Here is a 69,652-nt window from a genome sequence, read left to right on the forward strand (position 1 = left end):
TTAATTGTGGTTATGAGTTTTGAATTAATGCTGAATTAATGCTAATGATACCTTTATAAATCATTAGCTAATCATTAATTAAAGCGGACAACTGGAAGTTGAAATGCATGGCTTTGACTCGTTGTGGTAATTAACACTTTCATTTACATTATTAGTTTAAATAATATGTTATTAAGGAATTAATACATTATGACACATTTAACTAATAACAATATAATGATTAATTAATCTATTAATCATGATGAATCCCTCAGTAGTTGCTGATGCAGTAATCATTAATAAATGGGTTAGTTCACCATTAGTAATACATTAACTCATGATTATCTGTGCATTAATTAAGCATGAATTACTGCATATTAGTGCACCCGTATTGAAAAGTGTTACCGAAACAATTCACAAACCTAAAACTAATATTGTAATCCACACACACAATGGGATTTTGTGCATTTTAATGTATTTAGACAAAAGCCTTTTCAAAGACATAGCTTATTGTAATAGACCTTAGTCAGTGTAGCACCATATTTACCTTTTGACTGTTGGATTGATTAACATTCTGATTGTCCAGTTGACAAAACCCTATAAAACAGTTTTGAAAGTTGTGAGTACTGAAAATGACATGATCTACAGCTTCATAGAGTACATGCCATTGTAAAGACTGTAAGCCTCTCTCTCTCTCTCTCTCTCTCTCTCTCTCTCTCTCTCTCTCTCTCTCTCTCTCTCTCTCTCTCTTTCTCTCTCTCACAGTCTTGTTTTCATCCTCAGAAAGTTATCTATATGCTACAGAAACTTCAGTCACCTGAGACGTGCACTTAGTACTGCACTTGCACATAGGCTTGCCCAGCCTGAAATATAAGCCCTTTTAACTCTATTTGAACAAAAGAAACAGCATTTATTGGAGCCAGGAGGATTGAGACAGAGCCGGTGAGAGTGAGAACTGAGGAGGTGCTGCAGGTAAGGAGGAGTCAGATGGAGCCAGGACTATCAAACTATGGCTCAAACAGGCATTAATATAAAACACACACTGCCAACATACATATTTAAGAGGGGCCAAGGGGTGGAGGAATGTGGCACACCTGAAGGCCTGGAAGTCAACGGCAGAGGTAAAGCAAAGACTGACCAGGAGGTATGAGGTAGGGACGAGCCAAGGTAAAGCCGAGGTGGAGTAATGGGCTTGAAGGCCCAAGCCAGGAGAAGGCTCCAGCAGCGACTTTCCCATCATGAAACAAGAACGCCTATTGGGCGTTCATGATAGCATCTCATCAACCAATAACAATGAGTTTCTCAAGGCACACTGGGTATGTTGTAATTTCCCCTTCCATATGCGTGATTTTTTCCCCCTAAACCAGTTCAGTGGAAATGGCCTGCAACCAATTCTAAACATTTCATTGGCTATGTCAATCACAATAACGATTGCCTGCACCCAACCCTGATCCCTAAACCCACCCATCACAAGAAACATTCTGCATTTTTACATTTTCAAAAAAAACATAATTTAATAAGTTTATAAATCTATTTACATTGTGGACCACACACAGACACATAATGGTTAGTTTAGAACATTCACTTGTGGACATTCATTAGTGGACATTCACGTGGAATCACACAGCTGTTTGAGAAAAACTAATTTGTGAATGTTGAACATAATCCGGATATTGACAGCTAGCAGTTCAGCAGAAGAGGCGAAGAAGAAGAAGGGGGCGTTCCAGTCTGCGAAAATGGTAAACCGCACCAGCCCGATAACGCCCATTTGTAGCCGCAGTTGGATGATAATGCAAGCCAGAGCCAGGGGATCATCACTCCAAGGCATGCTGCAGACTGGGAGGCTCAAGGCTTTGCAGTCTTGTTAGGCTGAGTCAATGGAGTAGGAGTCGTCGAGGATCTAAACAGGACCAGCAGAGCTGACACAGAGGAACTGGGCAGCTTACTTGGAGGCAGAGGGAATGGGAGGCTGGGTGGGACCATTAGCAACAATGAAGATTTGGAGCTGAGTGGAACTAGCAGAGCAGGTAGGGCTTCATCATCCAGCTCCACTAGTATTCCCACTGACATGGATTTATAAACCAGCCGACACACCTGGTCAGACTGGATGGAAGGCTTTGGTTCTGGGAAAGATGAGGCTGCAGGCTCTGGCTTTGTTGCGGTCATTGACTCTGGCACTAGGTCCGTGGTGGGCATCAGCTCTGACTCTGGGTTTGTGGGGAGCTCTGACTCATGGTTTGTGGGGGGGCTTGGGCTCGGTGAAGGGCTGGATGGTCTCAGAAGTGTGGATGGGGTGAACTGTCAACACGATGAGATCCTCTTCCCACTAACCGATAGCATTGAGGGGTCCACATTGATGAAGTTCCCAGTCCACATACTTAATATAGGTCCCTTGAGGATCATATCCTACCAGGCAAGCTTTTTTTGGGCGTTTGGTCCTGCCCGGAAAACACACAGAGTCGTTTTCAGATCTAAAGAGATGGACTAGACCTATAACTCTCTCTGTGTGTTCCTCAAGGGAGCGATACCCCTGTGAATGGAGGATCTGTTCCATTGATAGATCCATTTTATAATAAATCCTTTCTCCATTGATGTTCTTTCACAGCTGGAGGAGGAAGATGTGAATGGATCTAAAATGCAGCATAATCTAAAAAACGAGTAAACCAAAACACGAAGGTATGGCAACAGAGTGCACAAGCACAGACAACACCAGACAAAAGTGACAGAGCTGAAGGCATTAAACACAATGAGAACTAATGAGGAACAGGTGGGCATAATCAAAGAACAAATGACTAACAATGACATAACGGGAACAAAAGAAACAGGAAACAGTGATATACAAATTAAAAGTCCATGAAAAAGATGTCATAGGTGACCTGTCTACCACAGTTACAGTATTAATCATATGGACCTGACAGAAGTCCCCTTCGGCACACGGTTAAGGGGGTAGTCTTCAGTCCACAGACAGGCTTTCTTTTTCCTCTTGTGTTTCCTTGTCAACAACAATATTATGACCACTACAAGAAAACTAATCAGAGGAACAGTGACTGCCAGTGTTATTAATAACCAGTCTATCGATTGTACAGGATCACCTGAAAAAAACAAAAGCAAATGTTAAATTGTTGTTTTTTGGAAAACAAAGATTTGCTGTTTTGTATATACATTATATTTATGGTTGAATAAATAACTAGATTGTCAGTTACTGCACTATTATGATTTGTATGTTTGTTTGTCTGTCAATCTTGTCAGAGTAATTTAGTGACTCAATCCTAGTGCAAATTATCAAACTGGATTGAATTGCTTATAAAGACATGCTAGTTTCTAGATAGTTACCTTCAGTGTGAACATAGACCGTGAGCTCTCCAGATTTATCTGAAGCCAGTTTCTTCCAGTTGTTAGCCGTTGGAAGCCACTCCTCTACCTGACAGTAGTATTGCCCTACATCAGTGGGGTTGATCTGGGGCACAGTCAGTTTGTAGTGTGTGGCAAGTGGACGTCCAAACACTAGAGATTTATCGCTTATTGAACTGTGTAAGATACCGTCTCGTCTGGCAGTGAATAAAGCGACTGGTTCTTCTTCCTCCTGAACCTTGAACCAGGTGACCTCAAAGGCAGATTTATCACTGGACTGTGAGTCAATGAGGCAGTCAACGGTGAACCCAGCCTCGTGAGTGGTGATGTTGAGCATTTTGTTCTCCTTCTTAACATCCAGTTTACTTTCTGTTTAAATAAATATAACATCAAAGATCAGACAACAAGAATATTTTTGTGTCTGAATTTCTAAACTTATTTAAGTATATTCTAAAATAGTTATGTTTTCTCACTATATCGGGTTGCCTGGATCTCATTATATCATAAGAATAAAAAAGTATCATTAAAAAGATCTTATATTGTTGTTGTTTTTTTAAAAGCAGTGACATAGTTTTTATATTTGACACTTTTGAAAGCAACATAGATTAAACAAATTCTAGGAACTTTACACATGCATTTGACCCAAGTAAAGAGTTTTGGGGGGTTTTTTTTACCCTAAAACATAATCATTAAAAACTTATTTGTGTAAAAAATATTGCAGTTCAGTGAAAAGGCCATTGCAATGAAGTAAATGTGTGTGTATTTTACCTCTCTCGTTGACAACAAGCTCTGTGGAAACAGACATTTTCTTTAGGGAATACCAGTCACCGAGAGGGTCCTGAAGCCACTCTTCCACCTCACAATGATACTGTCCATTGTCAGTTGTTTGGACCTGATGGACAGTCAGCTGGAAGATCTGTTTCTGTCTTACTTCCATGCGGATTCTCTGGTCCATCTCTAGCCCTGCGGGACCAAACTTGAGAACAGCATCCAGGTCCATAGTTAAGAGCATCTGGGACCCAATCATCCATGTTATCGTGAAACGAGAGGTGTCTGTGGTTGTCGCCAGGACTGAGCATTCAATCTTAACATCAGTGTTGACAGTGGTTTCCAAACGAGACTTGAGTTTGGACAGGCTCATCTTGCTGACTATTGGCAACCCGTTACAAAGTGAAGAGAAGAGAAAAAAACAACAAAAAGATAATCAACAAACTGCTGAATCTACAGTTATCTGAATGCTTTCTAAAAACAGTAGGCAATATTTTCTCACAGCATGTACAAAGAGAAAATAGAAATTTGCTCTAAAGAAATAAAGGAAAGTGTTTAAAGTAGTACAAGAGCTATGTGAAAGGACATTTACAAATGTTCTTTCATTTAATTTACATGCATCTATTTTTTAAACGTTTTCATTTATCTAGTTTACTTAATTCTGTTTTGTAGTAGCCTCTTAAATGTTGGTGTGGTGGGACAAGCTGCGGGGCGAGGGACCGCGAGAGCGGGCTGGTGATTAGTGTTGAGGAGTGCCAGCTGCATGACACACCGGTCTCGTCTCGCGGCCATGTGACGGGAGCATAAAAGGAGTGACAAGGGCTGCGGAAGACGAGAGAGGACCAGGCCTGGAATTTATGTTGAGTTTTGTTTAAGTTTTATTATGTTTGTGTGGGCAGTCGTCCGTGAGGGGCTGCCCGCGGTTTTACTTTTGTTTTGTTTATTTATTTGTATATTAAAGTTTGTTGAACATTCGCCTGTTCCCGCCTCCTTCCTTCCCATCTACGAACATCGTTACACTGGTGCCGAAACCCGGGAGGAAGGAGGGACATGCTGTCGAAGAGCCCTCGCTGCTGAGGGGGATCGCGGTGCTGAGGAGGTCGGGCCGCGGATGAATGAGGACCGCGAGGGCTGCCCGAGGCAATGGTGCTGGAGCGAGGAAGGTGGGACAGAGACCTCGCTGCCGTGCCCCTGGGTCGAGGTGGGTTGGCTGCCTTCCGAGTGGGAGCGGAGGAGTCGCCGCGCTTGCCGTGAGCCGGAGCCTGCTGCCGTCCGCCTGATAGGGGAGGAGCAGGGAGCGCGGGGCTCGCTGCCGGGTCCCTCAGAAGGAGGAGTCACTGCCGGCCGCCAGGGGGCGGAGGAGGATCGACCTGTCCACCAAGCGTCCAGTGCCATCGCACAGCACCGCGAGGAAGAGCCTCTCGGCGGGCGGAGGGCCGAACGGCAGTGTGTCTGGGAACCGGACCAGCATTTTTTTTTCTTTCTTACTTTTTTCCCTCTCTCCCCTCTCTCGTTCGCTAGCTCCTCGTGCTCCCTTCTCTCTGTCCTTTCCCCGTGATCGATTGTGGCATCAGCGGCCAATGAGCTGCAGCTCAACGTTTAATCAAATACCAGCAGTGTTGCTGTTAGCATTCTGTAGCACACTTTCAAAACCCCTCCACCTTCCCCAGCTCCACCTGTATAGATCTGCTTTGGGGGTTGTTTCATTTGGTATGTGCAGCAGCAGCAGCATGTCTTACATGCTTACAGCAATGTCTGTGAATTTATTGGCAGTAGCAAGTCCTGTACATCTGAAGCAGCAGCAGCGTAGCAAATCTATTTCGCCAAAGACCAAAAACATTAACATTGCCATATCCATTACTATGCCGATCTCTCTAAGTGTTGTCAAAAAACAAAAGTATGCGATGACCAGAATTGTTAAATAAATCAAAACGCTCTGTCCCACTTCATATTAGGAGCCTGTAACTATATGCATGTTCAATACAAAATTAAACATTTGATATATGTGCCTATTGTTTATACTGTTGCATGTATGCTCTGTTTTGTTTAGTTTCTGTGTTCCTGTTTGCCTTAGTTCCCTAGTTGGTCTAATAAGTTCTTAATTATATAACATCTGTTCCGTTTTTACCTTTATTCCTCTTTATTACCCTGTGTATATAAGACCCTAGTTTCCTCATTTCTTTGTTTGGTCATGGTAAGATAACATTGTTGTGTTCGCTATTCTCCTGAGAATTAGTGTGTGTATTGTAATAAATACTGTGTTTTTGCTCGCAATCCTTCATTGTACACATTCTCAACACCCACCCCGACACAGACTTCATTTGCATTTTGCTGCTATTGTGGTTGGAGCCAACACTCTATATTATTCTAAATCATAGTAAATACTTATTTGTGTAATTACACTATAACAATGGCACATTCAAATATAATAGGGCCAGGTTGGATATGGCTTGGGTCAGGGGAATGGGTTGTTGAACTTAAAGACAAGAGTATGTCCAAAGGTTTGACGTAGATTATCTTGTTAAATGGGTAATTCACTGTTGGCAAAGTGGGTTTTCAATAAAACCCGAACCAAAAAAGCGAAAGAAACTGAAATCTGTGCTACCTGACTAGAGAAAGTCTATGTAGCACCTTTTGCCAAATAGGTAGGAAAACATCAACACAATGTTGCAGTCCAAGGCCACTCCAAGTCTGCTACTATTGGATAGGCTTGACCTGAGTCAAATACCGTTTTGCTTTAGTAGGAAATACTTCTTCACAATCTTTTAGTCAAAATGGTGTCGAAATTGTATTGTTCCCAGGTGCAAGAATTGAAAGAGTAAACACTTAGCGGGAGCAAGTTACTTTCAGTTTCCGAATCAGATTTGATTCAGAATCATAAATACAGAGAGACAACAGAAAATCAGAAAAGCCTCCGTATAGACATTTCGAACTGGATGTCACAGTGTTTTAGGCCAAAAAGAGGGGTTGTTCTGATGTTCTGTCAGTTATGCCCGAAGCAAAATGCTGTAGAATATAAACCCTTACGAATAGAAAGCTGTTGCTGTAGTATTCCATTATACCGTAAAGCTGTTTAAAGAGAACACCAGGGGTGTCCAAACCTGCTCCTGAAGGGCCATTGTCCTGCAATGTTTACCTCCAATTTGCCTCAACACAACCGCATGGAAGTTTCTAGTATGCCTAGTAAGACCTCGACTGAATGGTTATGGGGTGTTTGATAGGGGTTGGAGCTGAACTCTGCAGGACAGTGGCCCTTTAGGAGCAGGATTGGATACCAGTGAAGTAGACAATGTACTATCCAGTTTTCAGTGACAAACCAACTCTTGCAATAACTTTTGTTAATAAGCATTAGTCAATGCGACTGTCCGTGGACCAGGATGCAAAAATGCAGAAGTACATTCTATAGTTTTCACAAAAGCCCTGGAGCTGTAAAAAGTCACAGAATCATACTTTTTGCTTTATCCGGTGAACTTTTTCTGACAAATCGACAAGAATTTATCTGCCCAGGTAATACAGAGAAAGAGTAAATATTGTTACATATACTATTGACACTGTAACAATACAAAGTGGCATGCAAATTGGCGAACATACACCTTAATACATGATTTTTTTAATAAACAGCTGTATTTACCAGGTTTTTGTACAGTCACAGCCAACGGGTTGGAGCTCTTCATGGCTTTCTGTACATTCTTTTGATAGGCATCAACTTGGCACTGGTACTGCCCTTCTTGTTGCTTGCTGGCCCGTGGCACTATGAGCCGAAATTGTGTGGCTGACAGCTGTGTCTGAATGGATAGCTGATAGCTGGTTCTCTGATCTGCTCCCCAGGCAATTTCTCCAGTGTGGCGTATGGTTAAAATATTCCTCGGTACAGTTGAATTGGGGGGGCGAAACATCCAGTGTACAGCCAAAGACACTTTAGGCCCTTTGACTGTACATAGCAATTCTACTGAAGAATTTATAACCACATTTGTTGTACGACTTTTCAAGGTCACCGTCATTAGAGATTCTGAAAAGAAACGTCTACAGTGATTATTCATTCTTGGTATCAGTAGACAAATAATTGATGTCAGAATATAAATATAAATAATGTGTGAATATATAATAAACTTACCAACAGAATTAACTGTAATGGATTTTTGCTGAGTCTGGGTGTTGGCTTTCTTCATCTCGCCATTGCTCTGTACGGTCCATTCAGACACAATGCACCTGTATTCACCGCTGTCAGATCTTGCAGATGCACCGATCTCCAGGGTAAAGTTTCCAGCTGGAGAATGAAGTGTTTGAACATGTCTGCTCTGATATTTTGTCCCAATATCTTTCATCACTCCCTCATTGGTCAGACTAATGACGTCGCTGAAGGAATCGCCCGAGTCTTTCTTGTGTTGCCATGAGACTGATAAAGGCCCTTTGAATCCGGAGACCGAGCAGGTGACCTGTAGAGGATCTCCCTCAGTCACAGCATCCTTCATCTCCATGACCACCGTCAGATCACTCTCTGACCAGACAGGCAAATAAACAGGCAATGTCAGTGTCTTCTGATGCTATCATACATATCATTTACTTATTTTACTTTTATCTGTGTATTTTCATATTTGTTATAAATAATAATTATATTTCTCATTACATTGTAGATGTTCTTGAAAGATGTAAAAGTAATCATATTTTTTTCTTTACAAAAAGAATATGTACAAAATGGGATCTTGGCAGTGACCCTAAGCAACACAATAAAGTCCACTAGAGGAGAAACACTGTAGCATTAGTTACCTTTGGCCGTGACGCTCACAGTCTCAGGACTAGACAGTTGTTTTTGTATTTTTCTGAAGGTGCCATCATCATTCATGTTTTCCTGCCATACTTCACACTGGTATTGGCCCTGGTCTTCAGTCCTAGCCGAACGGATGGTCAGCAGGTAGTCTGTGAGACTGATTTTCACTGCTCTCATCTCCGCTAAATTCTCTCTATCTTTGTAACTATCAAACACGGTGAGCATCCCAGAAGATCCAATCTGAGCCACGGTCTTCTGGTTCTTCAGCCAAGTCACCGAAAATAAATGACCAGGAAGATTCTGTGCCTTCACACTGCAGTGGATGTCCAGTGCATCTCCCACCTGTAGTGTCCCCTTTGAGGGCTTCATATAGACGCTGAATGAACCTACAGCAGATGCTACTTTTGAAACACAGAAAATAGCATGAGATGTACAAGGTTCACTTGCACAATTTCGTACCCACACAGTCATTACACCGGATCTGACCTATATAATATACTGTATATCAGTGGTTCTCAATTGGTACAGTAGGTTATAGGTCTGTTCTGATGGATCCAAAGATAGAAGGAAAAAATTATGATAAACGCCAATAACAGAATAATAGACTTACTATATAATCATGCATGGTAGGGATGAGAAAATAATTATAACTTTTCAAAGGGAGAAAACAGTACTTAAAAAAAGAGATCTTGAAATTTTTTTAATTCCAGAGACATTTAGATATGTGTAAATAAATGGAAATACATTTTTTTTTCTTTTGTACTCTAAACTCTGTTGGGTCTCGAGGTGTAAAGTCTGGGTCCTGAAGCAAAACCATATGGTTACAAAATATAAATCTTACCAATTTGCTTGACCTCCACATTACATGCTGTGCTGGTTTTGTGGGCAATCGGTGTCCAGGAACGGTCTGGGTCTTGGATCCACTCCATGGCTTTGCAGTAGATTTTCCCCTGGTCTGACAGCTGCACTTGTGACATCTTCAGTCTGTAGGTTGTGTCCTCCACCTTATCCATGCTGATAAGACCTGAATGGTAGCGATCCTCAAATCCAGCTCCTGTCTTTACAGTCAGATCTTTGTCCAGAGTGATGATTGGTCGGGGGTCCTCATGCGCTCCACTGTGGACGAACCAGGTGACTGACAGATGGGTGTGCTGATAAGTCTGGCTGCTGACCTGGCACTCAAGCTGAAGAGGATCGCCTTCAGTCAAGCTCTGAGAAGGAGAGCCAAAGTATGATGCCTCCAGAGTGTCCTCAATCACTGTGGATTTTTACATTGAAAACATTAGTAACGAGTGGTCGACCAATAGGTGTTTTCCAATGCCAATACCTATATCTAGAGAGTAACTGATGGCAGATATAATAGAGATTTAAATAACTATATGTACAAATTCAGCTTAAAGCTGATCATCTCCAGTTAGGATGAATGGAAAGTCAAAGGATGCTAACCGATGGATTTCTCTAGATATAGATCTGCCAATGAAATGTCAATTATCTCTGGAAAAGTCATCTGATTAATCACCAAAACACTCAAGTTAAAGAAATATCTTACCGTTAAGTGTTGATCCCGCTTCATAACTTCCTAAATATTCGCCATCTGTGTTTGGGGTTTGACAGAACAAATCACCCGCATCTTCTCCCAGCAAATTGTTAATCCTCAAGAGAACTGAAGATCCTGACAACCTCTCAATCTCAATCTCTTTTTCATTTACTCTTCTGGAGAACTCCGTGTAGGCAAATTTTTGATTTGTAGTACTGATCATATTTAGATCCACGTTTGGCTTCCGGAGAATAAATTCAAAATTCTGCTCAGATGGGCCTTTAAACCCAGTAACAGTACAGGAGATGGAGATGGGATATCCTTTCACTCTGTACAGAGGACCTTCCTGGATCTGGACCAGACGCTGACCGTAGCACAGATCTGTGTGAAGAGAAGCATTAGACAGGCAAATTGTTAAAAATAATTGTTAAGTAGCATAAATAATAATAAAAAAAAACTGACATTAACTGTGACAAGATGGTTGATAGGCCAGTTTAGTATGACAAGATGCACATAACTGCAACAACACGGTCTATTAAAGACTTGGCTTTGATTATCCAGCACTTGATTTGTTACCCAGCTATTGAGGTAGTGCCTGGGTCAATCTCACTGACAGCTGAAAGTAGCAATACACCTTTCTGCTGACATTTAAGGCTGTGCTGTGGTCATGTCTAGGTGCAGGCCCACCATCATTGTGGTTTGTTTATTAAGCGTGCAGGGCAACCCTCTAGTACAGAATTACAGTAATCTATCTATCTGTGAGTTCATGAATGCACAAACTCTTTTTTTTGTCATTTACAGCATACTGTATAATTTAGATATATTTTTAAGATGGGAAAATATGGTTTTACACATGATAGAAATTTGGTTTTCAAATTAAACATTGGTATCAAAGAGCACACCCAGTTTCCACACTGCAGATGAAGACTTGACAGAACATCCATCAAGTGCTAGACGGTATAGGTTATTACGTGCTGAAGTTTTTGGTCCAATAAATAAAACCTATGTTGTTGTTTTTTCAGAATTAAGCTGTATAACAGTATAGCAGATCACTTACATAAAATGCTTATCAATTTGTAATGCAACTCTATATTTGCCTTAATATTCATATTGTTAAACATTCCTCAAAAGCCTGTTGTATCATTATTTGATACATTTTAACATTATTTTTCTAATGCTGTTGTTTTGGCTCATGTAGTACATAATTTTCAGCAAAGGTTTGGTTTTGTTGATAATTTAGAGTCCTTAGAAATGAATGTATTAAATATGATACAGTAGGCTTTATAGTTTTAAGATTACAACACTTAAGTTTCTTTTTTTGTGTGTCTCTCAAAGTTCCTTGAGCTAATAAAAGTAATAAAAATGTTGTCTGTGGTGTATTTTTACTGCAAAACAACACAAAAAATGCCACAAATTTTGAGAGAAGTCACAGCAAATTCAGTCAGTTTAGTCAAGTTTCAGTCAAAAACCTGAAAAACGTCCTGTGAAATCCTGGAGGAACTGACTAATAGAGAGATACAACCACAATTGGATGATAAGAGTAAATCATTTGTAACTCTGACTCTAAATCCAGAATGAAAATCCTCACAGATACCCTTTATTTCTAAAAAGGAAAAATAGTTGTGAGGACATTGCCTTTTCTAGTATCTTTTGACAGAAACTAGTTCTCTAAGATAAAGTTGCGCTTTTTAATAAGAGGTTTAATAACAGTCAGCTTATTTTTTTCCAGTACGTATCCTAATGATAATATTAAGAAGAGGATATATGACCTCTGGAGGCATCTCTTTCAGTAGCTTAGTCAGTATAGGGTCTAATAAATGTGCATGTTAATTGTGATGATTTATCAAGTTTAGACAATTATTTTGCTCTTATTGCGAGGGTTGAATGGAATTGTTCCTCATGGGGTCTATAGAATAACGTCTGATGTGATACAGATGTTTAAGCTTTAATCCTTGTTAATTTAGCCACTGCATCAAATAAATACCTAGGGTTGTGTTTATTTTCTTCTAAGACAATCAAAAAATAAGCAGATCTAGCATTTAAGGTATTTGTTTATGCAATAACACTGTCCTTCCACAAAATGCAAAATCTGTTTGGGCGGGTTGGGGCCTTCACCTGCCCCATCCCCACCCCCACCCCTAAACTCCACCTGTGCCTCTGGTGGAGTTTGGAAAGGCACAATAATTTCCACTTACGGCTTGTTTCTCTTTGTTGACATGACGTGCTTAGATTCAGATGGTAAATAGGGGAGAGCAGGGCACAATGCTTTTTGACCTTCTCGGTTTGTGTCTAGGACAATTATGTGGTTTTGTTTCATTAATACAACTTTTTTTCTTGATTTACCCCAAATGAATGGAAGTGAAATTTGGCAGCATGCCCCATAGGTGGGACACACTGTAACATGACTATATGACAGATTAAAATGTTATCTGATTAAATAAAAAATATATAGACAAGACAGACTAAAATATTTAGTCAATAAAATATAAATATTAACTAAATAAAATAATGCCATTTTTTAATTATTAAAAATAAACACAAGTTTGACAAAAAAAAACAGCAAAACACAGCTATACATCATAATTAAAAAATAATAATTATTAATAATTTCTGCACATTGACGCTAAATCTTTATTCACCTTTTTTCATGGTTTCTCAATAGAGTTAGTAGTGTAGTTATAGTGTAGTTCAACATGCCCCACCCACCGGGGCAAAATTATTTATCAAAATAAACCAAAAATAGTTACAACCGTGTTTGAAAAAGTAATCAAGTAGACTTGATTATAAACATATAGCCTAGATATAATGTTCTGCAATCATAGGCTAGTAGTGAAAAGCACATGTCCTTAAGGTGTGTCTATAGTGTTGTCCCCTACACCTGAGCGAAACGAAAGCGTCTCTAGAAGTTTTAAACCTTAAAACGGGAAAATGGAAAGAAATTGCCAAATATATTGATGGCGTCAACATACGGAGAAACAGCGCATGAGGAAAAACAGCAGCCGGATTTCCTCAAAGTTTCTCTGTCTGTTTTACTGAGAAACCAGTCTGATGTTTCAGTGAGAGCGAGGTCCGAAATAACGCGAACTGAACTCGGAACGTGTTGCAAACCCGTTTGGCCAAATCAATGAAGAGAAAGAAAGAAAGAGAAAGATTGATTGACGAATGACTGAGGACGCTGCGGGACACGGATAATCGCCGGTAACGCGATTCGGTCACGACTCGAGCGCTCATGCGCACAGCTGACATACATTAAATATTTGCACATTTTAATTCATAACGAACTTGTGATGAGTCTTACCCCCCTGCAGGAGTCCTGTGAGACACAGCAAAAGCTGCAGGTGCCACAGTCGGCACCAAAAGCCCTCCATCCTTAATCTGACCGATGCTTTCCCTCTCCCTCTCATCTCCACAGGTTAACACAGGTGAGGTCCGGATCCACAGGGGTAATGCATAACTCAAACACACCCTCGGCTAGTTTATACAGTACTGATCATGTATTGGCGAAACAGATTCAGCAAACGCTCCCGTGCATGTTGTGTTTGCGCTCCGGATAAAGTCAAATGTTGTGCAACGGTGAGCAGTGTAGCTAATCAGAGCCATAGTAGTTGATCTCCTGCGCACACTGGCCAATCAGAGGAGCTTTAGTGGCTGTGAAGGGAGCGGTCTTTGGCAGCCGAATCCATTGAATAAAACTTGTTTTTCATGCCTCCATGAGGACCGACGCCCAGTCGTGTAAAGGAAGTGACATGCTGGATTCACTCAGCACAGACAGACATATGACACTATAATTACTCATCAATGTAAAGGCAGACTAATGATGAGATCAAATATTTGTAGCAAAATATTTTTGAAATTCTATCCCAGTTATTGATGACCACAGCCTCATTATTGGCCCCACTTTAGGTGGCCTTAAGTACTATGTACTTAATGTGTTCAAATTGTATTGCAAAGCACTTTTGGTGATATTGAGGTGGGATACGGGTAGAGTTAGGGACAGGTGTGGTGGTGGGTCAGTTTAAGGGTCAGTTTAAGTTAAAAAATTTAACTACAGAAATTAATTACAGATGTAATTACATGCAGGTCATTTAAAAAATATAAGTACGATGTAAAAACATGTATGTACACAATAATTGTATCAAATGATTAATTAAAATGTTAGTACATAGCAGTTAAGGCCACCAAATATAAAGTGGGTCCGTATTATTTTTTGTGAAAAATGATATTGTATTAATATGTTATGCTCTGTCCTTGTAAGTGGACACTCTGACTGTTTCAAAAATAAAATGACGTGAAAGGAGGAGGGTTTTTTTTTTCATTCACCAAACAATTTTTAGGTTTAAGGATTTTTTTTAACCAAACTTTGTTTAAAGATGATTCTCAACTATGTTATGAAATATATTATGAAATAAATTGATATACCATTTTACTTTATGCAATAGTAAAATGGTCATTCAATACATGGGTTTTCAATACAATGTATCAAATTTGCATATTAATGTGTTCTTGGAACAAAATGTAATGAAGCAAGAAGTGTAACAATGGGAGTAATAGTTGGCGACATTTTCATAATAATATCTAATATTTTAGGAACATTGATATGCAATGTCTTTCCCTATTCTGAACGCCTGATAAACATGATGTCCTAAACACCTATTATGGTGTCCTATTAAATCATGTATGAACTCAATGCCCTGTTTCGTAACAGAAAGTCATATTTTGATTAGAAACCCCTAACATTTTCCTGAGATGTTGATTTATAACAAACAATATGTAAATTAGTCAGATTTGAATGATAATTACAACATATCATATTTCCATAAGAGTGCTAAACGTGATCATTCAGTCGTTTTTAAAGCGTTTTGAAGCTGTTCTCCTGGTGAATCCTCAAATGGCCTCTCTGAAAGTCCTGAATCCTGGCTCTTTAAAGCACATCCAGACTCAAAACTGACATCATGTCACGACCCCAGTTCTGTCTTTTGTTTGGTATGGACTTATGTTGAAGTGTCTTCTCTGTTTTCACTGTTTCCATGTTCTCTTCCTGTTTGGCTTCTGTCTCTCCTCAGTCATATCTGTTGGTATATCTTCATTGGACAAACCTCCAGTCATTTTATCTACTGGCAGAACTGGGATCGTTCTGTGTATTTAAGGTCTTGGTTTTCGATCACAGTTTGCTAGGTGTTAAATGTGTGTATCTGGATATACAGTATGTAGTAGCTGTGTTTGTAGTATGCGCTGTATGCTGTTCTCTGGGATGGATCGTGTTTGTGTTCTGGGTCAGATGATCCTGTACTTTTATGTGGAGTGTTGTAATTAAAACTGTGCGAGCAAGTCGAGTCTCTCTCAGCCTCTTCTATCCCTTACACGTGTGGTGTTAGAGGAATTCACTCAAATATAATGTCCTTATATGTGGACAATGACACCCAGGAGGCTAAGACAAAAATGGTTGTGTTACGAACGGTTCATTGAAAGGCTCTTGGGCAACCAAAAATGGTTCTTCTGGTGAGAAAACCCTTCATTAGTATGAGTAGATCTGTACTTTCCTACACCTTTAGTGATCTGATTCTGGAGCCGGATACAGGTTTCAACAAGTACACCAACACCTGATATGTGCTCTCTGACGCAAGCCACTGCGACAGGACCAACAACTGAACTCCTAATCATGTTACATTTACAGAAGCTATGCACCGATTTTGTTAGTTTCATAATCAAAAATTACAATACTTTTTTAACCACAATTTGACATTTGGCTTTTCGTTTCTGGATATTTTGATTTCTAAGTAACTATATTATTTACAGACCAGCAATTTCAAGATTTCAAGTTTTAAATGTAATATTATCCCTGATTAATATTAACCCATTTAAAACAATAATCCTTCACACTTTTTAAGGGACAGCTCACCCAAAAATGATTAGCGTCAGCCTTTCTTTATACAGAGGAACACAAACGCATATATTTTGAGGATTGTTTGTGGCATCATGTCTGTAGGTTAAGTTGACTCACTGGGTAACATCTGGACACACAACATACAGAAAGAAAAACTGTCTTTAAAAGTTCCAGTCCTGTTTTTAAAGGGAAAATCATTTAATATTTAGAACGTGTTTAATTAAACAAAAAAATCACAAACATTTTGGCCTGATAAATTCGTGTGGGGGGAATGTAAAGTAAGTTTAATAAAATAATTAAATTTAAAAAAGCTTTATTCAAAGCCGAGCTGAGGACTAATGCTCTGAATTAAAGCAGTTTCATTACCACTCATAAAATATTTTGGAAACAAAATGTCCTTAAATAATTAATGCAATTTAATCTGTATATATCTCATGTTTCTTTTTTAATAAAAGCATTTTTATTTAACTGGCATATACAATCATTAAAAAAATCACTTTCTTCTGCCAATCACAGGCACTTACTGCTTCTAAAATATGTTTGCATGGCAAAACTTTTTATAACATTTTATGAGTTTTTGATCTTCCTCTACGTTACAGAACTGATAAACATAATCTGACTGAACTAGCGTCCCGGTATCTGGACTGTTACGTCTCCTCCACATCGTGTCCAAACACACACTTTCTCTCTGTTTTCACACGCTGAAGGGTGTGTTCTTCCTGTCCTTCATTATCTTTAGTGTTTCCTTCTCTCATCCCTCACTTCCTTCACATGGCTCTAGTTCAGCAGTGTTGTTCTGTCCGTGTGTCACAGCTGATGAATCCTCTTCAGATGAAGTTTGCTCATATCCTGCTCTGACTAGGGTTTTCCTTCATTGCCTGCTGTTTCTTGCCCTCTGGCAAAGACATGTCATTGTTTGTGTTGTCAGGATGACAGTTATTTACACAATCTTCCGTTCATTTTTGAGGATTTTTCTCGTCCTTCATGTCTAGTTCCGGCTCACCGCTCATGTCTCACTGTCCACCTTCTTCTTGTTGAGTTGGCATTTCAGTTTCTCCTTCATCACCCTTTACATTATCACCATCAGTCGGTTTACAGCTTTGGTCTTTATCACTCATATCTGATTTTACTGCTTCATCTTGCTGAGACGCACTGTTTATTGTGCAGTCTGGATCAACTTGTTTGTTGAAGTCATCGCTGCTTTCTCCCTCAGATTTATCTGGGTCATGATCTTTTCCTTCTGCCATTTGTTTCTGGCCATCTTTCTGTTTCTGATCTGTTACAGCCATTTCTTCCTCATCCGGGTCCAGTCCAGAACATTTTTCTTCTTCTTCTTTGTCTTGGTGTGTGTGATTATCTAGGCCAGTTGGATTGGAGGATGAGGTACTGCTGTTCAGAGGTTCCTCCTCCACGGGAGCTGGTGAAATTATAATCATATTAAGCAAGATAAGGAACCTCATTCAAAATGCATTGTTCAAATGACTAATAAATGACAATATCAAATTTCTGAGTCAGAACTGGTACAGTTAAAGTCGGGTCAGAAGTCAGAAACTAACCCGCCGGAGCACTGGGAGCTTCCCCATCCAGCGTGTTAGCCACGGCTGGTCCATTGCAATGTTCAGCTAAAATGAGAAGCAACACAAATGTTTATTTCAGAACACAGTGATTTGCCTGCAAGGTTTTATTTTTTCAGATAAACTCATCTGTTGAATTTTACCTCTGTCTATCTCTTTATGGTTTTCCTCTTTATTTCTCTCCTTTTGCTCTCCTGGTTTCATGTCATCCTCATCTTCGGTTCTCTGTTGGTTCAGGTTCAGCTGCTCAGGTGATTGTTCACCATCGTCACTTTGGCTCTTCTTCTCATTTTCGTGTAGTGGCTCTTCTTTTTCTGTATCCATGTTGTTTCTTTCTGTCACAGCAGATTGTGGATTCTCAATCTCTGGTCCTATGATTTCAAAATTGAACACAATATGAATAAGTAGTTTTGGGTCCCTGTCTTCATATCGTCTGAAACTGAGGGTGCTTTCACACTACAGTGCAAAAAATGCAGTTCTTACTTAGTATTTTGGTCTTGTTTCTAGTCTAAATATCTAAAATTCTTACAATAAGAAACATTTACTAGACTAGTAAAAACGATTGTCTTGTTTTGGGGAAAATTAACTCAAAATTAAGAGTTTTTGCTTAAAATAAGATGAATAATCTGCCAGTGGGGTAAGTAAAATAATGATGTTTTAAGATTATTTCTCTCACCCCATTGGCAGATTAATTTGCATATTTTAAGCAAAAACTCTCTTCATTTTGAGTTATTTTTTCCCAAAACAAGACAATTACGTTTGCTTGTCTAGTAAATACTTCTTGTTTTAAGAATGTTTATATGTTAGGACTAAAACAAGACAAAAACACTAATGAAGATAAGCATTTTTTTGCAGTGTGGAGGTTTAGTTTTGGAACGGGACACGGTTCACATGAAAAATTGGTAATGTTTAAGGTGTGGAAGGGTACCCAACCTGAGACTAGCCTACCTGGAGGAGGTTTGCTTCGCTTGCACTCGAACTGTGCCACGATTGGTGTAAATGTGAGAGCAACACGTGCACTAGTTCAGGAAGAAAAGGTGTCGGCCGGCAAACGTGCCCAGTGTGAAAGCCCCATTGAGATCTGCTGTAAACCCTTAAGGCCTGATATACTTAAAGCAAATTAAAGAACGATATGATATTCAACCAAATCCCGAATTTGTGTTGGTTTCAGGAGTTTGAAATGGCTTGTGTGGGATTACAGACGTAAGAATCGGTTTAAAAGGGAAATTGCTAGAGAATTGTGTATTTCTTATGTGTATTCAGTTAATGCTGTTGCTTTTACATGATCAATTTAGTTAATCTTACATAAATTACATAGATTTCCTAACATAATCCGTACACACATTTTAATAATGAGAACATTTCATTTGTTTTTGATATATAGACATATGTGTGACTAACTGTTTCATGTACTGAAAACAGGTTTTTTAATTGTATTGCTTATTAAGAAGTTGTTTGGAAAGGAGGACAAGAAGAAAAATGGGAAATGGGAACCAAGTTTCAAGCACGTTATGTCATATATATTTAAGGGCTAGATTTTGTTCGATGAGCTATTATAACCTTTTTACTTTTATTACTGAGCATTAGGTCACTTTTTATGTCATAGCCTTGATGAAAACCTGCATATATTGTTATATATTGTGTTTTATGTTTCTCTGATGTTTCAAAGCTAATCTACAACTGCCGCTACTCTTTCTGCAGTCAAGGTCAGTTACACCGGGGAGAAGTTTAGGGAGTTAGTTAAGATGTTTCCAACTAAAAATATTTACGCACGTCAAGCGGGCACAACTATTATGGGATGTCGGTGAACAGGAAAATGTACGATTATAATAAAAGGAAGTAGAAGGTTTCTGCTCATTTGTTTATCCCAATTTGACTGTCTTTGTTTCCTGAAAATTGAACAAGTATGACTTGACTGAATAAATGCTCCATTTTGTTTGCAGCTCATAGCTCTCTGAGGTATTCTTCGTTTGTAGGAGAGACTACACCCCTGAATTTCGGGAATAAATTTGGCTTGATAATTTTACTACTGAGTGGCCTGATTTTAATCTTACAGGTGCATTCCCACCACAGCGTACAGTTGTATTTAGCATTTAAGGTAAAGACAATGCTATCAGATTAATTATTCATTAAGGTTTCCATTAGGAGCTTTCTGCCAGTTTCTGTTTTCTTTATTGTAAATGAGCCAGATTTCTGAGAATCTCAATGGCTCTTGTAGTCCCAGTCCCATTTCTGAATTGTCATGCTGATGTGATTAGGACAGGTGATACTCTACAGTCGGGGAGTCCCTTTACCTGGATACGTAATCTGCATCCTTTTTTAAGGTTGTCACTCATTTGCTTCTCTCTCCTGCCCGTTAAAATCTATATAAACTATACATCCAAGTCTCCTGGTCTTCTCATCTGAGTTTGTCCAAATAAACTTCACGGAAAAGTTAGCGCCAGCTGGTAAACCCCTTCAAACTCCCATTACGTAATAATAGGTGTGTGTCTTCTTTTACAGGGAAATATCCCCTCTGGTTCATCTGTTCTCTTCAGTCTGTTTGTGAGTGAAACACTGGAGAGTCACTTTATAGTAGAAAATCATGTTGTACTTCTTATGAAACGGGACACTGACACTGTTTTGCATGTTTAATATGGTAAAGCTGCTTGGTTATAAGCAATCTATTGCATAAAGTGCTATAAATAAACGTGACGTGACTTTATTAGAGAGCTGAATAGCAGAGCTTGTGCAAACATCGCTATGATCAGATGCGTTTCTTGTGCTTTTAATATAAATAATGCTTGCTGTTTTCTCAGTATTATGTCGTGTTCTTTTTGTTATTGAGAGGAAAGTGCACATCACATATTTATATATTCATCTAAGCCATAGACTGTTGTGTTGATTTGGGACTGGAGTCTGCCAGTAGAGAGCAGGAAGTAGAGGAAGTATCAAAAGCCCGCCCACACTCTCGCAGATGCAGAACAATTCATCATGTTGGTGTTAAATAAACAGTTATGGAAATTTAACAATTAAAGCTTCAATATCCTCCCAAAAATCCTGAAAAAGTCTGTTAGTGCCTCAGTGACAACTTCACTGAACCGTCAATCTCCGCTGTCAATCATGACGTCACGCACCCGTTTATATAGCATCAAATAACTAACCAAAACTAAACTTATTTAAAGAACAAACACTTTAAATGAAATCATTGTGATGATAACTGCCTACAATGACAGAAACAAACTTTGGAAAAAAATGATTTGAAGTGTAATATGATTGTTTAGCTTGTCTCGTGTCCATTAGAAAACATAAGCGGGTCTTATGGCCTATACTGGGAGCGTTTCTGAGAGGAGATCTGCAGAGATCTGCATCTAAACGCTGTGCCACGTCAGATGTTCGCTAACAGTATATCAATGCTCACATATTTAAAACTTCATTTTACCCTAAATGAAGAAGGAAAAGAACATCGCTGTGAGTATATCGGGGCCTTTAGTTTTTCTGTAGAATACCAAAGGAGTATCTTCACACAGCTCATTTTTATTCAACAGTTCATAGTGATTAACTTTATGACGGTACCATAAACGTATCCATAAACCTCATGTGTTATATTCCAAGTCTCCTGAAGTTATATGAACAATTAAAATTATTGACTGAAGGATTGTCCACTGAAACAATCTTAGAAAACAATTCACTGAAAGTTTCGAAAGAAAAACTTTCAGTGAATAATGTGTAGGTCGGTTTGTCATAAGCTAATACATACACACACACACACACTGTAGTGAAGTATAATGTTAATTTGGCCTGTGACCACTAGAGGGCACGCTAGTACAACAGGAGGCTATATACCACAGAATAAGCCTGTGCTGTGTTGTGTTCAGATGCGGCTCGTGTGCTCTGTGTATACACCTGTTAATAAACACCCGTTAATGGTAAAGTATTTCTCCGGCTCCCAATTCTGTTGAACTGCAGAATATTACATAATTGGCGACGAGGATTTATGGAGTTCGCGTGCTGGAGGAAATGCGGCTGGGAGGTTTAATGGCTGTATGAAAATCTTCACTGCAGTGAAACAGACAGCGTGAGATAAAGGCAAAGGCTAAATAGTCAAGATGACGACACTGGTGGGAAAGGTGAGCCCATTTGACAGTGAGTCACAGCTGTGGGAGGAATACATAGAAATGATGGAGTATTTCTTTCAAGCAAATGATATTGAGGCCGCTGAGAAAAAGAAAGCTGTGCTGTTAAGTGGAGTGGGAGCTAACACGTATAGCTTGTTGAGAAGTTTACTGTGTCCCTCAAAGCCAGCAGAGAAAACTTATGAAGAGTTGGTAAATGTCCTCAAAAGTCATTTCGATCCTAAACCAAGTGAAATCGTGCAAAGATATAAGTTTAACTCGCGTACACGGAAAGAAGGAGAAAATGTTGCTGATTATGTGGCGGAATTGAAGAAGTTAGCACAGCACTGTGAGTACCGGGCCACACTTCCACAAATGCTACGTGATAGACTTGTCTGTGGAGTAAATGACGACCGTATGCAGAGAAGATTGCTGGCGGAAGGGGAGTTAACGTTTGAGAAGGCACTTAACATTTGCCAGGCAATGGAGTCTGCAAACAAAAACGTGAGAGATCTACAAGGATTGATAACTGAGGACTCAGGACAAAACTCAAAAACATTCAGAGGACAGGCAGCAGTGCATAGAGTGTACTCAGCAGAGAGAAAAGGGCGACAAAAAGACGTTGTGTGTTACAGATGTAAAGGGCAACATTCGCCAGAGGAATGTAGGTTTCTGAATGAACTCTGCCATAAATGTGGGAAGCGTGGACACATAAAACGTGCATGCAGGGCCAAGCAAGCTTTTGGTGGATGCCAAAAAACTGCGTTCAAAGGACAAAAAGGAGAAAAAAAAGAGAAGGGGAAAAGGACTCATCTCGTTAGAGAGGAAGAAAGTGACGAGAGAGAGGACACCAGTGATATTAACACAATATACAGTGTATCCCAAGTCCAACCCAAAGTGGCTCCTATCACACAGAAGGTGAATGTGAATGGCATGGAAGTGGAGTTTGAAGTCGACACCGGTTGTGGAGTGACAATCATCAGTAAGGAGCAATATTCTAAGCTGTGGAAACAAACTGACATGCCAGAAGTAAAATCCTGCAGTTTGAAACTAAAAACATATACAGGTGGAAAGATGGAGGTGCTGGGCCAGACAACAGGAACTGTGGAAATCAAAAATGTAAGAAAATACCTTGCAATGATTGTGGTGGAAGGAAACGGGCCTAATTTGTTGGGGAGAAGCTGGCTAAAAGACCTAGGATTGCTGCCGGAGCTGGTGAATCAAGTAATGGCAGTACCGGCACTGAAGTTAGCAGACGTGCTAGACAAACATGCAGAGGTGTTTAAAGAAGAGCTGGGGCAGCTTAGAGGCACCACGGCTAAGATTCATGTCAACCCCGAGGCCCAACCACGATTCTATAAGCCCAGACGGATTCCATTTGCTGTCAAGCCCTTGGTGGAGGGTGAGCTTCAGAGACTGGTGGAGGAGAAGATCATTGAACCAGTGCAATTTGCAGAGTGGGCAGCTCCCATAGTGCCGGTGAAGAAACCAGATGGTTCGATCCGAATTTGTGGAGATTATAAACTCACGGTAAACAGAGCATCCAGTGTGGAACAATATCCCATTCCGAAAGTGGAAGATTTGTTTGCTCAGCTAGCTGGAGGCCAGAAATTCTCCAAACTGGATATGAGCCATGCGTATCAGCAAATCATGCTGGATGAGAGTGCAAGGAAATATGTGACTATTAACACACACAAGGGACTGTATACTTACTGTAGGCTTCCTTTTGGAGTGGCTTCGAGTCCAGCCATTTTCCAACGCACCATGGAGGGAATCTTGCAAAACCTAAAACATGTCACAGTTTATCTGGATGACATATTAGTCACAGGGGCCAGTGAAGAGGAACATCTAAGAAATCTGGAGGAGGTTCTGTGTAGACTAAAGAAAAGTGGATTGAGGCTGAAGAGGAGCAAGTGTGAGTTCCTGGGGAAGGAAGTGGTTTTCCTGGGTCACAGAATCAGTGCGGCAGGGGTGCAGCCAGTGGCTGAAAAAGTGCAGGCGATTCAAGAAGCGCCCGCTCCTCAGACAGTGAGTGAACTGAAGGCTTATCTAGGCCTGCTGAATTATTATCACAAGTTCCTGCCTAGCCTGTCCACAGTGTTGGAGCCATTGCACACTCTGTTGAGGAAGGAGACAAAATGGACATGGGGCATTGAACAGGAAGAAGCTTTTGAAAAGTCAAAAAAGCTTCTTCAGTCCTCGGCGATATTAGTGCACTACGACTCTACCAAACCGCTTATCTTGGCCTGTGATGCCTCCCCGTATGGGGTGGGGGCCGTGCTGTCTCATAAGATGGAAGATGGAACAGACAGACCGATAGGGTTTGTGTCACGCACGTTAAATGCAGCAGAGAAGAATTACTCTCAACTGGACAAGGAGGGCCTTGCTGTCATTTTCGGAGTAAAGAAATTCCACACATATGTGTATGGCAGACCGTTTACCATCGTGACAGATCACAAGCCTCTGATTTCTCTGTTCAATGAACTCAGAGAGGTGCCACAGATGGCCTCACCACGTATCCAAAGATGGGCAGTAACCTTGTGCGGGTACGATTACACCATTGTGTATCGAGCAGGCCGGGAGCATCAAAATGCTGATGGACTGAGTAGGTTGCCTTTGTCTGAAAAAGGAGTGGAGACTCCCGCCGAGGAAGAGAGAGTACTGATGCTGGATGAAAATGACGTGTCACTGGTAAAAGCAGAGCAGGTGAGGAAATGGACTGATAAAGATCCTGTTTTAGCACGAGTGAGAGAATATGTGTTGAGAGGATGGCCCCAGAGGCTGGAAGATCCAGAGTTGGGAACATATAAAAAAAAACAGGATGAACTCAGTGTCCAGGGAGGTTGTGTACTGTGGGGTGCGCGGGTAGTGATTCCCCCTCAGGGCCGCACAGCCCTACTCAGACAGTTACACAGTGGCCATCCAGGCATAACCAGAATGAAGGGTTTGGCACGGAGCTACATGTGGTGGCCTCAGATGGATGCTGCTGTGGAAGGACTTGTAAAAGCTTGTGTTAGATGTCAGGAGAACAGGAATGCCCCTCCGTGTGCACCTTTACATCCCTGGGAAATCCCAAAGCTGCCCTGGAGAAGGATTCATATTGATTATGCGGGACCATGGCTAGGTAAAATGTTCCTGATCCTGGTGGATGCGTACTCTAAATGGATAGAGGCTTACCCGCTGAATAGCTCTACATCTGCGGTTACCATCCAGTGCATGAGACAAAGCTTCAGCCAGCACGGATTACCAGAAATAGTGGTGTCAGACAACGGTAGTTGTTTTACAAGTAAGGAGTTTCATGTATTCATGAAGCGGAACGGCATCAAGCACATAACCACAGCACCTTACCATGCAGCTTCGAATGGATTGGCTGAAAGAGCGGTGCAAACGTTCAAAGGTCTGATGAAAAAGAGCACAGGAGATTCTATTGAAGCCAGGCTAGCAAGAGCGTTGTTCAGCTATCGGATTACACCGCAGTCAACTACAGGAAAATCACCCGCAGAGTTGTTGTGTGGAAGGAAACTGAGGTCTACTCTAGATCTCATTCATCCAGACTTCAAAAGTCAAGTGGAAGACAAGCAAATGAAGCAAAAATGGTACCATGATCAGCATGCTAAAGAGAGACATTTGGGTGCAGGTGATCTTGTGTTTACGAGGAACTTCAGTTCAGGTCCTAATTGGATTCCAGGAACCGTTCAGGAAAGGACTGGGCCTCTGTCTTATACAGTCACTCTTGGGAATGGTCAGGTAGTGCGTCGGCACATTGATCAGGTGAGAAACCGACAGGTGGGACGTCCTGGGGAAGGTGTGTTGTTGGACACTTCCTTGCAAGAGGTGGATGTGTTACCATCACCTGAACCGGCTAGCTCTGTATCTTTAAATGACACTGTGGGACAGCAGACAAGGGAAACTACACCAGAGGTCATGGTATCTGAGACTTCACGCGTGGAGGAGCAGCCAGAACTCAGACGGTCCAATAGGACGAGGAGGCTGCCTAGTTACTTGAAGGATTTTGCTTAGAGTAGTGGTGAGTTCCCCAGCCACAGGGCAAAAATGTGTCCTGGAACTCATTGGGATTGAGGCAGTCTACCCGAAGTCCCTAGCTTAGGATACTTGATAAAGTTGTGTTAAAAAAAAAAAAAAAAAAAAAAAAAAAAAAAAATTGGAATGTTCATATACTGCTGTTCATGTATCTGACAGAAGTGTTGGGTGACTAGTGTTATCTGGGGGAAGGGGGTGTAGTGAAGTATAATGTTAATTTGGCCTGTGACCACTAGAGGGCACGCTAGTACAACAGGAGGCTATATACCACAGAATAAGCCTGTGCTGTGTTGTGTTCAGATGCGGCTCGTGTGCTCTGTGTATACACCTGTTAATAAACACCCGTTAATGGTAAAGTATTTCTCCGGCTCCCAATTCTGTTGAACTGCAGAATATTACAACACACACACACACACACACACACACACACACACACATACATACATACTTATGAATCTTTTATTATGGTTTTTAATGTAGTTTGTGGAGCTTGAAAAGAGATGTTTGGAGATGATAGAAATTATGATTTTGTGTAACACTGACATCCATCATATTACTGACATGAGGATGGGAAAAAAAGACAAAATTTTCCTCTTTTTTTGAATGATCTATCATTTTAAAGCCACAATGTCATTTTATTGCTTATTCAAAACAAAGGCGTTTCTTGATGACTCCTTGATTTGGCGGAGCTTTTATTCTGTCAGTCGATCGCTTCCGCTTCTTCCGATTGTGTGTGTGTGTGTGTGTGTGTGTGTGTGTGTGTGTGGTAATGCAGCGCTGTTTCATCATATTACACACATGTGAGTGTGTTAAAGTTAAAGTCCTCTGTGCGTTCTCTCGGCGCTGCTATGAGACACTTGTTCACACTGCAGTGAGCGAGATCATATTAGGCGGTAAAACATGGCACTCTGTGCGGTAACAACACCAGATTTAAAGCTGTTTTGAGCTGGAGAACAATCATTAGTTTCTGTCCAAACAGTGTCTAATAAAACACATCAGATATTAAAGCGGCTTTGGCGTTTCCATGGTTTCTAAAAAATAAAAGTGGAAATCGAGGACACAGAGGGTATGATGTCACTGATAGGCGACGTGTCCTGGTTAAAATTATTTTTTATTTCTCTGGATTTAAACATTCTTGGAAACATTGTGGATAGTGTAAGCACACAAGTCAACCAAATATATACAGTGCCTTGCAAAAGTATTCATACCCACAGACCTTTTCCACATTTCAACACGTTACAACCACAAACAAAAACTATTTTATTGGGATTTTTTGTGATAAACCAACCCAGATTGGCACATAATTGTTAAGTGGACGGAAAAGGATAAATGTTGTCCACATTTTTTTTTTTTTTTTTTACAAATAAATATAAAAGGTCAGTGGGTATAAATAATTTTTGCAAGGCACTAACACTGTAGTAGTGGTTTTGGTTATTTTAATACAAATCGTATTGTGCCTTTAAAGGGATAGTTCACTTTTTAGCTCCTTCAATTCTCTGATCCATTTTCCTGATCAAATACATTACAAAAGTAATAAAATGGTCCTTTATATCCAGACGAAATGTTTATGTCAGAATCATGTAATCTGTGTTTTACCTGCGTCTCGTCTGTCTATCGTCTCTCCTGGCGTCGGATTATCCTCATTATCGTCTCCTGTTTTCTGCTCTTCTCGGCTCTCGTTCTGATGTTCAGGCGACTTCTCTCCATTGCCGCTCCCTTGTTTCATCACCTGACTCTCTTTCTCCTCTTCTTCTTGACTTTGTTTATGTATCTCCTCTTCTTCTTGACTTTGTTTATGTATCTCCTCTTCTTCTTGACTTTGTTTATGTATCTCCTCTTCTTCTTGACTTTGTTTATGTATCTCCTCTTCTTCTTGACTTTGTTTATGTATCTCCTCTTCTTCTTGACTTTGTTTATGTATCTCCTCTTCTTCTTGACTTTGTAAGGATTTATCCTCCTTCTCAGTTTCATCAGGTTTGCTGTAAGGTTTTTCTTCTGCTTCAACTGTAGATTCTCTGTTCTTCTCATTTTTGGCTAGTTCTCCTTCATTTCCATGTTCTTTGTCCTCTTGGTTTGTTTCTGACACAGACTGTGGAGTCTGTTTAGGATTGTGTTCTTCCACTGGATTCTCTGATCTATTGTCCTGTTCCCATTTTTTATCAGCAATAGACTCTTTTTGAGGGGGAAGTCTGTTGTGACTTGGGAGTGTGGCGTCAGACGAACCTGAAACAAATAATATTAGCAGATTCAAGCTTCATTCGATTTAACTGAGAGCTGAGAGTGAGTTTACAGTGCTGTCCAGCAACAGCTACCGCTGTCAGTATGATACCAGCATGTCTAGTGATGATAATAAATCATTTCTTACCTGGCATAACATCTGTTGGGGCCTTTTTCAGTAGCTTTTGGTCTTCACCTTCATTAACAGAAAACATTTTTAAATATATAAAATGCTCATGCAAGGCCTGCTCGATTACGGCAAACATCATAATCTACTAAAGTTATTCAGTCAAGAGCAGTGAGGGATTTTCTGTCTTTTGTTGTGTGATCAACATTAAGGACACAGAAAGCAGCAGATTTATTAGGCTGTTGTCACTTTAAGACCGAATGCACAGATACACATTATATTTTTGTATAACGGGTATGTTTGTGTGAATACTCATTAAGTCAGACATTTTTACTAATTTCTGACTGTTTATGCGCTTACTCTGCGCTCAAAGTTTACTTTGCTTGTCCGTGTCCCGCTCAGATTCAGAGAGCGCACACAGAACGCTTCTTTCACACTTTTGATAACTATTTTTAAAATCAAGCACGTCCCATTTTTGCATGATTTGACTTATTTGCGTGTTAAAAGGAACAAAAGAGCACCAAGGGAAACTAACGAATATTTGCTTTATAATGATTAATCTATTTTCATAATCGTTTATAAGTCAAAATCGAAATCAATTGTGATTAATCACATGCTCTATTAACTCTCTATTAGAGTGAATTTACAGCAGTGTTTATAAATGGCAAGAACTGTCATTTGTTGGAAAGTTCTGCCCATTTAAGAGCTCATTCAGTCCTTAAATAGATAAGACAGGCTACGAAGGCCAGACATAATTTAGTGAATGCCATGCTTTAGATATGTGCAGAGCTTTAGATCGGTGTCCCTTTGAACTCAATTGCTAAGCTATCTTAGCTGAACTTCAACTGAAGCCCTATAAACCCAGATTAAAACAGATCGTAACAACAGTGCAGTGCTATAATTTAACTTACATTCACAAACATATAAATTAATGAGAATATTTAATATAGAGATTAATTATATATATATATATATATATATATATATATATATATATATATATATATATATATATAGACAAAATGCATTTCTGATGAGATTTTGAGGGAAGCCAGGGATCAGGTGTTTACCCTTAGCTTTGGCATTGTTCGTCTCTGCTGTCAAATTAGACTACTATTAAAATATCTCCACAGAGCCAGCATAACTAGGCAGTAAGCCCTACAGTAAGCTTCAGAATAAGAGAGCCTGGCGCCGCTGCATCGGCATAAAATAAAGACATGCAGGGTCGAAAAAATGCCCCAATAAATGATTAAAAATACCATCAAAATTCAAAATATGAATTGTCCCTGTATGAGATTTGGTCTTTTATGTTTATATCATATGATATAGTTAAGCAATATCACACAAACAAAAATACTTTTTAGAAAAAAAGACGAAATTTAAATTTTTTGCATAATCTATCCTTTTAACAGAAAACGACTCTAAATCGGGTGAACAAAGCCTTAAAGCTCCTTCAATTCTCTGATCCATTTTCCTGATCAAATACATTACAAAAGTAATAAAATGGTCCTTTATATCCAGACGAAGTGTTTATGTCAGAATCATGTAATCTGTGTTTTACCTGCGTCTCGTCTGTCTATCCTCTCTCCTGGCGTCGGATTATCCTCATTATCGTCTCCTGTTTTCTGCTCTTCTCCGCTCTCGTTCTGATGTTCAGGCGACTTCTCTCCATTGCCGCTCCCTTGTTTCATCACCTGACTCTCTTTCTCCTCTTCTTCTTGACTTTGTTTGTGTATCTCCTCTTCTTCTTGACTTTGTTTGTGTATCTCCTCTTCATCAGTTTTTTCTTCTGCTTCAACTGCAGATTCACTGTTCTTCTCATTTTTGGCTAGTTCTCCTTCATTTCCATGTTCTTTGTCCTCTTGGTTTGTTTCTGACACAGACTGTGGAGTCTGTTTAGGATTGTGTTCCAGCAATTTTGTTGTTTCCTTAAAAAGTTTTTGTTCTTCCATTGAATTATCTGATCCATTGTCCTGTTCCCATTTTTTATCAGCAATAGACTCTTTTTGAGGGGGAAGTCTGTTGTGACTTGGGAGTGTGGCGTCAGACGAACCTGAAACAAATAATATTAGCAGATTCAAGCTTCATTCGATTTAACTGAGAGCGAGTTTATAGTGCTGTCCAGTCAAAAAAAAGTCACATGTCTAGTGATGATAATAAATAATTTGTTACCTCTCGTTACATCTGTTGGGCGCCTTTCCAGCAGGTTTTTGTCTTCACCTTCATTAACAGAAAACATTTTTAAATATATAAAAATGCTCATGCAAGGCCTGCTCGATTACGGCAAAAATCATGAGCTACTAAAGTTATTCAGTCAAGAGCAGTGAGGGATTTTCTCTGTCTTTTGTTGTTTGATCAACATTAAGGACACAGAAAGCAGCAGATTTATTAGGCTGTTGTCACTTTAAGGCATTTCCAATACACTGATACACATTGTATTTTCTTCTAACTGTAGACATTGTAGAAATTTTACCTCACTAATGGGTGTGTTTGTGTGAATAAAAAAAAATCCTATTTTTGACTGTTTATGCGCTTACCCGGCACTCAAAGTTTACTTTACTTGTCCGTGTCCCGCTCAGATTCAGAGAGCGTGCACAGAAAGTTCTTTGCACTTTTGATAACTATTTTTAAAATCAAGCATGTCCCATTTTTGCATGATTTGACTTATTTGCGTGTTAAGTTTGACACCTGTCCCTAACTCTACCCTTAAACTGACCGACACCACCACACCTGACCCTAACTCTACCCTTAAACTGACCCACACCACCACACCTGTCACTAACTTTACCCTTAAACTGACCACACCACCACACCTGTCCCTAACTCTACCCTTAAACTGACCACACCACCACACCTGTCCCTAACTCTACCCTTAAACTGACCCACACCACCACACCTGTCCCTAACTCTACCCTTAAACTGACCGACACCACCACACCTGACCCTAACTCTACCCTTAAACTGACCCACACCACCACACCTGTCACTAACTTTACCCTTAAACTGACCACACCACCACACCTGTCCCTAACTCTACCCTTAAACTGACCCACACCACCACACCTGTCCCTAACTCTACCCTTAAACTGACCCACACCACCACACCTGTCCCTAACTCAACCCTTAAACTGACCCACACCACCACACCTGTCCCTAACTCTACCCTTAAACTGACCCACACCACCACACCTGACCCTAACTCTACCCTTAAACTGACCCACACCACCACACCTGACCCTAACTCTACCCTTAAACTGACCCACACCACCACACCTGACCCTAACTTTACCCTTAAACTGACCACACCACCACACCTGTCCCTAACTCTACCCTTAAACTGACCCACACCACCACACCTGTCCCTAACTCTACCCTTAAACTTACCCACACCACCACACCTGTCCCCAACTCAACCCTTAAACTGACCCACACCACCACACCTGTCCCTAACTCTACCCTTAAACTGACCCACACCACCACACCTGACCCTAACTCTACCCTTAAACTGACCCACACCACCACACCTGACCCTAACTCTACCCTTAAACTGACCCACACCACCACACCTGACCCTAACTCTACCCTTAAACTGACCCACACCACCACACCTGTCCCTAACTTTACCCTTAAACTGACCCACACCACCACACCTGACCCTAACTCTACCCTTAAACTGACCCACACCACCACACCTGACCCTAACTCTACCCTTAAACGTACCCACACCACCACACCTAACCCTAACTCTACCCTTAAACTGACCCACACCAACACACCTGACCCTAACTCTACCCTTAAACTGACCCACACCACCACACCTGACCCTAACTCTACCCTTAAACTGACACACACCAACACACCTGTCCCTAACTCTACCCTTAAACTGACCCACACCACCACACCTGTCCGTAACTTTACCCTTAAACTGACCCACACCACCACACCTGTCACTAACTTTACCCTTAAACTGACCCATACCACCACACCTGTCCCTAACTTTACCCTTAAACTGACCCACACCACCACACCTATACCTAATTTTCCCCTAAACTGACCCACACCACCACACCTGTCCCTAACTTTACCCTTAAACTGACCCACACCACCACACCTGACCCTAACTCTACCCTTAAACTGACCCATATCACCAAACCTGTCCCTAACTTTACCCTTAAACTGACCCACACCACCACACCTGTCACTAACTTTACCCTTAAACTGACCCACACCACCACACCTGTCCCTAACTTTACTCTTAAACTGACCCACACCACCACACCTGTCCCTAACTCTACCCTTAAACTGACCCACACCACCACACCTGTCCCTAACTTTACCCTTAAACTGACCCACACCACCACACCTGACCCTAACTTTACCCTTAAACTGAGCCACACCTGTCCCTACCTTTACCCTTAAACTGACCCACACCTGTCCCTACCTTTACCCTTAAACTGACCCACACCACCACACCTGTCCCTAACTTTACCCTTAAACTGACCCACACCTGTCCCTACCTTTACCCTTAAACTGACCCACACCACCACACCTGTCCCTAACTCTAACCTTAAACTGACCCACACCCCCACACCTGTCCCTAACTCTACCCTTAAACTGACCCACACCACCACACCTGACCCTAACTCTACCCTTAAACTGACCCACACCACCACACCTGACCCTAACTTTACCCTTAAACTGACCACACCACCACACCTGTCCCTAACTCTACCCTTAAACTGACCCACACCACCACACCTGTCCCTAACTCTACCCTTAAACTTACCCACACCACCACACCTGTCCCCAACTCAACCCTTAAACTGACCCACACCACCACACCTGTCCCTAACTCTACCCTTAAACTGACCCACACCACCACACCTGACCCTAACTCTACCCTTAAACTGACCCACACCACCACACCTGACCCTAACTCTACCCTTAAACTGACCCACACCACCACACCTGACCCTAACTCTACCCTTAAACTGACCCACACCACCACACCTGTCCCTAACTTTACCCTTAAACTGACCCACACCACCACACCTGACCCTAACTCTACCCTTAAACTGACCCACACCACCACACCTGACCCTAACTCTACCCTTAAACGTACCCACACCACCACACCTAACCCTAACTCTACCCTTAAACTGACCCACACCAACACACCTGACCCTAACTCTACCCTTAAACTGACCCACACCACCACACCTGACCCTAACTCTACCCTTAAACTGACACACACCACCACACCTGTCCCTAACTCTACCCTTAAACTGACCCACACCACCACACCTGTCCGTAACTTTACCCTTAAACTGACCCACACCACCACACCTGTCACTAACTTTACCCTTAAACTGACCCATACCACCACACCTGTCCCTAACTTTACCCTTAAACTGACCCACACCACCACACCTATACCTAATTTTCCCCTAAACTGACCCACACCACCACACCTGTCCCTAACTTTACCCTTAAACTGACCCACACCACCACACCTGACCCTAACTCTACCCTTAAACTGACCCATATCACCAAACCTGTCCCTAACTTTACCCTTAAACTGACCCACACCACCACACCTGTCACTAACTTTACCCTTAAACTGACCCACACCACCACACCTGTCCCTAACTTTACTCTTAAACTGACCCACACCACCACACCTGTCCCTAACTCTACCCTTAAACTGACCCACACCACCACACCTGTCCCTAACTTTACCCTTAAACTGACCCACACCACCACACCTGACCCTAACTTTACCCTTAAACTGAGCCACACCTGTCCCTACCTTTACCCTTAAACTGACCCACACCTGTCCCTACCTTTACCCTTAAACTGACCCACACCACCACACCTGTCCCTAACTTTACCCTTAAACTGACCCACACCTGTCCCTACCTTTACCCTTAAACTGACCCACACCACCACACCTGTCCCTAACTCTAACCTTAAACTGACCCACACCCCCACACCTGTCCCTAACTCTACCCTTAAACTGACCCACACCACCACACCTGACCCTAACTCTACCCTTAAACTGACCCACACCACCACACCTGTCCCTAACTCTACCATTAAACTGACCCACACCACCACACCTGTCCCTAACTTTACCCTTAAACTGACCCACACCACCACACCTGACCCTAACTCTACCCTTAAACTGACCCACACCACCACACCAGTCCCTAACTTTACCCTTAAACTGACCACACCACCACACCTGTCCCTAACTCTACCCTTAAACTGACCCACACCACCACACCTGTCCCTAACTCTACCCTTAAACTTACCCACACCACCACACCTGTCCCTAACTCAACCCTTAAACTGACCCACACCACCACACCTGTCCCTAACTCTACCCTTAAACTGACCCACACCACCACACCTGACCCTAACTCTACCCTTAAACTGACCCACACCACCACACCTGACCCTAACTCTACCCTTAAACTGACCCACACCACCACACCTGACCCTAACTCTACCCTTAAACTGACCCACATCACCACACCTGTCCCTAACTTTACCCTTAAACTGACCCACACCACCACACCTGACCCTAACTCTACCCTTAAACTGACCCACACCACCACACCTGACCCTAACTCTACCCTTAAACGTACCCACACCACCACACCTAACCCTAACTCTACCCTTAAACTGACCCACACCACCACACCTGACCCTAACTCTACCCTTAAACTGACCCACACCACCACACCTGTCCCTAACTCTACCCTTAAACTGACCCACACCACCACACCTGTCCGTAACTTTACCCTTAAACTGACCCACACCACCACACCTGTCACTAACTTTACCCTTAAACTGACCCATACCACCACACCTGTCCCTAACTTTACCCTTAAACTGACCCACACCACCACACCTATACCTAATTTTCCCCTAAACTGACCCACACCACCACACCTGTCCCTAACTTTACCCTTAAACTGACCCACACCACCACACCTGACCCTAACTCTACCCTTAAACTGACCCATATCACCAAACCTGTCCCTAACTTTACCCTTAAACTGACCCACACCACCACACCTGTCACTAACTTTACCCTTAAACTGACCCACACCACCACACCTGTCCCTAACTTTACCCTTAAACTGACCCACACCACCACACCTGTCCCTAACTCTACCCTTAAACTGACCCACACCACCACACCTGTCCCTAACTCTACCCTTAAACTGACCCACACCACCACACCTGTCCCTAACTCTACCCTTAAACTGACCCACACCACCACACCTGTCCCTAACTTTACCCTTAAACTGACCCACACCACCACACCTGACCCTAACTTTACCCTTAAACTGAGCCACACCTGTCCCTACCTTTACCCTTAAACTGACCCACACCTGTCCCTACCTTTACCCTTAAACTGACCCACACCACCACACCTGTCCCTAACTTTACCCTTAAACTGACCCACACCTGTCCCTACCTTTACCCTTAAACTGACCCACACCACCACACCTGTCCCTAACTCTAACCTTAAACTGACCCACACCCCCACACCTGTCCCTAACTCTACCCTTAAACTGACCCACACCACCACACCTGACCCTAACTCTACCCTTAAACTGACCCACACCACCACACCTGTCCCTAACTCTACCATTAAACTGACCCACACCACCACACCTGTCCCTAACTTTACCCTTAAACTGACCCACACCACCACACCTGACCCTAACTCTACCCTTAAACTGACCCACACCACCACACCTGTCCCTAACTTTACCCTTAAACTGACCCACACCACCACACCTGTCCCTAACTCTACCATTAAACTGACCCACACCACCACACCTGTCCCTAACTTTACCCTTAAACTGACCCACACCACCACACCTGTCCCTAACTTTACCCTTAAACTGACCCACACCACCACACCTGACCCTAACTCTACCCTTAAACTGACCCACACCACCACACCTGACCCTAACTCTACCCTTAAACGTACCCACACCACCACACCTAACCCTAACTCTACCCTTAAACTGACCCACACCACCACACCTGACCCTAACTCTACCCTTAAACTGACCCACACCACCACACCTGTCCCTAACTCTACCCTTAAACTGACCCACACCACCACACCTGTCCGTAACTTTACCCTTAAACTGACCCACACCACCACACCTGTCACTAACTTTACCCTTAAACTGACCCATACCACCACACCTGTCCCTAACTTTACCCTTAAACTGACCCACACCACCACACCTATACCTAATTTTCCCCTAAACTGACCCACACCACCACACCTGTCCCTAACTTTACCCTTAAACTGACCCACACCACCACACCTGACCCTAACTCTACCCTTAAACTGACCCATATCACCAAACCTGTCCCTAACTTTACCCTTAAACTGACCCACACCACCACACCTGTCCCTAACTTTACCCTTAAACTGACCCACACCACCACACCTGTCCCTAACTCTACCCTTAAACTGACCCACACCACCACACCTGTCCCTAACTTTACCCTTAAACTGACCCACACCACCACACCTGACCCTAACTTTACCCTTAAACTGAGCCACACCTGTCCCTACCTTTACCCTTAAACTGACCCACACCTGTCCCTACCTTTACCCTTAAACTGACCCACACCACCACACCTGTCCCTAACTTTACCCTTAAACTGACCCACACCTGTCCCTACCTTTACCCTTAAACTGACCCACACCACCACACCTGTCCCTAACTCTAACCTTAAACTGACCCACACCCCCACACCTGTCCCTAACTCTACCCTTAAACTGACCCACACCACCACACCTGACCCTAACTCTACCCTTAAACTGACCCACACCACCACACCTGTCCCTAACTCTACCATTAAACTGACCCACACCACCACACCTGTCCCTAACTTTACCCTTAAACTGACCCACACCACCACACCTGACCCTAACTCTACCCTTAAACTGACCCACACCACCACACCTGTCCCTAACTCTACCCTTAAACTGACCCACACCACCACACCTGTCCCTAACTCTACCCTTAAACTGACCCACACCACCACACCTGACCCTAACTCTACCCTTAAACTGACCCACACCACCACACCTGTCCCTAACTCTACCATTAAACTGACCCACACCACCACACCTGTCCCTAACTTTACCCTTAAACTGACCCACACCACCACACCTGTCCCTAACTCTACCCTTAAACTGACCCACACCACCACACCTGACCCTAACTCTACCCTTAAACTGACCCACACCACCACACCTGACCCTAACTCTACCCTTAAACTGACCCACACCGCCACACCTGACCCTAACTCTACCCTTAAACTGACCCACACCACCACACCTGTGTCTAACTTTACCCTTAAACTGACCCACACCACCACACCTGTCCCTAACTCAACCCTTAAACTGACCCACACCACCACACCTGACCCTAACTGTACCCTTAAACTGACCCACACCTGTCCCTAACTCTACCCTTAAACTGACCCACACCACCACACCTGTCCCTAACTCTACCCTTAAACTGACCCACACCACCACACCTGACCCTAACTCTACCCTTAAACTGACCCACACCACCACACCTGTGCCTAACTTTACCCTTAAACTGACCCACACCACCACACCTGTCCCTAACTCAACCCTTAAACTGACCCACACCACCATACCTGACCCTAACTCTACCCTTAAACTGACCCACACCTGTCCCTAACTCTACCCTTAAACTGACCCACACCACCACACCTGACCCTAACTCTACCCTTAAACTGACCCACACCACCACACCTGTCCCTAACTTTACCCTTAAACTGAGCCACACCACCACACCTGTCCCTAACTCTACCCTTAAACTGACCCACACCACCACACCTGACCCTAACTCTACCCTTAAACTGACCCACACCACCACACCTGACCCTAACTCTACCCTTAAACTGACCCACACCGCCACACCTGACCCTAACTCTACCCTTAAACTGACCCACACCACCACACCTGTGTCTAACTTTACCCTTAAACTGACCCACACCACCACACCTGTCCCTAACTCTACCATTAAACTGACCCACACCACCACACCTGTCCCTAACTTTACCCTTAAACTGACCCACACCACCACACCTGTCCCTAACTCTACCATTAAACTGACCCACACCACCACACCTGTCCCTAACTTTACCCTTAAACTGACCCACACCACCACACCTGTCCCTAACTCTACCCTTAAACTGACCCACACCACCACACCTGACCCTAACTCTACCCTTAAACTGACCCACACCACCACACCTGACCCTAACTCTACCCTTAAACTGACCCACACCGCCACACCTGACCCTAACTCTACCCTTAAACTGACCCACACCACCACACCTGTGTCTAACTTTACCCTTAAACTGACCCACACCACCACACCTGTCCCTAACTCAACCCTTAAACTGACCCACACCACCACACCTGACCCTAACTGTACCCTTAAACTGACCCACACCTGTCCCTAACTCTACCCTTAAACTGACCCACACCACCACACCTGTCCCTAACTCTACCCTTAAACTGACCCACACCACCACACCTGACCCTAACTCTACCCTTAAACTGACCCACACCACCACACCTGTGCCTAACTTTACCCTTAAACTGACCCACACCACCACACCTGTCCCTAACTCAACCCTTAAACTGACCCACACCACCATACCTGACCCTAACTCTACCCTTAAACTGACCCACACCTGTCCCTAACTCTACCCTTAAACTGACCCACACCACCACACCTGACCCTAACTCTACCCTTAAACTGACCCACACCACCACACCTGTCCCTAACTTTACCCTTAAACTGACCCACACCACCACACCTGTCCCTAACTCTACCCTTAAACTGACCCACACCACCACACCTGACCCTAACTCTACCCTTAAACTGACCCACACCACCACACCTGACCCTAACTCTACCCTTAAACTGACCCACACCGCCACACCTGACCCTAACTCTACCCTTAAACTGACCCACACCACCACACCTGTGCCTAACTTTACCCTTAAACTGACCCACACCACCACACCTGACCCTAACTCTACCCTTAAACTGACCCACACCACCACACCTGACCCTAACTCTACCCTTAAACTGACCCACACCGCCACACCTGACCCTAACTCTACCCTTAAACTGACCCACACCACCACACCTGTCCCTAACTTTACCCTTAAACTGACCCACACCACCACACCTGACCCTAACTCTACCCTTAAACTGACCCACACCACCACACCTGACCCTAACTCTACCCTTAAACTGACCCACACCTGTCCCTAACTCTACCCTTAAACTGACCCACACCTGTCCCTAACTCTACCCTTAAACTGACCCACACCACCACACCTGACCCTAACTCTACCCTTAAACTGACCCACACCTGTCCCTAACTTTACCCGTATACCATATATTGAACATAGTAATAGGACACCACATATAAAGTGTAACCAGATGTTCTACAGATACCGAGGCCACATTTACACTGCAGTTCAAGTGCCTCAATTCTAATTTGGTTTCCTCCCATGTGACATAGATCGGATATGACCCACGAGCGTGTAAGCAGGATCGGTTTCATGCCTCATTCATATGTGGAAATAAATCTGATATGAATTGGGTATGTGTTTGCACCTACTGTGTAAGCGGCCAGATATTCCCCTGTCAATGCAAGTCGTATGATATTGAAAAAAGTGGCTTTTTGAAGCATTTCACGGTAACAATACATCTATAACAAATTAAACATCTGACAAGCAGAGGATTCCTTTAGTTCATTTGTGATGAATACGAGAGAGCACTGTTATGTAAATGTACAGTGTGAAGCAGCTTTACACACAGTCTTTTCAACCGCACATTTTTCTTATTTATGTGTTACAAACATTTTAATGACGGGACAAATCAGTAAGCAATTGATTGCTCAGCGAGCAATCAACATAGTGCAAATCACCTTTTTGAAAGTGTTACAATAAAAGTATTTATTGTATTCACTTATCTTGATATGCCAGGAGGTGGCGATAAGAGACTGTTTAAAAAAATGGATCGTCATTGAATCAATAATTCAAGAGATTCATTCACAAACACTGATTCATCCAATAATGAGACTGACTTTATGAGTGAGAGAAAACGCCTTCATTCAGATTTTTAAATTATTATTATTTTGTTCAAATGAATGATTTTTTTAATCAACTAAAACAATGATATTTTGTTTAGTTGTCTAATATTTTTTCTTCAAAATCATGGGAGATACTCAATCTTAATTTTAAATAAACCAAAAAATAGTAATTCTCAGTTCTCAAGAAAGATATTCAAAAATCAAGCACAATTCACACTTAGAAAGCATAAGAGTTCAGAATCAAGCCTTTACCATACTTGTCCAAACCCTGATCTTACCATTCTCAGGGTCCATTTCGATTGGTTTTGATCGCCTTTCTTTTAATGCTTGATCATGAAAAATTAAAGAAAAAGGGTAATTGTTAATCTTTGTGAGACATAGTTGTCAATTACAGGTGTATTTGAAGGTGAATTGTTGAATATTTTTCTCATGGCACTTACGCATTCGTTTTTTCTTCCGTATGTATATGAATATTAATATTGCCAGTAGAAGGAGAAAAATGACCAGAAGTATTGTTACTGTTAAGACTGGAACAGGCACAGTAGATCCAGCTCTGCCTGCACACAAAACCATTGAAGATATAATGTAAAGCATCTGAGTCAAAGTCTCAAAGCATGTATGAAACATTGTTGAAGCAAACGCTAGCAAACCTATGGGACAGTCTTTCAGATTGAAGGCTGCGCTCTTGCTGTTCACTTGATTCTTCACGGTGCAGGTATAAACTGAGTCACGGTTTTCCTCCTGTTCGTCGACAAGAAGCTCTGGTCCCGACCTAACATTTATATTCGGTCCACTCCATTCGTAGCTCGGCTGAGTCTGGGACTCCACAGAACACAACAGTTTCTTTGAAGCATTTGAACTCTCACTCAGTTCACAGGTCACCTGAGGGTCTAGCAGAGCATCTAGACCCAAAAGCAGAGAGGTATTAGTGATAATCAGACCGACAGACGGATGGACAGACAGACAGACACACAGACAGATAGACAGACAGACAGACTGACACAGATAGACAAACGGACAGACAGACACACAGACAGATAGACAGACAGACAGACAGACTGACACAGATAGACAAACAGACGGACGGACGGACGGACAGACACACAGACAGATAGACAGACAGACAGGCAGACTGACACAGATAGACAAACGGACGGACGGACGGACAGACACACAGACAGACAGACAGACTGACACAGAAAGACAAACGGACGGACGGACGGACAGACAGACACACAGACAGACAGACAGACAGACAGACAGACTGACACAGATAGACAAACAGACGGACGGACGGACGGACAGACAGACACAGACAGATAGACAGACAGACAGACAGACACAGATAGACGGACGGACGATAGATAGATAGATAGATTACCCAAAACTGTCACAGTATGGGTGGAGGTCTGGACTTTCTCATTAATCACGATGTCACTTTGATACTGGCCACTGTCTTGGCTCTTTAGCTTTCTTATTGTGAGCTCTCCTGTCTCAAAGTCCACCTCTACACGGCCTGTGAAGGAGCCATACTTCAACACCTCGCTCCCGTCGTACTCCAGGACCTTGTTCCCATTGTGTTTCCACAGGATATCTGTAGGGTGTCCACGGATGCTTGGAGTAAGTGTGATGTCTTTTCCAGTTTCTTCAAAGTTATCACAGGAAACTAAATCTACAGGAGACGAAAGAGAGACACCATCAGTGAAGGTTCAGCGGCTCCATCTCAAAAATAAAGCCGGGTCATATTTTACACCAAAATCAAAAGACGGATATAATATAATATAAGCATATTTTATTAGTATTAATAAATATAATATTTTAAAAATTTAATAAATGTTTAAATGCATAAACAATTTAAAGGGGTGATGAACTGAGAAAGCACCTTTCACTTGAGCTTTTGATAAATAAAAGATCATATAAGATTATCCTGTTAGTTTCAGAGCTGAAAACTTCTTTGTTAGTCCAAGAAAAGCTTTTATAGACACCAGGCCCAGAAAACGATCGCGTGCGCATCTTGATGTCATCGTGCGACGAAACACCGCCTTCTACAGCGCCTCTAATAGCATCGACGTCACTCTCCCGCTGTAACACGCCCCCTCAGCCGGGGCTGAGTGGCAGAAGAGCTGCAGCGTGACTGGAGTTAGTGGAGGAAAACACGAGTAGAGCAAACGATCCTTACAACTTACCAAAGATTCAGTGATCCACAATGATATGCAGCCAGTAATATGATCCACAATAATATGCAATTATTACGAATTCTTACAGAGGATTACATATCCGAGACAAGCAGTTATGTGCAGCGTTTCACTCTAAAAGCAGAAGCTGCAGCAGTTGGCAGTGGTTTGAGTGAGAAAATTACACACTATTATCAAGTCCGTCTCAAGCTCAGAACAGCGATGACTATGCGGTCCGTGGACAAGCCTCCCCCTACCCCCCTTCTGGCGCCGGGCCTGGTTTTGTGTGTTTTCGCTGCATTCGCGCTGTAAACCAGTGCTGCCTCTCAGTCTTTCTGCCACTCAGCGGGGCATAATCACAGTCACTCCAGCTGACGATGACGTCACGTGCATTCCCTCTATTCAGTAGCTCCACCCACCGACTAATCGGATCACGCTAGCCAGGAGCAATAAACATGGCGAGGATAAGAGCAAGATATTGCGGTGTTCCTGGTTCTGGAAGAAAACAGTTGCTGCATAAGCTTCCTTCTGATCCTAATATTAGGAATGAGTGGTTGAACTTTATTTCTAATGAAGCTCCAGCTCACTTGGGGAAGACATGTTCACTTCAGTTCACTGCGGGATCGTTTGTAAACTAATCTCTGGTCGATGCTGGATTTGGATCCGACAGAAATGGTGCAACTCACTTAAGTGAGTAAAACGTGTTTTTTATATGTAATAGTATTGCATTGTTATAGATTGTTTTGCTTATGTGTCTAACAGAACATACCTTTAGCACAAAGTCCCGGGGCTGTGTGTTTTACAGAGAGAGTACCAAAACGTAAGCCCATTGGCAGGCCGATTAATCTCATGATATTCCGTCTCATGATAATAGTCCAATCAATTGCGGGTGGATGAGAAATAAATCATTGTGCTTGTTTGATAAAGACGTTTAACATGCCCTGTGAGAGAATCTTCCCGGTTGCCGCTTTCAAAACAATAGATACTCCAATTATAAATAATACAAGATAAAAAATGATAAAAAACTTGAAAAAGCCTTTCCAGAAAGTTTGAAATATTTTAGAAGTTTAACTTTTTAGTTTAGAAATTTTGATAAAAGGATACTCAAAGTGGTTGCTAGGGTACTCAGAATGTTTGCTAGGGTGTTCCTATGTGGTTGCTAGGGTACATCTCTTTGTCTGTCTGTCTATCATGGTTGCTAGGGTACTCAGGTGGTTGCTATGCTGTTACTGGGGTTTTCTGGGTGGTTGCTATGCTGTTACTAGGGTTTTCTGGGTGGTTGCTATGAAATAGAAATAGATATATTTCATTTTCAAATACAATTAGTTTATTCTTTTCATTTTGAGATGAAATATGACCTTGTTCATTCATTGGGCATTTCATTAAATCAAGTTTTAAAACACTCACACACACACACACACACCAAATAAACAAACAACAAATCACATTTTGGTATAAATCTCTATGGTATTAAATAAAGGTTTTGTGCTTCATCTGTGTGACCAATCGCAGAACAACTTCAGTACAAAGTCCAGAGGGAGGATTCACCAGAGTAAACTTTAATCTTTCAGTATGGTTTCAACTTCAACTTCGCCTCAAATGCCACTATTTATCTTCCCTGCACCAGGTCACGGGAAAGGCTGTGTGTGTCTGTGTGTGTGTGTTAATCTCCATGTTTGAGAAACTGTGGACTTACCTCGAGCCAAACACACACATGTCATGTAAAGCAAAGTCTGCGTAACTCCCATCTTCCCTGTTCTCTCTCCCTCTCGAGTTAGTTTCGGTTCGACCCGGAGCGGAGATCATTAAAACCCATTCGCTGCATGAATCTCGACAGTAAATGCTAAGACTAAATAAAATAAAATAAAATAACATTAAAAAAGTCACCACACTGTTTAGAGGCAGTGAGTACGAAAGTTTGGGGGAATCCGATCAACAGGTATCGAGTGAGAGCGAAACCCGTGGGCGGAGAATGAAGAAGGTGTAACGCACCTTTAGAAGTGACGTAAGCGGTCAAACGACAACCTGTTGTTGTTATATAACGCTGTAACGTCTCTCTCTTCATTTTCACAATAAAAGCGATCGAAAAATATTACTCAAATAATGGATTATTGCCGGAGCATTTTATTTTTATTTTTTATAATTCGTACGATTGGTTTGGTTTGGCGTTTGCCTCTGTGTCTCTACCTTCACATCTCCTCCAGGCGGCAGCATTGCACTGAGAGAATGACAGCCACTAATGGATTTAGTTTTTTTGTTTTTGTGTGTGACAAATGTATTTGATAATAACCTGGCCCAAGAGTGCAAGTAAAAGTCATTTTCAAAAAAAAATTTAAATAAGATATTGAAATGATTGTGATCAATTGCGAAACAAATATGAGCGTGCATAAAATGAAGTGATTTAAACCAATCTTTATGGGCTATTATTGCATTCATATTGTGTTTCACACACACACGCACACAGAGAGAGAGAGAGAGAGAGAGAGAGAGAGAGAGAGAGAGAGAGAGAGAGAGAGAGAGAGAGAGAGAGACGTTTGTGTGAAGACATAGACGTAATGTTTTTTATACTGTACAAACTGTATATTCTCTCCTCTTACATTAACACACACACACACACACACACACACACACACACACACACACACACACTAACCCTGCCAGATCTCAATCCAATCGAGCATCTGTGGGATTTGCTAAACAAGCAAGTCAGAAGTGATATTTTCTTCCATAGAGGCCCCACCTCACCCACTTAAAGGATCTGCTTCTAACATCTTGGCGCCAGATACCACAGTACACCTTCAGGGGTCTAGAGGAGTACATGCCTCGACGGGTCAGGGCAGTTTTTGGCAGACCAATACAGTATTAGGACATTATTAGGTCATAATGTTATGCCTGATCGGTGTATTTACACAAAAACAGAAATGCAAGGGAAAGAAAGAAAGAAAGAAAGAAATGGGAGAATTTCTTTCTTTCATAAAACACTGAGTTTCTAAGTGATCAAATGATGTATAAGTGTTTTCACAGACGATCATTGTAATCAGTAAGTGAGTGCGGCATTCACAGTTTTTGAAAATTGCTTAGACACTAAAAGTGGAACTTGAAGCCGACTTAGTACCTAATCTTTAGACCAAGTCTGCATGCTTTAAACTCAAACTGCTTTTGCAAAACTGAGTTTTAATATTCAATATAGATTATTTCACAGCAGCTTCATAATAATAACAAATTCATATTCTGCTGTAAAGGAGCTCTAACAAGCCAAGAGTGTCATTATTCAGCTCAAGTCGGTGTTGATTCAGTTCAGTTCAATAACTGTAAAACTCATCAGTGGTGCTGTATACTGTACAGTGTATTTGTGCACATGTGTGTGTGTAAGTGCTATGACAAAACTCCCGCAATCTGAACAAGCAAAAGACACAACATCTGTGTGTAGTTTGGTGTGTATGTGGCTAACCATTTTAAGCATTTAAATCTAGCAGTAAAAAGCTATATGACCATCCAGTGAATATTAGTTCCCTTTCGGGGAACTCGAGCTGCGTCGAAACGCTGTGAGAACGCCTCTGCGTTAATGCGTCGTGAAGCGCCTGTAGAACCATTCCATCGGAAAAAAGATCGATCGTCGGCGTGATGACATCATCGACCGGAAGCTATAAAACGTCCGTGAAAACAAACAGGAACTAGCTTCTGAGCCTTCAGCAAGCGATCTGTGTGAACCTGTCTGTCTATTTGGTGTTTTTGTCTGTCTATTATCAGAGATTTTCCACCCTTTTTGTTAAATATTCCATATATTAACAGAAAAAAGAGAAAATAAAATAGATAGAAATGGCGAGTGAGAGCAGCAATTTCAGAAAGTGTGTTCCTCCCTGCCCACGCTACATCACGGGCGGGGACACACATCTTCTCTGTGTTGCATGCTTGGGAGCGCAGCATGCCCAGGCAGCCCTCGAGGGGGCTGCTTGTGAGCACTGTGAGCGTTTACGATTAAGAACGCTGCGCTCCCGCCGGGCACTCTTCGAGGAGGGTGCCTCGGCTCGTGTTCCCCGCGGCTCTGGTCCCGCTGCTGCCGAGGCAGAGCGGAGGCTGCAGTCGTGGGGTTCACAATTGGATGTTGCAGAGGGGTTAGAGACGGGCGCTGCCTTATCTCTGCCCTCACCTGCTCCATCCAGCGGCTCTTCTCGGGGCATGGAAGCACGCATGGCGGTTTCTTCCCCCCCGAGAGAGTCGCCGGTACTTCATCTGTCCAGCTCTGAGGAGGTGGACGTTGAAAGTATCGACACTGAAGATTCGCCACTTCAGTCCCCTGCTAGTGAAGAGCTAGTTGAGGTTTTGACGCGAGCAGTGGCCAGATTAAACATCGACTGGCCCACTGAAAGATCTGAGGCAGGAAGAAAACGTCATAGCAAGCTAGACGAACGCTTCCTGCCATCTCGCGCCTCAGAACCTCAGCGACGGGGCCTGCCGTTCTTCCACGACTTGCACACCGAGGTGGCAAGATCGTGGAGGAGACCGGCATCATATCGTGTCTTCAGCCCGCAGACTTCGGTCTATAGCAACATCAGCGGGCTGAGACAGTACGGTTATGGGGCGATGCCAAAGGTTGAAGAGACGCTTGCGAGCCATCTCTCACCTTCTTCGGCATCGTCCCTTAAGGCCCCGACTTTACCCACCAGACCATTGAAAACAACGTCGGCGTTGGTGGGTAAAGCGTACTCGGCAGCGGGTCAAGCGGCTGCATGCCTGCACACGATGGCTATCGTGCAGGCATACCAGGCTGACCTGCTGAGGGATCTGGACGGTAGTGATGCTGTGGGGGGAGATATTGTAGCTGAGTTAAGATCTTCAGCCGATCTAGCTCTCCGGGCCACCAAGGAGACGGCCAGATGTGTTGGCCGCTCCATGGCAGCATTGGTGGCTACGGAGAGGCACCTATGGTTGAACCCCACAGATATCAAGGAGAGGGAGAAAGCCTTTCTACTTGATGCGCCGCTTTCTCCTGGAGGCCTCTTCGGTGACGCAGTCCATACTGTCACCGAGAGGTTCCAGGAGTCGAAAAAGCAAGCTGCGGCGCTCAAGCAGTTCCTCCCTCTCCGAGTCCAGGTCCCTGGGGCTGCTGCTGATACCACCAAGCAGCCCAAACCGAGTACGAGCTCTTCACACAGGGCTTCACAGAAGCAGAGCGTCGCTGCCCGAGCTCCCCCTCAGCGTGGGGACGAGGGGCGGCGCTCTCAGACGAGGCCTTCGAGGGGCAGGGCTGATCTGCGGACAGTCCTGATCGCCAAGAAGGCCTCGTCGAAGCGTTCCTGACGCCAGAAGCGTCAGGACGCTGAGGGTGGTTCCCCCCGTAGGGAAACGGTGTTTACCCCTGCTAACGGTACCCGTTTCCCTACGGCACCCTCGGGGGGCCGCGCTGCCAACCCCGCCGCAATGCCGGGGCGCAGTCGGTCTCCGCGGGCCACCCGAGGGTGGTCCGCACCCCCTTCGGGGGGCCCCCGAGCAGTCAAGTCAGTCGTTCCCTGCCGGTCCGCCGCTTCAGGGCACTGTGCTTGTTGCTCAAAATACACCAGAGGCCAGCCTCGAGAGGCTGGTTCCCTTAGTAGATTTTCTAGACGAGTGGAAACGTCTATCAAACATATCTCGTTGGGTCCTGCAGATAATAGAAAGGGGGTACGCTATTCAATTCAGAAGTCGGCCACCTCCTTTCTGCGGTGTCCTACCTACAGAGGTGGGCCCGGAGCAGGCTCTGGTAATGGCACAGGAAGTAGAGACACTCCTGCAAAAAGGGGCTATAGAGAGGGTTCCCCCTCCCAGCAGGGAGTCTGGCTTTTACAGCCGTTACTTCATCGTGCCCAAGAAGGATGGGGGCTTACGCCCGATATTAGATCTGCGGCTATTGAATCGCTCGGTGGCCAAGCTAAAATTCAAGATGCTTACACTCAGACAGATTGTAGCGCAGGTCAAATCGGAGGATTGGTTTGTCACCATAGACCTCAAAGATGCGTATTTTCATGTCTCCATCCTTCCACATCACAGGAAGTTCCTGAGGTTTGCCTTCGGGGGAGAGGCATACCAATATCGTGTACTTCCCTTCGGTCTAGCACTGTCACCCCGCACGTTCACCAAGTGTGTGGATGCAGCTCTGGCGCCGCTGCGTCTACAGGGCATCCGCATACTGAACTATATTGACGACTGGCTGATTCTAGCGAATACAGAGCAGATGGCGGTTCAGCATCGAGATGCTGTTCTCGCCCACATGTCGAAGCTGGGGTTGAGGCTGAACGCCAAGAAGAGTGTGCTTTCTCCGGCTCAGAGAACCACTTTTCTAGGTGTGAACTGGGACTCGGTAATTATGCGGGCGCAATTATCGCCAACACGCATAGCATCGATCCTGGCAGCCGCCAAAGAACAGAAGCTAGGCCGAGCCGTCACTGTGAAACAGTTCCAGAAACTGTTAGGTCTCATGGCAGCAGCGTCCAACGTGATACCTTTTGGCCTACTGTACATGAGGCCACTGCAGTGGTGGCTCAAAACAAAGGGGTTCTCCCCGAGGGGAAATCCGCTCCGCACGATCAAAGTCACGCGGCGATGCCTACGTGCTCTGGTCATGTGGAAAAACCCGGGGTTTCTATCCCAGGGTCCCGTGTTGGGGGCTCATGTTCGTTGCGTAACGCTAACGACAGACGCCTCTCTCACGGGCTGGGGGGCGACCATGAGTGGTCGCTCGTCCCAGGGTCTATGGCAGGAACATCAGCGGCACTGGCACATAAATCGGCTAGAGATGCTCGCAGTGTTTCTTGCATTGAAACAGTTCCTGCCCGACCTCAGGGGCCACCATGTACTAGTCAGAACAGACAACACGTCCGTGGTGGCCTATATAAACCACCAGGGGGGTCTGAAGTCTCGTCCGTTGGACAAATTGGCACATCGGATCCTCCTGTGGGCCCAAGGGAAATTGCTGTCAATCAGGGCAGTATATATCCCGGGGGCCCTGAATCAGGAAGCAGACAGCCTGTCGAGACAGGGGCCGAGGCCCGGGGAATGGAGACTCCACCCAGAGGTGGTGGAGCTCCTCTGGAAGGTTTATGGGAAAGCAGAGATAGACCTGTTCGCTTCGGCGGAGAATTCTCACTGCCCGCAGTGGTTTTCTCTGACCCATCCGGCCCCGCTGGGGCTGGATGCCATGGTACAGGAGTGGCCGAGGCTGCCTCTGTACGCCTTCCCCCCGATTGTCCTGCTTCCAGGAGTTCTGGAGAGGGTACGCCGGGACGGGGCCCAGGTACTTCTAGTGGCTCCGAACTGGCCGACCCGAGTATGGTTTTCGGACCTGATATCTCTCCTGGAAGGCTCTCCGATGGAGATTCCGACCAGGAGGGATCTACTCTCTCAGGCGGGCGGGAGATTCCTGCACCCACGCCCAGAGATGTGGAATCTGTGGGCCTGGCCTCTGAGGGGGCTAGGCTCATAGAGGAAGGTCTCTCGGCTGAGGTCGTAGAGACCATCCTACACTCCAGAGCTCCGTCCACAAGGAAGCTGTACGCTTTGAAATGGAGACTTTTCTCAGCATGGTGCAGAGAACGCCAGTGGGACCCAGTTAACTGCCCGGTTGGTACAGTGCTGGAGTTCCTGCAGGAGAGGTTCTCGGCAGGGTTGACCCCCTCCACACTTAAGGTGTACGTGGCGGCCTTGGGTGCCTTCCACGTCCCTTGCAGTGGAGTGTCTTTGGGAAGACACCCTCTAATTACACGCTTCCTTCGTGGCACATTAAGGTTGAGGCCAGTTATGCACTCGAGGGTCCCGGCATGGGACTTGGCCATTGTTCTGAGGGGCTTGTCCGGACCTCCGTTCGAACCTCTGGAGGAGGTTTCGGATAAGTTCCTCACCCTAAAAACCATCTTCCTTTTGGCCATTTCATCTCTTAAAAGGATAGGAGATATTCAGTCCCTGTCAGTAGGGCCCTCATGTCTAGAGTTTGCGCCAGGGATGGTGAAAGCATTTCTACATCCCAGGCCGGGTTATGTCCCCAAGGTTCCTACGAGCCCACGGGGCCCCATCACTCTACAAGCCTTCTGTCCTCCTCCATTTATGACGTCAGACCAGGAAAGGTTAAATCTGCTGTGTCCTGTGAGGGCACTGGATACTTATGTCCACAGAGCTGCCCTGTGGAGAAAATCCGAACAATTGTTTGTTTGCTTTGGACCCCCTAAGAAGGGGGCCCCAGTATCCAAGCAGAGGATGAGCAAGTGGGTGGTCGAGGCCATCTCACTTGCTTATGAAGCTACCGGGCAGCCATCTCCACTGGCTGTCCGGGCGCACTCAACCAGGGGTATGGCTGCTTCTAAAGCACTTTTGTCGGGGGCTTCCCTCCATGATATCTGCAACGCGGCCGGTTGGTCGTCTCCTTCTACCTTCGTCAGGTTCTACGAACTAGACCTGGCATCTACAGTAGGGGCACAGGTACTCTCGTAACCGTGTGCGCTTCGGCTTCACACATACGAGACACTTGGTCCTATGGCGATGTGGGTATAAGCGTTCTCACAGCGTTTCGACGCAGCTCGAGTTCCCCGAAAGGGAACGTCTCAGGTTACGTATGTAACCCTAGTTCCCTGAGGGAACGAGACGCTGCGTCGCTCTGCCATACTCCCGGCGTGTCCGTGATCACTTACTTCAGGCTTTATCAGAAGTTAGTTCCTGTTTGTTTTCACGGACGTTTTATAGCTTCCGGTCGATGACGTCATCACGCCGACGATCAATCTTTTTTCCGATGGAATGGTTCTACAGGCGCTTCACGACGCATTAACGCAGAGGCGTTCTCACAGCGTTTCGACGCAGCGTCTCGTTCCCTCAGGGAACTAGGGTTGCATACGTAACCTGAGACGTTTCTGTTCCTCTCAATTCTGATTTCGTTTTAACTCCTACGGTGGCCGATTTAGTCCAAGATTAACACGGCAATCCCCCTCTTCACATTCGACACGGTGACATCGAGTGTTAAAACTCGAAAGGTGAAGCTTGAATTTACGGGTATGTCCCTCTTTGGCTAATGTAGTTTCAAGATGGAGGAGCAACATGGCGACCGCCATCCGAACCCCTCACCCTTATGTATTTTCAATGGTATATTATAAACTTACGAGAATACTTTATTACGTGAAAGAAGTAAATATACATTAATGAGCACATCTATTTTTGAAAGAACTAAGTGTTTTTAGCTAAGAGTTACTACACAAAACAGCCTTTTTGGAAGAGCTAATATTTTGATTAAAGTGTTTGCTTTTGCAAGAGATGTTGGACCCTTTGCATCTTGTGTGTTTGTTTTGTTTCAAAAACTGTGTAAGCACTTTAAAAACTAAGTGGAGTCTACAGTGAAGTTTCCCAGCAATAACAAAAGCTAAATGATATATATATATATATTTTCCTTGAGATGTCTTTCAAATGCAGAGAATAGATTTAATTTTCTATATCTTTTATTTCTCAACATGCACAATAACAAGATTCAGAACTCATATTACTGTCTGGAACTCATGCGTCAGCCAAACACACACACACACACACACAAACACACAAACACACACACACACACACATACACACACACACACACACACACACACACACACAGAGCAGGAAACTACACCACTGACAGCTTGACATCTAACAAACACACCAGCTCAATCCGACCTGTGTGAAAATGCAGCTGAAGCGCTCATTAATGCTCCTCTTCAGTTTATTCTTCATCTTCTCCTCTGGTGAGTTGGTGTCCAATTATAGATGTTTTCTGTAATGCCACTTGTCTGATGATAGATAATTGTTCTTCTTTGTGAATTATTTGTACACCAAATAAGAAATCATTGACGTGGTTTTTGGTTTGGATTGAATTTTAGTTTATATTTATCAGCCATTAAAGTTGTGGAGCAGAAACTAAAACTTATTTTCTGCTTTTTACAGACTTTTCTATTACTCCCAATTAAAATCACATTTCAGAGCATTCCCTTCATATGAATAATCATTCACTCAGTCATGAGTTTCCAATGTAATATCCAGTAAACGTGTTTTCTTTCCTCTCATTTTTAAGGTCGTGTCAGCAGTAATAATAGGTCATGGTGTGTGTGTGTGTGTGTGTGTGTGTGTGTGTGTGTGTGTGTGTGTGTGTGTGTGTGTGTCCTTTTTACACAATACACCCAAAAATTATTTTCCTACCTAGTATTTTTGTCTTGTTTACAACTATCTACAAGTTCATAAATCAAGATGCATTTACTAGATAAGTAAAATGACATAAGATATAATGTCTTGTTTTCTGGGAAACAGAATCTAAATGAAGTGAGTTTTTGCTTAAAACAAGCAAAATGATCTGCCAATGCGGAAAGAAAGGTCATCTTAATTCAAACAGAGACAAGATTTTTTTTTTATCTAGTAAATGCATCTTGAGTTTTAGATATTTGGACTGGAAACAAGACAAAAATACTTAGTAAGAAGAGCATTTTGCAGTGTACGGTAGCATTTCACTCAAACTTATTGTACCACTTTATTTTTCAGGTACGTTTGTGTCTTCGTGTGTCTATGAAGCAGTGGGTGAAGATTTTGTGATTCGACTGGGCACTGAAGACTTACAAGCGGACAGCCACCTGATCTGGACACATAATGAAAGCAGGGTGTATCAAAAAAGAGGCTCAAATGTGAAGATAAACGATGCCACCATTGACCGCTATGGGTCCCTGATACTGGAGAACATACAGACAAAACACACTGGGGTTTACAAAGGCGAAGTGTTTAACAAAGATGGGAAATTAATAAAGAAAACCGAAGAGCAGATCTGTGTGCAAGGTACGTACTTGTGGTCTGCAGCGATTTAAACTGACGGCAAACCGTATTTCTCTCCTCTTTCTCTCCTCTTCAAAGTGTGTCTCGGCATTAAACCTTGCTGTTGGTGTGTGTGTTCCAGAGCCAGTCCCTGGACCTACAGTCATAGTCGAGTGTGTGGAAAAAGGAGTCGCTCTGACTTGTAGTCCAGAGCACAGCGGTGATGTGGAAGTGTCCTGGATGAAGAACGGGGATAAGTTAGACACGACGCTTGCCGTTTTACACATCACCTCGTCTGAGCTCAAATCTGGAGATACCTTCTCATGCACACTCAGCAACAGGATCAGCACAAAGTCAGCAGAAGATGTTCAGCCAGTGTGCTCTGACACAGGTTCAGTAGATCAACATAAATCATCTTACATGCCCATTATGAGTTATCAGACTCATCTAAATAATAGTTATACAAGATTCTGCCGTTTCGGAAAGTCAGTTTAATGTAATTCAAGTTGAAGTGAGTTAAAGTTGATTGTTCTTGAAAATTTAGGGCAGCAACTTTATTTTTACAATATTGGTTTGATTGGTTGACTCTAAGAATATTTGTATAATCCATTTAAAGGTCTGCATGCAACAACTGCCAATGAGGACAAAGAAAAAGAAGAAAAAGAAGAGACGAGCAAGGACAACAATAAAAAAGATGGTATTGTCTGTTTCTGTCACATCATGTTTCCTGCCATTAAGGAATTTCAGTCATGAAGCTGCTTTGAATGTTTCTTAAATTGAATTACATTACAAATCAAATTACAAATTACATGAAATTATATCATTATAGTTCAAATGTTATTTTGCAAAAATAAAAATAGATAATATGTGACACTGGAGCTCAAATCCAGTCTCACAGGTATATCTGTGGCCATATAACACATTGTATGGGTCAAAATTATCCATTTTTCTTTTATGCCAAAAATCATTAGCATATTAAGATCATGCTCCATGAAGATATTTTGTAAATATCCTACCGTATATATATATATATATATATATATATATATATATATATATATATATATATATATATATATAAAATTATAATTATTTGTAATATGCAATGCTAAGGACTTCATTTGGGCACCTTTAAATGAGATTTTCTCAATATTTAGATTGATTTGCACCCTCAGATTCCAGATTTTCAGATAGTATCTCGACTAAATATTGTCTCAACAAACCATTCATCCATCAATGGAAAGATTATTTATCCAGCATATGATAAATATGAACATGATTTATAAATCTCAATTTGAAAAAAAAAAAACCACACATTATGACCACACAACATTATATGGTCCAGGGTCCATATAATATATTATTATGAGTATTTTGGAAGATTTTTTTTATTTATTTATTGTATAATGATGCTAAATTTTATAGTTTAATTTTCTCCGAGTCAATTAATTTCATTTGTCGCAGTGGAAGTTTTATGTGTTTTTGCATCATTTTCCAGTTGCTGAGATCATAAATGGTGTTGATTAAGATGTGTTTGATCCTTATTTAGATGTGACTGGGAAGAAATTACTATTTGGCTTTGATTTTTGGTGGATGCTGGTGATCCTGACCGGAGGAGCAGGTCTCCTCCTTATACTCCTCGTCATCTGCGTAGTCTGTGTCTGCCGCTGCTGGAGACGAAACAAGGGGAAGGCCAAAGGTATAATATTACAGTGAAGTGTTTTCACAAACATCTGTCATATACTGTCTTTGTATTCACCCTTAGAACAGCTGAGCACATCCATGTGTAGGTCTGATTGAGCTTATAATGTCATTCAGTGTGGGTGAGTCTATAGATGAAGAAAGAAATTCTCAAATATATGAAATGTTCTGAAAGCCAGTCGTATCACATTCTGCTGTATCTGTGTGTTCGCAGAGGAAGCAGAGTTTCGACTCGTCTCTCTAATGCCCGACCACACAGATCAGCCCGATGTGCCGTACATGCAGAAAAGCGAATCTCAGAGGCCTTCCAAAAGCATGCGTCCTCTTCCGCCCCTGCCCAGCCCTCGAGGTCCACCGGCCGATCAGCCACAATAACGGAAGAGTCTGGCCTTCCCGAGGCCTTCGAGACCACCAACAACAGGACTGGAGGAAATATTGCCTATATGTTTTAGAAATTATGATAATGCACCAGTCACAAATTTGGACACATCTACTCGTTCTATATTAAGAATATTCTATATTGTATATTTTAACTAAACAAAAAAAAAAATGATAATAACTGTAAAGTCATCAAAACATTGAAATAGAAAAAAGTGGAAGCCTTAAAAAGCTTCTGTGTGTGTGTGTGTGTGTGTGTGTGTGTGTGTGTGTGTGTGTGTGTGTGTGTGTGTGTGTGTGTGTGTGTGTGTGTGTGTGTGTGTGTGTGTGTTTTTCTTACTTTGTATTTTTGTCTTGTTTCCAGTCCAAACCTTAAAAAATCTTACATTAAGAAGCATTTACATGACAAACAAAAGTATTGTCTTGTTTTGGGAAAAATAACTTAAAATGAAGAGAGTTTTTGCTTAAAATAAGATCAATAATCTGCCAATGGGGTGAGAAAAATAATCTTAATTCAAACAGAAAACAAGATTATTTCTCTCACCCCATTGGCAGATTATTTATCTTATTTTAAGCAAAAACTCTCTTCATTTTGAGTTATTTTTCCCCAAAACAAGACAATTACTTTTGCTTGTCTAGTAAATACTTCTTGTTTTAAGAATTGTTAGATGTTTGGACTGAAAATCAGACATATACTAAGTACGAAAAGCATTTGGGGTATGTTTGAGTTTATATGACTTTATTTCACATATTGCACATTTTTATGCTTAACAAACAGCCTTTCTAGTTCCATAATACTTTGTAAATATACTGTATGCATCTGACTGAATCTAGGTCATTTCCGTTGATTATATGAGGATCTGTGTGACATTGTGTGATTGTACTCAGCGAGACCACCTTTTTGCAAGCACAACAGACTGTCTGCTCTTTTCCTGTTTTAACTGGTGCCACTGAATTGTGGTTGTGAGATCTGCCTCAGAAATGTTTTTAACATACACATCTCTCACACATTCACAGTTCAGACTCATGAAACCTTATTAACTGCACACTTACTGTTTAATAACCTCACGCAACACACCACTGGACTGAAACAAACTACAAGTTAGCAAAGTTTTTTTTAAAGGTAGATTTTATATACATGAAACTGAAATAGGTTTTCCATAGTGAGCTTAAATCTTACATCTATTTAGATAACAAAGTTTTACGTTAAACCAAAGTCTGAGTTACGCTGAGGTTTCCCACATGTGGTAGTAAGTGTAAATGTGATTCTGACAGTTGGTTTGAATGTGTGAATATGTGGGTATTTGTGCTTTCATCTGTGATCTCTGGTGAAAATGTATTTGAATTTTCCACTGTAAGCTCTACATGACGTGAACAATCATATGAATAAACACATTATTGCGTAAGTCTCGCATCCAACTGAAAAGTGAGTGGGATGTGGGTTTTAAGCAGACATAAGGTTAACCTGGTTATGTTAATGGAACCTGCTGGTATCATATTTCCACAGCTTTTCTAAATGAGTCAAACGATCTCATGAATATGCATCTAAGTGTGTTTGCATGGTTCTTAATTTGTATAGCTAACAGTACAGCTCATAAGACTATCTTGGTTAGATAGGCTCACTTTGAAGTACACCTTTCATGTGTTTCTGAGTTGCAAAGAGTCTAAACCGTGAACGTATTGCTTGATGTAAAGAAGCATTGACCTGTTTTCATTTGGGTTTCCTCGCTCTTTATGTCTGAAGTGAAACTTTCACAATAGTTCCCAGTGTTTAAAAACAAAAACATTGTTAATGTATTTTCATCTCTGCACTTTAAAAAAAAATCCCTGTAAAATGTACGGTAAAACCCCCCAAAAACGGCAGCTGTGGTTGCCAGAACTTTACCATTAAAAATATATGGTAGCAACATTTTAGGTTTTACAGATTTAAGTTAAAATTACAGTAAATAACTGTTTCTCATTAATTGAAGTAATGTTAAATTACCATCCTAATATCTGTTGATATTTATAATATCTGTACCTTTGGTATATGCTGACAACTACCAATCATAGCAGTGATGAGAATCACATGATGAATCAAGGTTCATCACAAGCAGCTTTTACACTGTAAAAAAATGATGGTTTTTGTTGGTTTAACTTAAAAAGTAAGTAACCTGGTTGCCTTAAATTTTTTAGTTTATTGAAATTAAACAATAAACAATTTTTAGTTTATTGAAATTAAATACAAAAAATGATAAATCATGAAAATAGCACTATTTGGCATGTTTCACTGCTTCATCAGAAAAATAAAACACACAATTACCCAATATAATTACAAAATCTTTTAATACTATTTTAATAAAGGTTGTCGAATCTCAAAAAAAAAAATTCATTGTATTAACTCAAAATTTTAATTTCAATGAACTCAACATTTTAAGGCAACTAGGTAACTTTTTTTCTAAATATTGTTTTACAGTGTAGGAGGACAATAGTAATTTATACTGCGGGGCCGTTGAATGCATGAATCTGATTGGTTGATGAACGTTTTGAGATGTGCAATTATTTTATGGGAACCGCACAACGAATCCAGGCCGCTCTCTTGACCGCATTACAGTTCCATATCACTTTGCATAGTTAACTGTAATAACTGAAAATTACAGGACTAAAAAAACATGACATGACATGAAAAAGGTGTTGTCAGCGCTGCCCTGACGATTTTATTTGTTAGCCTAAATAGAGTAGCAATTTAAAGGCTACACAAAATTTTTTTTCACTGTAGCGAGGTAATTACAGCGCTGTTTTGAGACACAGCGGTAGCCTAACTCACACAAGCTCTCTCTCTCTCTCTCTCTCTCTCTCTCTCTCTCTCTCTCTCTCTCTCTCTCTCTCTCTAATAACTTTATTAATAACTACAGTAGAATGCTATCAATGCCTCAAGTCTCCGTTACCAGCTTTAAAATGATGTTTTGGATCTAGCAGGAGCCATTGGATTAGACGCGGAAGAAATAGTCCTACTCACAATAGCGATTTAAGTACAAAAATTGGACAAATCCCTTTAAATATATCATCAGATCGATGTCTTGAGGTGTGGTAACCATATTATAAGCAGAATAATTGACGATGGGCCATTGAATTATTAGAAAAATAATGCACATCTGAGGTGGCGATGGGGGTCACGATGCAAAGTGGGTCCGTTGAAGTTTATGGATATTAACATAAACGGGGTGTGGTGTAGCCTCTCATTGTTATCCCTGATGATTAGCTGTGTGGTCAGATGTCAAGGGTCAAGGACAACTGGATGTACAGCATCCGCTTCTAGTACCTCACAGTGGCGTAGGCGTCCTCCTACTCGAATGAGTCCGGTAGCAGCATCAAGCTCAGGGAAAGTGAAGACAGTATGCTTGAGGTTGATACCGGGTTACCTGCCTTCAGAAGTCTCAGCTCATCGGGAAAGGACTCTGCTTAAGCTTAAGGAGGTGAAGCTCCTGTCCATAGGCGTGCAGGCACTCTGACAGTGTATCATACTGCTGCGGCTTAAATGGAGGTTAAGTTGTAGTCGTTAACCCAGTGAAGGCTGTCTGTCGCAATTCAATGCCTGTCTCTTCAGGCAATGAGAAGGGCTGTTCTCGCCAACTATCTTGTGGCAGCTTAAGGAATGCTGGTCCCTGGCTCCACCGACTCCCTATGCAGAGGTCGCGAAGAGGCTCGGGTGATGTCGTCCGCTGGGTTGTCTGCGGATCTGACATAGCACCAGGTGGCGGACACTCTTGGATCTCCACCACTCGTGTTCCTACGAACACCTTGAAAAGACACGAGCTGGATGTAAGCCATGTAAGCACAGTGGTGAAGTCTGACCAGAGCGTGGTGGAGTTGATAGGAATTGTAAGCTCGGTAGGCAAGAGCTGGGAGAGCTGGGAGAGCTGTGCTCCACTGAGGGCGGCACACAGCTCTAAGCGGGGCATAGACTGTTGCTTGCGAGGAGCAAAGCGGGATCTGGCAGCGACAAAACTGACTTCTACTTGACCTTCGTTGTCTTCTGTCCGCAGATAGGCCACTGAACCATACGCCTGCTCGAGTGCGTCACCAGTTGGCGTAGCACCGGGATAGAGATATCTTCTCCAATCCGCTCAACTCCTTCTCCCACTCGGACCACAAAGTAAGGAATTCCTTAGGCAACTGGGGATCATCCCAGTCCGCTTCTTGTCCCACAAGCGCTGTATCAATATATTTGCCCTGGTGGTGTAAGGGATGATATACCCAAGAGGGTCATATTGGCTGGCCAATACACTCTAGATATTGCGCAGTGTCACAGTGGAGCTGCGGCTAGCTCAGTACTTGTAGCGTAGTGTGTCAGACTGACAATCTCAGGCTCCATAAGCTCCTGAACATCTGGTTGACCTTGATGAAGCCAGAGCTCACAGGTACTGGATCTAGATTCAGAGGGTAGGTGAGTAATCACTGACGGACAATTGCTGGCCCATTGTCGATGCTCAAAGCCTCCAGAGGCTAGGAGTGAACAGAGTTGATCAACTAGGTCTCGGGCGTCTTGAGGGGAGTGTAGACTATGCAGACAACTATCCACATTTTTGAAGGATTTTCAATGACCTCTCTGATTAGGTCTCTAGGCTGGCTGTGATCTATGACGTGCCTCTGCAGACGTATGTGGCACAGCAGGGACTGCACGTGGTGCCAAAGGGGAGCACCTGCCACTGGTACACGTCGGGGGGTCATTTAGGCTTCAGGTCCCGCCATAGGAATCGGAGCAATGGGATGTCATCAGGGAGCAGCCTCACGAGGTGAAACATTCCTCGAATATCACTGCTGATGGCGACCGAGTGCTTTTGGAAGCGGAGCAGAACTGCTAGCAGTGATGGTCCTAGCGTGAGTCCTGGTAGGTGGAACTCGTTAAGGCTGTGACCTTCATATTGAAATGAGCAGTTATAAACAACCTGATTCTTCTGGTTATGCTGCACCAATGTTGGAGAATGTACCATGATGTGGAGCTCTTGACCTCTCGTGGTTCCAGCTTGGTGACATAACCTGTTTCCTTCAGCCTGGTGATCTCAGCCTGGTAGGCAGAAACCTGATCAAGACTCTTAAGCAGTCTTCTCTCGACACTCCTAGGCTGTGGGCGAACTGCTTTTTTAGACATATTCAGCTGTGGCATGCTCTGCATCCAAAGTAGCGGCGTAGCATACCTCATCGTTCCTTCTACCTCCACTCGTTCAGTCTTCTCTTCCAGGAGCCTGATGGCTTCTTGATCTAGCTTGGATCTCGTAACTACCTTGTCTCTGCGGTAGGGAATCACATCCATCTGCCATAATCTCTCAACATGAGCAAACAGGTCTGCATTGGGGAGGATAGATGTGAAGAAACACTGATGTGTGTTGATTATGCAACGAATCTCATGTGTGGGACCTTGAAGGGTCCATCCTAGACGGGTCTTTACCGCTGCAGGTCCACACCTGGGGGGCCTAACTGGACGGGTTCAACAGGTGTGATGAGTTGTGAGCAATCTGACTGCACCTTATCCATTTGCTGCAACTGGAGCCAGTTAGATGTTTGTAACTTTTCTTCAATGAAACCACCGGGTACGTGTGTTCAGCAAGGTCTAGTCTCTCAGCTGTGAATGCATGTTGGATAAGGTATTTCTTGTGAGGATGAGACACAGACGATACTGTGAAGGAGACAGCTATGCCATGGAGCACCTGCTGATCCTGTCTCACTGTTCTCAGTATCAGGTCCTCTGGTCGTCCTCTGAGGTTCAGCTGCTGCACGGCTGCGTGGAGGAGAATAGTCCTCTCAGACCCGTCGTCGAGCACTGCCTATGTCTCGAATGATGTATCTCCATTCGTGATGATCACCTTACTCCCTTTTAGCAGGACCCTACGGCTACTGGCAAAACGGTCAATGTATAGGAGGTTGTTGGTGGTACTCACAAGACAGGAGTTCTCAGGGAGCTTGGGCGCTGTACTGGCATATACCACTCTCTCTTTCAGACCGTTCAATATAAGGAGGTGTTTCCTATTGCAAGTCTTGCACAAGGCTTTCAGGGTACATCTTGAAGCATGATGATTGCGGCCACATCTCCAGCATCGGTTATTCTTATGAATCCAGGCTTCTTTCTGTTATTTAGTCAGCTCTTTGAAGTTGAGGCATCCATTAAGAAAATGACTGGCATTGGCGCAATAAGGGCAGTAGGCGTGCAACTATTCTCTATACCTAGTAGAACTGGGCCTGGACTCTGGAATGGACACTCTCTGTTCTATATCTGCAGCAGGCTTCGCTGTGCTCAGCAGGATGCTCGTCGATCTCTCTGGTGGCTTTGGGACATAACGGCCATCTCTCTTCTTAGTAGATATGGGTGGAGCATACAGAACTGACTTGGGGGTGTCATCTTGGACCTGGAGTTCGTACTCAAGCCAGTCTGCAAAGTCGAGAAGGGTGGGGACTGTGATCCTAGATGGATGAACATATCTCTTAAAGCTGATCTGGAGCTCATGGGGAAGCTTGCCTTGGAGTCACTTGTGAACCGCATTCTAATTCAGCTGCTCCCTCCTGCCCCAACTGCTCCAACATACTCACTAAGGAGCGTACACAAAGGGCGAAGAACTTGAAAGCTTTAACGCCACCTGGCTTGAGGTTGGGGCCTTCTAATATGTCAGAGATGTTCCGCAGAACAAGCTTGTGGGGTTGACCATATATCTTCATAAGAGCATGAATAGTATCTGTATAGGGCCACACAGAATTACAGTAGGAATCTGCTACTAGTAGGGCCTCTTCTAGCTCTGGATGATTTTTTAAGAACTGAAGGGATTAAAGTAGGGATGTCCCGATCCGATCACGTGATCGGAAATCGGGCCCGGTCACGTGATTACCTCCCGATCAGGACTCGGATATATATTCTCGGATATGTATATTCTAATTATTTTTTTTAACACATCAATAGTTATGCGGTGGCACAGAGTTAGGCCCTTTTAACTCCACACAGAAACAGCAACGCATGCAGCATGACGTCACTTTTTGTTGTACGGTTGGTTGGTTTAAATCAAGCCTGCAGCACGACAGCACCCCTCTAAGAAATTGAAGCCTCCGCGCCTCGATCGCCCCCAGGTGGCCGGTCTCAGTATAGCCGCACCTCCGCGTTTTCTTATTGACGCGAGGCAAACTAAACAATCAAATTACACTTCAAATATTTTTTCCCCAAAGTTAGTTTATGTCATTGTAGGCAGTCATCACGATTTCATTTCAAGTGTTCATTTTTAAAATAAGTTAAGTTTTAGTTATTTGATGCTATAAAAACGGGTGTGTGATGTCATGATTGACAGCTGAGCTTGATGTCTTCTCTGAGTGAAGTTGTCACTAAGGCACTAACAGACTTATTTCGGGATTTTTGGGAGCAGATTGGAGCTCTTTAGCTTTAATTTCTACATTTCCATAACTGTTTATTTCACACCAACATAATTAATTGTTCTGCATCTGTGAGAGTATGGGCGGGCTTGTGATATCACCGTTGTACTTTCTGCTCTCTACTGCACAACTCTGGTCCCGGACCTTTTTATATTTACTGTTGCACTAAAATCCAAAAGAATTTATGTTATTTATTACTTCTACTATATATTATTACTGTTTTAAGGAAGTTCAACAATTATTGGACATTAAGTAAAGTTTACTAAAAAGTCTTAGTAAGAACAGCTGTTGGATTGTACAGTGTACATACAGATCTGCAAACATAACCAACCTTTGAATATTTAACAGTAGTTAGAGGGCGCTACTAACGCATGAATGGCGTTTAACGGGCATGGGGTATGCAGGTGATAAGCATGGTTCAAAAGAGGGTCAGCTCTTTCTTTTTCCATCCCCAGTGGACTTGAAACAGAGAATAAAAGGATAGAGGAAGACACCACAAGATATTAGCAGATACCTGCACACAGAAGAGTTTTGTGATGAGAGATGTAACTGCTCCAAAACACCACTACTTGGCTGTATAGGGAGATGTAAATACATTCTTAATGTACGCCTACCAGCACATGCTTTGTTTTTTCAAGGTGTGCTCCCCTAGCTTTAGTCTTACCAGACTTACCCGAAAGACAGCTGGTTGCTCATATAATGGCCTCTGGGGAACCCCCGCAGGTCGGAGATCCCCTATCATGTTAGCCTGAGTGAGTAGACACGTGGAGGTCTGCCAGGAGTCTCGGTGAAGGAGAGGCTTTGTACTGGCATGAGGAGACTTTCACAATGACTGTTTTCCTCTTCACCACCAAGGGCTAGCCAGCGGCAGCGAGCTGTAAGCAAGAGCCGGGCAAGCAACAAACAAGCACCTTTCCTCTCTTTCTACAGTACTGGACTAGACGCATCACAACACACTGTTTTACAACACCCTTTACAACACACACAACACAACACACGTTGTGTTTCCATGTTTTATGGGGACTTTCCATAGGCGTAATGGTTTTTATACTGTATAAACTCTGTATGTTATCCCCACACACTGCCCCTGCCCCTTTACCTACCCATCACACACACACACACACAAACAGAGAGAGAGAGAGAGAGAGAGAGAGAGAGAGAGAGAGAGAGAGAGAGAGAGAGAGAGAGAGAGAGAGCTTGTGTGAGTTAGGCTACCTCTGTGTGTCTCTAAACAGAGAGAGGGGAAATATTGAATTTAATATAGTTTAAAATATAATTTATTAATGTGATGTTAAAGCTGCGGTTCTATTTGTTCACATCAGTTAACTATATATATAAGTTAACATAAACTAACACTGAAAAATACTTCTAAAGCATTTATTAATCTTTGTTAATGTTTACGTCTACATTTACTAATACATTATTAAAATCAAAATAAATTATTCTAATCTTACCGTTCTAAAACTTTTGACCAGTAGTGTATATGTATAGCAAATATATTGGTGTTAGTTAGCTAATTTTTACTTATTATAATAAGTAAATTGTAATATAGCGAACTGTTTTTGCTATAGGGTCGAATTACTGTAGTTTAATTATTTAAATGATGAGCAGCTTGTAGCTTGACAAACTCCCTCAACACTGGACAGAAACTCCCAACAAACTCTGAACATTTGGCTATAATCACCACCAGAGGGAGCTTTTGATCAAGCTGTGTTGGATGTTGGCCTTATAACTGCACTTGACAGACAGAGACAGTATTTATCTACTTCCTCTATCTCTGTTCCTCAACACAAAGGTGTTATATTTGTTATTTTGCAGACGTCTTCTTCAGCAGTATGACGCTTGCGTTGTGAAATCAGAGCAGGTCACAACAACAGATCAAATATTTCCCCTGCAGATGTGAGCAAGCTTATCCAAGAACACATTTAATCAGATTCACTTCTACAAGACGAGGCAGAAGAACAGAACTCTGCAGTGTTATGACAGGACATTAATAATAGCTCATCTGAATGCAGGGAGAAGTTGATCGGTGTATATGAAAGATTATTAAATAGATCACATTCCGTATTAGCGAGAGCATTGTGTGTTTGATTGACAGCCGGTCTGCCCTGTGCTTGTTTGCATATGTTGATCTGGGCAGTAACTCCAGCACAGAGTCAGAAAGCTCTCTTTTGTTACGTAGGCATGTCTGAAGGGTGTGCCGTGTGCATCCTGAACGCACTAATACTGGGAGGAGCCCTTCACAATGCAGGACTGCAGGAGCTGTGAAAGGGAGTGTGACTGTACCTTAACGAATTCTGGCTTTATGGTCATGCTGTGTGTGCGTGCGCGCGTGCGCGTGCGTCCGTGTGTGTGTGTGCGTGTGTCGCAGTAGGTCACTGCAGTCCTCAGCCAACAGCCATATGTTCTGCATCAACAAGTAAAAATAGTAGCTAACACAATGAGTTGAACACGAGTGTAAATCACCGGCTTTACCAAAAGGTGCACTGACCTTTGAGCCTGAACCCTCACTCCTCACCACCTGACCTCTGCACAGTCACACACACACAAACAAATGTTTTAATCCTTTAGTAAAGTTTGTCTGTCTGTATGTACACAAGCATTTTAAAATGTATAGGTATAATATACAACCTGATCTGACAGGAAAACACACTGTAACTAGCCAGCTCACGAGCAGTGCAGCTAGTAAATAACTTAATTACTTTTTATTCTTATTTTTTTCTGTACTTTGATTAAAGTTACTTATCATGCAATTAAAGAATTATAGATAAGAACAATTATATATAATACAATAGTCGAATTAACATCCAAATTTAACGTCTAACTTTAAAATGCATGGAGTAATTACATATTTTTTGGAGAGAGAAATTTGTATAGTAATCTAATTACACAAGTGAAGATGTAATAAGTAACTAGTTATAAATTACTTTTTTAGAGTATGTTACCCAACACTGGTCACTAGGTGGCAGTTTCGTATGAATTTGTACAATGTGAATCTTTACAGTTTGTAAAGTTATAAATATGGATATTTTACTCACATAAACGCACCACTTCGCTTCAGAAGGCCTTTATTAACACCCCAGAGCAGTAATGATCCACTTTTATGATGGATATATGCACATTTAGGATGGATAGATGCACTTTTATGATGCTATATGCACTTTTAGGATGGATATATGCACTTTTATGATGCTATATGCACTTTTAGGATGGATATATGCACTTTTATAATGGATAGATGCACTTTTAGGATGGATAGATGCACTTTTATGATGATAGATGCAAATTGATGATGGATAGATGCACTTTTATGATGGATAGATGCACTTTTATGATGCTATATGCACTTTTAGGATGGATAGATGCACATTTATAATCGATAAATGCACAGTTATGATGATACACGCACTTGTTTGATGGATAGATGCACATTTATGATGGATAGATGCACTTTTATGATGATATATGGACATTTATGATGGATAGATGCACATTTATAATAATAATAAGAGATTTTATTTATAATGCACTTTTAATTCCAAAGAATCTCAAAGTGCAACAAAGGGGAAAAAAAAGGGGAAAAAAAGAATAACAAGTAAAAATACAGAATACTACAAACAATCAACCAACACAGAAAACTGAACAGAAACAGAGCTGATGGTGAACAGAAATAAGCTGATGGTGAACAGAAACAGAGCTGATGCTGAACGGAAAACAGAGCTGATGGTGAACAGAAACAGAGCTGATGGTGAACAGAAAACAGCTAAAAGTGAACAGAAACAGAGCTGATGGTGAACAGAAAACAGAGCTGATGGTGAACAGAAAACAGCTGATGGTGAACAGAAACAGAGCTGATGGTGAAGAGAAACAGAGCTGATGGTGAAGAGAAACAGCTGATGGTGAACAGAAAACAGAGCTGATGGTGAAGAGAAACCGAGCTGATGGTGAAGAGAAACAGCTGATGGTGAACAGAAAACAGAGCTGATGGTGAAGAGAAACAGAGCTGATGGTGAACAGAAACAGAGCTGATGGTGAACAGAAACAGAGCTGATGATGAACAGAAAACAGAGCTGATGGTGAACAGAAAACAGAGCTGATGGTGAAGAGAAACAGAGCTGATGGTGAACAGAAAACAGCAGATGGTGAACAGAAACAGAGCTGATGGTGAACAGAAAACAGCTGATGGTGAACAGAAACAGAGCTGATGATGAACAGAAAACAGCGGATGGTGAACAGAAACAGAGCTGATGGTGAACAGAAACAGAGCTGATGGTGAACAGAAAACAGCAGATGGTGAACAGAAACAGAGCTGATGGTGAACAGAAACAGAGCTGATGGTGAACAGAAACAGAGCTGATGGCAAACAGAAAAAGAGCTGATGGTGAACAGAAAACAGAGCTGATGGTGAACAGAAAACAGCTGATGTTGAACAGAAACAGAGCTGATGATGAACAGAAATCAGCTGATGGTGAACAGAAACAGAGCTGATGGTGAACAGAAACAGAGCTGATGGTGAACAGAAACAGAGCTGATGGTGAACAGAAAACAGAGCTGATGGTGAACAGAAAACAGAGCTGATGGTGAACAGAGAACAGCGGATGGTGAACAGAAACAGAGCTGATGTTGAACAGAAAACAGCTGATGGTGAACGGAAACAGAGCTGATGGTGAACAGAAACAGAGCTGATGGTGAACAGAAAACAGAGCTGATGGTGAACAGAAACAGAGCTGGTGGTGAACAGAAACAGAGCTGATGGTGAACAAAAAACAGAGCTGATGGTGAACAGAAACAGAGCTGATGGTGAACAGAAACAGCTGATGATGAACAGAAACAGAGCTGATGATGAACAGAAACAGAGCTGATGGCGAACACAAAACAGAGCTGATGGTGCACAGAAACAGAGCTGATGGTGAACGGAAACAGAGCTGATGGTGAACAGAAACAGAGCTGATGGTGAACAGAAAACTGAGCTGATGGTGAACAGAAACAGAGCTGGTGGTGAACAGAAACAGAGCTGATGGTGAACAGAAACAGAGCTGGTGGTGAACAGAAACAGAGCTGATGGTGAACAGAAAACAGAGCTGATGGTGAACAGAAAACAGAGCTGATGGTGAACAGAAAACAGAGCTGATGGTGAACAGAAACAGAGCTGATGGTGAACAGAAACAGAGCTGATGGTGAACAGAAAACAGAGCTGATGGTGAACAGAAAACAGAGCTGATGGTGAACAGAAAACAGCAGATGGTGAACAGAAACAGAGCTGATGGTGAACAGAAACAGAGCTGATGGTGAACAGAAAACAGAGCTGATGGTGAACAGAAAACAGAGCTGATGGTGAACAGAAACAGAGCTGATGGTGAACAGAAAACAGCAGATGGTGAACAGAAACAGAGCTGATGGTGAACAGAAACAGAGCTGATGGTGAACAGAAAACAGAGCTGATGGTGAACAGAAAACAGAGCTGATGGTGAACAGAAAACAGCAGATGGTGAACAGAAACAGAGCTGATGGTGAACAGAAACAGAGCTGATGGTGAACAGAAAACAGAGCTGATGGTGAACAGAAAACAGAGCTGATGGTGAACAGAAACAGAGCTGATGGTGAACAGAAACAGAGCTGATGATGAACAGAAAACAGAGCTGATGGTGAACAGAAACAGAGCTGATGGTGAACAGAAAACAGAGCTGATGGTGAACAGAAAACAGAGCTGATGGTGAACAGAAACAGAGCTGATGGTGAACAGAAACAGAGCTGATGATGAACAGAAACAGAGCTGATGGCGAACACAAAACAGAGCTGATGGTGAACAGAAACAGAGCTGATGGTGAACAGAAACAGAGCTGATGATGAACAGAAACAGAGCTGATGGTGAACAGAAACAGAGCTGATGGTGAACAGAAAACAGAGCTGATGGTGAACAGAAACAGAGCTGATGGTGAACAGAAAACAGAGCTGATGGTGAACAGAAACAGAGCTGATGGTGAACAGAAACAGAGCTGATGGTGAACAGAAACAGAGCTGATGGTGAACAGAAACAGAGCTGATGGTGAACAGAAACAGAGCTGATGGTGAACAGAAACAGAGCTGATGGTGAACAGAAACAGAGCTGATGGTGAACAGAAACAGAGCTGATGGTGAACAGAAACAGCGCTGATGGTGAACAGAAAACAGAGCTGATGGTGGAATTCTCTGTAAGCTCCGCAGATGTACTTTTATGATGATAGATGCACATTTATGATGGATAGATGCAATTTTATGATGGATAAATGCACATTTATGATGGACAGATGCACATTTATGATGATAGATGCACTTTTATGAGGGATAGATGCACATTTATGATGATAGATGCACTTTTATGATGGATAGATGCACTTTTATGATGGATAGATGCACTTTCACGATGGATAAATGCACTTTTATGATGGATAGATGCACATTTATGAGGGATAGATGCACTTTTATGATGATAGATGCACATTTATGATGATAGATGCACTTTTATGATGGATAGATGCACTTTTATGATGGATAGATGCACATTTATGATGGATAGATGCACTTTTATGATGGATAGATGCACATTTATGATGGATAGATGCACATTTATGATGATAGATGCACTTTTATGAGGGATAGATGCACATTTATGATGATAGATGCACTTTTATGATGGATAGATGCACTT

The 69,652-nt window shown here is 42.6% G+C and overlaps 5 protein-coding genes across 6 annotated transcripts; 1 reads left to right on the forward strand and 4 right to left on the reverse strand.

The window, feature by feature from the left end:
- Nucleotides 1-1,532: 1,532 nt before the first annotated feature.
- On the reverse strand, nt 1,533-14,011 carry igsf3l (immunoglobulin superfamily, member 3-like). The gene is made up of 9 exons (XM_067444864.1): nt 13,702-14,011; nt 10,416-10,784; nt 9,708-10,124; nt 8,866-9,267; nt 8,213-8,596; nt 7,730-8,107; nt 4,099-4,479; nt 3,313-3,699; nt 1,533-3,071 (listed from the first exon to the last, which is right to left on the reverse strand). The coding sequence occupies exons 1-9, from the start codon at nt 13,805-13,807 to the stop codon at nt 2,881-2,883; spliced, it is 3,015 nt and encodes a 1,004-aa protein (XP_067300965.1). The 5' UTR covers nt 13,808-14,011; the 3' UTR covers nt 1,533-2,880.
- A 2,857-nt stretch (nt 14,012-16,868) lies between these two features.
- On the reverse strand, nt 16,869-28,428 carry LOC137075811 (protein starmaker-like). Its single transcript, XM_067444764.1, has 6 exons — nt 28,362-28,428; nt 27,917-28,219; nt 27,593-27,736; nt 18,005-18,232; nt 17,844-17,909; nt 16,869-17,704 (listed from the first exon to the last, which is right to left on the reverse strand). The coding sequence occupies exons 1-6, from the start codon at nt 28,426-28,428 to the stop codon at nt 17,301-17,303; spliced, it is 1,212 nt and encodes a 403-aa protein (XP_067300865.1). The 3' UTR covers nt 16,869-17,300.
- A 1,429-nt stretch (nt 28,429-29,857) lies between these two features.
- On the reverse strand, nt 29,858-40,858 carry LOC137075916 (chromo domain-containing protein cec-1-like). Its single transcript, XM_067444865.1, has 3 exons — nt 40,817-40,858; nt 30,513-30,560; nt 29,858-30,393 (listed from the first exon to the last, which is right to left on the reverse strand). The coding sequence occupies exons 1-3, from the start codon at nt 40,830-40,832 to the stop codon at nt 29,882-29,884; spliced, it is 576 nt and encodes a 191-aa protein (XP_067300966.1). The 5' UTR covers nt 40,833-40,858; the 3' UTR covers nt 29,858-29,881.
- Nucleotides 40,859-40,922: 64 nt separating this feature from the next.
- Nucleotides 40,923-44,667, reverse strand: cd58 (CD58 molecule). The gene is made up of 4 exons (XM_067444765.1): nt 44,409-44,667; nt 41,920-42,210; nt 41,189-41,440; nt 40,923-41,095 (listed from the first exon to the last, which is right to left on the reverse strand). The coding sequence occupies exons 1-4, from the start codon at nt 44,458-44,460 to the stop codon at nt 40,923-40,925; spliced, it is 768 nt and encodes a 255-aa protein (XP_067300866.1). The 5' UTR covers nt 44,461-44,667.
- Nucleotides 44,668-52,315: 7,648 nt separating this feature from the next.
- si:dkey-11f4.20 (hepatic and glial cell adhesion molecule) lies at nt 52,316-55,730 on the forward strand. Of its 2 annotated transcripts, XM_067444867.1 has the most exons (7): nt 52,316-52,445; nt 53,233-53,520; nt 53,639-53,887; nt 54,113-54,193; nt 55,046-55,195; nt 55,262-55,319; nt 55,412-55,537. In XM_067444867.1, the coding sequence occupies exons 1-6, from the start codon at nt 52,388-52,390 to the stop codon at nt 55,294-55,296; spliced, it is 861 nt and encodes a 286-aa protein (XP_067300968.1). In that variant the 5' UTR covers nt 52,316-52,387; the 3' UTR covers nt 55,297-55,319; nt 55,412-55,537. The 2 variants fall into 2 exon arrangements, with proteins under 2 accessions (XP_067300968.1, XP_067300967.1); XM_067444866.1 differs by lacking the exon at nt 55,262-55,319 and having other exon boundaries at nt 55,412-55,730.
- The last annotated feature ends 13,922 nt before the right edge of the window (nt 55,731-69,652 follow it).

This window comes from Pseudorasbora parva, chromosome 5 (genome assembly GCF_024679245.1).
Source record: "Pseudorasbora parva isolate DD20220531a chromosome 5, ASM2467924v1, whole genome shotgun sequence".
In the NCBI taxonomy this organism is placed as follows: domain Eukaryota; kingdom Metazoa; phylum Chordata; class Actinopteri; order Cypriniformes; family Gobionidae; genus Pseudorasbora; species Pseudorasbora parva.

Bases quoted from the DNA above. Each gene is read 5' to 3' on its own strand.
- LOC137075811 (XM_067444764.1), bottom strand. From the start codon at position 28,428: ATGTTTTCTGTTAATGAAGGTGAAGACCAAAAGCTACTGAAAAAGGCC. The intron at 28,220-28,361 runs GTAAGAAATGAT...TATTTGTTTCAG, and splicing joins CCCAACAGATGTTATGCCAG to GTTCGTCTGACGCCACACTC. The intron at 27,737-27,916 runs TACATAAACAAA...AAGAAGAGGAGA, and splicing joins AAGTCAAGAAGAAGAGGAGA to AAGAGAGTCAGGTGATGAAA.
- si:dkey-11f4.20 (XM_067444866.1), top strand. From the start codon at position 52,388: ATGCAGCTGAAGCGCTCATTAATGCTCCTCTTCAGTTTATTCTTCATC. The intron at 52,446-53,232 runs GTGAGTTGGTGT...TTTATTTTTCAG, and splicing joins ATTCTTCATCTTCTCCTCTG to GTACGTTTGTGTCTTCGTGT. The intron at 53,521-53,638 runs GTACGTACTTGT...TGTGTGTTCCAG, and splicing joins AGAGCAGATCTGTGTGCAAG to AGCCAGTCCCTGGACCTACA.
- igsf3l (XM_067444864.1), bottom strand. From the start codon at position 13,807: ATGAGAGGGAGAGGGAAAGCATCGGTCAGATTAAGGATGGAGGGCTTT. The intron at 9,268-9,707 runs GTAAGATTTATA...GTGTTTCAAAAG, and splicing joins TGTGGAGGTCAAGCAAATTG to TAGCATCTGCTGTAGGTTCA. The intron at 4,480-7,729 runs GTAAATACAGCT...GGTTGCCAATAG, and splicing joins TGTGACTGTACAAAAACCTG to TCAGCAAGATGAGCCTGTCC.
- cd58 (XM_067444765.1), bottom strand. From the start codon at position 44,460: ATGGGAGTTACGCAGACTTTGCTTTACATGACATGTGTGTGTTTGGCT. The intron at 41,441-41,919 runs GTAATCTATCTA...TTTTGGGTCTAG, and splicing joins CCATACTGTGACAGTTTTGG to ATGCTCTGCTAGACCCTCAG. The intron at 41,096-41,188 runs GTTTGCTAGCGT...TTTTGTGTGCAG, and splicing joins TCTGAAAGACTGTCCCATAG to GCAGAGCTGGATCTACTGTG.
- LOC137075916 (XM_067444865.1), bottom strand. The intron at 30,394-30,512 runs GTAACAAATTAT...TATTTGTTTCAG, and splicing joins CCCAACAGATGTAACGAGAG to GTTCGTCTGACGCCACACTC.